The following is a 72,089-nucleotide window of genomic DNA, read 5'->3' as shown; positions in this document are numbered from 1 at the left end:
CACTGTGTCTATTCTGCCCCTGAATCTCTCCGGCTACTCACACTCACGTCCCAGTGGGATTTTGTACCGCTCGGTAAAATCAGAAAACATTCTTCTAAACGACTAACGAATCTGGAGCAGATTGTTTTACTTTTTTTTGTTTGTAAAGAATGAATCTCTGTTGGAGCGTGTTTAATGCACTGTTTACTTTCTGACACAGGGGGTCCTGAAACAAAATCAATATTAAGATTCCGCCTCACCAACACCCGATCCAATTGTATTTCTAAACCCGAACCCCTTGCATACATTGAGCGGAATAAACAAACACACAGGCCGGTATCCCAGCAACAGTAAGGACTTGCAGCCGAGGCAGACAGACAGGTTTGGTAAAACAATGCCGAGGACTGTTGAGGGTTGGGCAGAACAGTCCGGGAGGGGGAGGCACAGAAGCTCATGTTTACACGGAGCCCACCTGAGGGGGGTTGGGCAGAACACTCCGGGAGGGGGTGGGGAGACACAGAAGCTCATGTTTACACGGAGCCCACCTGAGGGGGGGTTGGACAGAACACTCCGGGAGGTGGGGGGAGGCACAGAAGCTCATGTTTACACGGAGTCCACCTGAGGGGGGTTGGGCAGAACACTCCGGGGGGGGGGGGGGGAGGAGGCACAGAAGCTCATGTTTACACGGAGCCCGTCTGAGGGGCGAAAAGCAGATTTCCTTGACAGTGTGTAACTGTGGGGGCTCTCCCAGTCCGCGAGTAATAACCCCATACTGAGCATACACGTAACTTTAAACATTAAAATGGGTTTAATGAGGTGGAAGATCCCAATAAAAACACGTGGGATGCCTGGATAATGAAGACGTGAGCCAATTCAAAGTGGCAGGGTGAAGGGATACTGTTTATCCACTAGCAGGTCACAAACAAGGGGGATATTTCCCCGCTGCTGCATCATCACATCGTTACCATGAAGCTGGTGGTGTGTTTCAGAATGCGTATGTTGTGTTGGCCATCAGTCGTGGCATTTATCTCAAGAACCATGTTGCAGCTCTCCAAAAGTCTGGTTAGACAACACTGAGAATTTTGTGTCGGGTCTCGTCTCCTCCTGATAGGAAAGACCTGGATGTCTTTCAAGAGGCATAGGAATTTTACCAGGGCATGTTTAGTTTTCGCTGTGTTTTGGTAAACAGCTGAATCACGACAAGCTGGAACTTGAACCTTAAGCAGTCGGGGAAAGGCTGCTGGAATGTAAACATCACTCACTGTAGACAGTTTTAATGTAGCTCTACATTAACCCTCCTTCTCCCGCGGCAGATTCCTACACTTCTGAATGTGAAGACATTTGAGGATTCTGTACAAAACCGGGCCCCAATGGTTATGCTGTGGATAAAATCTTCTGGAATGATGAGCTGGATTGTTGTTACCTGTGAGACTGGCCACACTCAGGGTGGAAGGCTGATCATCAGCAGACATCCTACCATCGTGATGTAGGAGCCACACAACATGTTTAAATAACAAAAACACACAGTAAAAAACAAATAAAAATTAAATCTGAATCGCTGCTGCATGTCGGTTACTGGTTCATATCCGCTTTACCTTGGGAAAATCACTGTGAGAGGGCAGAAATGCGGGATCCACTGTCAGAGAGCCGCTGCTGACCCTGGTGAACATAGAATCATAGAACCGAAACAGACCATTCGGCCCATCTAACTGGTGCCAAACTACCATGCTACCTAGACCCATCGACCCGGTACCCCTCTTATACATGTACATATCCAAATTAATCTTAAACGTTGAAATCAAATCCGTTTCCACCACTTGCGCTGGCAGCTCGTTCCACACTCTTACTACCTGAGTGAAGTTTCCCCATCTCACCTTCCCGTTGAGCATTTCGACAAAAATTGGCTGAAATCGCTTCTCACTTTTATGCAAGAGCTCTTGCATAAACAGAATTATCTGTCTTTATCCAGTATACAAACGACATGTACACATTTACCCATCCCCATTACCAGAGACATTAAATATTCCACCGTGTGTGTTGGGAAACGCACCACAAAGCCAACCCGAGCGTGTCCCCTCTGTTTAAAACCCTTTTATGAACACATTGAATTGAGTCCATTTAGCCAAACGACAGCAGGACGGCGAGTGTGTAAGGAGTGTGTTTACTGAACGCTCTCTGTCACAAACCGAGAGGCCAAGTCCTGCTCCTATATATTATGGTCTATGGTCAGAGATCCCTCAAAGTAGCTGGTCAAGTTGGTAGACAAAAGACCGTGTTACAAAGGGTTAGGCCATTCGGCCCATCGAATCTGTCCTGTCGTTCCGTCATGATTGATTTCTCTCTTCAATTTCTCATCCTACTGTTCGATAGGGAGTCAAACATAACGTGTGACCTTATGTTCAAGATTTTAGCTTATCTCAGAGGACAAGCTCAGAAATAGTAAGGAAACCATTTACAGAGCTGAGAAACGATGCTAATGCTAAGAACTGTAAGGCAAAGAAATAAAAGCTGGTGTTTCTTAAGTCTATTATTTTGATAATAAAATAATATTCACAAGATACCAATTAATTAACTAATAGGCTACTAAACTCTTCCAGGGCTTCCAGTCGGGTGCGGGTATCGATTCTAACGATATTCCGATGACAACCTCTGCCATCTTCATCAGGGATGATGCAGAGACATATCTAGTCCAATGATGCCCAGGCATCATCATCCGGAGTCATTTCAACTCGCCTGCAGTGGCTGGCGTCTATCCACATACTTTTAACTTCTACCTGAACTGCTGAATTGGTAATCAACCGTACTTGGTCAGGAGCTTCCCGCCGAGCTTCCAGGGGTTCCTTATGCGGTTTCCTGACCAGGTCCCAGTCGCCATGGATCAAGCGATGTCCTCCTGCTAATGGACCACTTCAAGCAACAGAAACCTGTTGAGAATCAGACTGAACAGATTTGTCAGTTTTGCAAAATTATCTACTAAACTATCTGACATAACATGTCTATCAGCCTCTCTGAGATCGAGAGCTTCCTAGAGGTCGTCCCGTCACCACTTCTAATTGCCTACATTTCATTCTCATTGTTGGGGCTGTCCTGATACTCCATTTCATCAAACAGGGACCATGGTACGTCTTCCTTGTGAGAGATGGTCAGCCGTTGTTTGATGATGCCCATTTATTCCATCAAATTGTCTTAATCTCTCTGGTGGTTGTGAGCAATGAAAAGCCAGTCAATATTCATCATTCAACATAATTATTGACAAACATTTCCAGTGAGATGTGGTTCTGGCTTCTACCCATCCTGCAAATGTGTCCACTGCTAATAGATATAAATATCCTTGGCTCGTTGGTGAAGTGATGTCATCCACTTGCAGATGTAAAAATGCATCAGGTGGGCAGCAGAGCTTGGTTGAGGTAGCTTCCCCGGTGATCCAGGTCTGTTTACTGTTTCATACATCTCGGCTGTCAGTTGGGCTTGCATCATGAACTATGGATTTCACCTCCACTGGAAAAATCCGTCAATTACCTTCTGCACTCGAGTGTGTCCTCGGGAGTGGATTAGCCGAGCGAGATAAGGAAGCAGTTCAGCTGGCGCTACCAGACTATGAGTATTAACCCAGTCAGCGTCAGAAAAGTTTCTGTTATTCCCACTCTCTGTCTGCTGCCAATCAGCCAATGCTTTATCCATGCTACTATCATTCCTGAAATACCCTTCACTCTTATTTTCTTTAGCAGCCTCACCTTGTCAAAGGTTCTGAGAATCCAAGTGCACAATACCTACCACTTTTCCTGTCATGCTTTTTAAAGTCCTCAACGAAGTCAAACTGATTCGTCAGGCAAGGGTTTCTCTTCAGGGAACTCTGCAGACTCTGGCCTATTTTCTTATTTGGCTCCAAGTACCCCGAACCCTCATCCTTCCTAATCGACTCCGACATCTTCCCAACCTCTGAGCTCAGCTACTCACTCCTTCCCTTCTTGAAGCATGGAGTGACATTTGCAATTTTAGACTTTCAGACATTTAATCCTAACTCCCTTTGCACATCACCATCAAATCTCAACTGATTCCTCAAATGACAGCCTCTACAACTCAATGTTATCATCATTTTTGTTTTATTTGCACCCTTTATTTTCACTGCACATCAGTTGTTTCTCTATCTTTGTCTTTTCTTGTGTAGTTTTAATAAAATTGGTTGTGTTTTTTTTCATACAGTATAAGCAGCAACAATAAATTGATTCTCCATGAAGTATGTGATTTGATAATAAATTTACCTAGAACTGCTAAGAAAGGATTGTTGGCTTGATTTATTGCTAAAAGCGTTTGAACGATGATCACGGTTTCAAAAGAACAGATGCAATCAGCCAAATTTGCTATCTGCCAATATAATGTCCCTAATTGTCCATTCCCTGCACATTCATCTACCTATTTAAGAGCCTCTTGATCCCGCCTGCCATATTTGCCTCCAGTATCACTCCTGAAAGGGCTTTTCATGCACCCACCACAGTGTGTCAACAAAAAATTGCCCCGCACACCTCTGTGCTGCCTTTATGGCAGTTATTTAGTTTATAATATTTTCGCGTAGTAATTTGCATTTTCGCGTAGTTATTAGCATTTTTTAGTTAAAGTTAGGATTGTTTAAATCAATTGATTTGTCTGTAATACATCGCGGCTGCGATGACGTCACATCCGGGTTCGCCGCGTCTTGTGGGGAATTACCGGTTTGAGATTCACGCAAGGGTGGGGGTCACTCACATGTGCGACCATAACGCTGACTAGGGTCTCTCTATGCACCAAAGACACAGTGAAAGCAACGCTGTAAGTCATTAGATAATCGGTATTTTGAGTTAAAATGTTAACGCCGATTCCGTTAAAAGTAACGACGGTCGGTAAGGTTTACCTTTTCGTCAGTTAAAGAGTCGGGATAGTTTGTATTGAAGTGTATCTAAAGCAGCCAATGGAGCAGCTAGATTCTGACTGTATGCTGCACTTTAATGTAATGTAGTTATTGTAGTTTTACCTTTGCAAGTATTCACAATGTAAATGTGATATTTAGAAGGGAACAAACACTGTACCAATCTTGTATTGTTTTTCAACAGTTTTCACCATGCGTTAATGTGAAGAGTGAACAGTAAATGGTTAATCTTACTGCGGTCTCGTTTGCATTGATTCTGGTTTATCTCGACGTTTACCTCGGCGTTACTTCACACCCGAGCGAGAACGTTACAGTGAAAAAGCGGCATTATCAGGTGTTTAAGGTGCAGCCATGTCAACCCGATCCAGCATCAAGTCGTTGTTGAAGTCATCGTCATCCTGCGATAGGGGCAGTAGGGCATCAAGTAAGGCCACCCAAGCAAGAGCGAAAGCAGAAGCCGCCAAGGTGCGAGCGCGCTTTGCCAAAGAAGAATTAGAAGTAAAGATGAAAGCGGCTGCCAGAGAAGCCGAAAACCAGAAGGAAGCGGCTGCCAGAGAAGCCGAAAACCAGAAGGAAGCAGCTGCCAGAGAAGCCGAAAACCAGAAGGAAAAGGCTGCCAGAGAAGCCGAAAACGAATTGGAAAGGAAAAGGGTAGAGGCACGGTTAGAAGCGCTGAAGCTAGAACGAGAAGCAGCAGCTGCCGAGGTGGAAGCAGAGTTAATAGAAGACGCCGAAGAAATGCATGATCCGAAGGACGGAAAATCTACCTCAGAAAAGATCGGATTGGAACGTACAAGGGACTATGTCCAATCTCAAATGGAATGGAAGACTCTTTCTTCCTCTCCTTACTTATTCGATAACGTCCCACTTCACGAGGAGTCTTGGAGAGGCCCGACGGCATCACGTCCATCCGAGGAAGATAATTTACCCTCGCAACTCCGCGATGAACCCAGGAATGCAAGGGCTCACGACAAGTACTTCTCGACACCGAACTTACCGGATTTGGGGAGAAGAGAGGCAAAGACTGAGTCCAGACCAGCAAATCCCATAACAGATGTACGCCCTCAGTCATGTACCTGTGGACATGTTCCCTCAGCCCGCACGCCACCTGCAGACGAATCCGCAGCACGGTATTTCGCACGACGGGATCTCGTCACTTCAGGACTATACCGGTTTGACGATAAACCCGAAAATTACCGTGCATGGTACTCCACTTTCACCAATGCTATCGACGGATTCCAGCTCAGAGCAACCCAGGAGTTGGATCTTATGGCAAAATGGCTGGGAAAAGAATCATGCGAACAGGTGAGACGCATGCGTTCAGTGTACATCAACAAACCCGAGCTAGCATTGAAGAAAGCATGGGAGAGACTTCAGGAGGGCTACGGAGCCCCCGAAATTATTGAGGCGGCGCTATGCCAACGTTTGGGAAATTTTCCTAAGGTGTCAGCCAAGGACCACACCAAGCTAAGAGAAATTGGAGATTTACTCATGGAGATTCAAGGCGCCAAAGAAGATGGCCACTCAGCTGGTCTAGTATACCTAGACACTCCAACCGGGATTAGACAACTCGTGGACAAACTTCCATTTGGGCTGCAGGACAGGTGGTTGTCCGTTGCCTCAGATTACAAGGAAGAACACGAAGGTCAATTCCCTCCCTTCGAGTATTTCACCAGGTTCGTGTGCAAGGAGGCGAAGAAGCGAAACGATCCTAGCCTCATAGGTCCAGGAAGCAGTACAATTTACACCAAGCCAGATAAATCCACTTCGAATAATTCCAACATTACTAAACCAGTCTCAGCGCTTAAGACTGAAGTCCTTACAACTAACAACGACTCTAGCAAGAATTGTCCATTGCATAACAAACCCCACCCCCTCAAAAGATGCAGAACGTTTAGGGAAAAACCCCTTGAAGAGAAGAAGGCCCTCCTCGAGGAGAAAGGAATATGCTTTAGATGCTGTTCCTCGACCTCTCACTGTGCGAGAGAGTGTACGATCGCCGTGAAGTGCCTGGAATGTGATAGCACTAATCACGACTGGGCCATGCATCCTGGCCCGTCACCGCAAACCGACAACGCTCCTTCACCCCCACAACAGGACGGCGGGGAGGGAGAAGCTCACTCCAGGACAACTGTTGTCAGCTCGAGCTGTACGGAAGTTTGCGGTCAAGCTCAGGCAAGCCGTTCTTGTTCAAAGATCTGTCTCACTAAGGTGTACCCTAAGGGAGCCAAAGACAAGGCCATCAAAGCCTACGTAATTCTGGACGATCAGAGCAACCGCTCGCTAGTCAGTCCAAAGTTCTTTAACTTGTTCAACATTGAGAGTGAGCAGTTCCCATACTACCTTAGAACTTGCTCAGGCAACATGAAAACTTACGGAAGGAGGGCCGAAGGCTTCCAGATCGAGTCCCTGGATGGTAAAGTCCTCATCTGTCTCCCCCCACTCGTAGAGTGCGAGAAAATCTTGAATAACCGCACCGAGATCCCGACGCCAAGTGCGGTGCTACACCAACCACATCTCCACCACATCGCCAAACACATCCCAGAGCTGGATCCAGAAGCAGAAATACTCCTGCTATTAGGGAGGGATGTTCTCCGGGTACACAAGGTTAGGCAGCAGGTCAATGGACCACACGACGCCCCCTTTGCCCAACGCCTGGATCTGGGCTGGGTGGTGATAGGAGAGGTGTGCCCTGGCAACGAACACAAATCAACGGTTAACACACTCAAGACCAATGTGCTAGAGAGTAGCCGCCATATGATTCTTCAACACCGCACAAGTTCCATGTGCGTCCAGGAAGCACCACAAGGCTTTAACAAGCCCAAAGTAACTGACGAGACGCTCGGTCAGTCTGTCTTTGCTCAAAAGGAGCATGATAATAAACTCGCTCCATCGGCTCAAGACGCCACCATCTTAAAAACGGAGGACACCAAGGTCTTCAGAGACAAAGCAAATAGTGGGGTCGCCCCACTACCTTTCAGAGAACCACGCCAGTGCTTGCCAAACAACAAAGAGCAGGCAGTCAAGCGGTTCACGCCCTTGCAAAAAACCACGAAACCTGACCCGGAAAACCCCTTCATACTGTCGCCATCAATGCTCCTTACGCAGAAGGCAGGAGCTGCCCCTCCACCAGGGGACTTCTCCGATAAGGACCTGTACACAAAGCAATGGAGAAGGGACCTTCAAGTTGGAGATTTAGTCCTGCTCAAGGACAAGCAAATCGCCGGCAACTGCTGGCCAATGGCCAGAATCACTGCCACATTCCCTAGTAGGGATGGACATGTCAGGGAAGTCGAGTTGAAAACTACCGACCAAGGCGATGGGAAAATTTACCAAAGGCCTGTTACAGAAGTCATTCTACTTCTACCTAACGACTGATTTAGAGGCTGAAGTTCGTATTATGTTCATTGTGACCTTACGAAGGCCAAGCGGGGAGTGTGCTGCCTTTATGGCAGTTATTTAGTTTATAATATTTTCGCGTAGTAATTTGTTAGCATTTTTTAGTTAAAGTTAGGATTGTTTAAATCAATTGATTTGTCTGTAATACATCGCGGCTGCGATGACGTCACATCCGGGTTCGCCGCGTCTTGTGGGGAATTACCGGTTTGAGATTCACGCAAGGGTGGGGGTCATTCACATGTGCGACCATAACGCTGACTAGGGTCTCTCTATGCACCAAAGACACAGTGAAAGCAACGCTGTAAGTCATTAGATAATCGGTATTTTGAGTTAAAATGTTAACGCCGATTCCGTTAAAAGTAACGACGGTCGGTAAGGTTTACCTTTTCGTCAGTTAAAGAGTCGGGATAGTTTGTATTGAAGTGTATCTAAAGCAGCCAATGGAGCAGCTAGATTCTGACTGTATGCTGCACTTTAATGTAATGTAGTTATTGTAGTTTTACCTTTGCAAGTATTCACAATGTAAATGTGATATTTAGAAGGGAACAAACACTGTACCAATCTTGTATTGTTTTTCAACAGTTTTCACCATGCGTTAATGTGAAGAGTGAACAGTAAATGGTTAATCTTACTGCAGTCTCGTTTGCATTGATTCTGGTTTATCTCGACGTTTACCTCGGCGTTACTTCACACCCGAGCGAGAACGTTACACCTCCTTTCAACTTAAACCATCTCAGCTAAATGCTTGCCGCCCAGTCTGTGATATTTCAATCTTGGGACAACAAAACCAATTGTCTATTCTGTCTGTGACACTGTAATCTTACAAACATTAGTTAAATCTTCCTTCAACCTCCACAGCTCCAGAGAATACAAGTTTGTCCAGTGTCTGCTTATAACCTACGTTGCGTCTCAACAATTACTACACCTGCCCATTAACCTCCTCACATACCAATATTCTAGGTCCTAAACAGTGCCCCCAGATGAAGTAACACTTCGCTTGTCCCCTCTGCAGTGACCAGATCTGACCACTAGAGGGAACTACTTTTCTTTTTTCCGGGTGATTCCGTGTTCACGAGGATAATTCCGGGAACGAAGAAGTTAACGTATGAGGAGCGTTTGGCATTTGGGCCTGTACTCCCTGGAATTTAGGTGAATGCGGGGGGAGGGAGGGGCGGTCATTGAAAACTACCGAGTGTTTGAAAAACTAAATAAGGTCCATGTTGAAAGAATTTTTCCTGTGTTGGGGGAACTACATGACAGAGCCTCAAAACTGAGGGTATTTTTTAGCCAGAGAATAATGGATCTGTGGAATGTGCTGGAGGTCAAGTCCGTGGGTAGATTTAAAGTGGAAGTTGACAGTTTCCTGTCTGCTCTGGACGTCAAAGCATATGGCGAAAAGATATGGAGTTGTTTGGGATCCGGAGTCAGCCATGCAGTGATAGTGGAACAGTCTCGATGGGTTGAATGGCCTAATTCTTCTCCTACGTCATGTGAAGTCTTATGAAAAGCACCTCCTGCTGGCTGCTCATTGTAATTCCACTTCCATTCCCATTCCAACATGCCTGTCCATAGCCTTTCCTACCGCCACAATGAGATTACTCTCAGGTTGGAGGAGTAACATCATACCCCGGCTGCCTACCGACCTTACAGCATGGACACAGATTTCCCAACTTCCAAGAATTTCTCACCCCCCCCCCCCCCCCCCATTCTCCATGTTGGTTCCCCTCTCATCTCACCACATCTCCGGCAACTTTATCTGGTACCTCTCCTCCTTATCATTTTCCCATGGTCCACACTCCTCTTCCATCAGGTTCCTTCTTCAGCTGTTTATCTCTTCTCCCTATCACCTCCCAGTTTCCAACTTCACATCCTTTCCCCCAACCACTCACCTTTCCCCTCATCTATCACCTGCCCCCTTGAACTCCTTCCACTCCCACACCGCCCTTATTCTCCCTTCTGCCCCTTTCCTTTCTACTCTGCAAGAAGGGTCCCGACCTGAACCAGTAACTCATTATTCATCTCCAGAGATGCTGCCTGATCTGATGAGTTCCTCTAGCATTTTGTGTGTATTACACTGTTATATAAATAGGAAAGAGAAAATCCCTGCAGAGCACCACCTCCAGGCAGAATACTCTCTATCTGCACCCACCCTCTACCTTCAATGGAGAAGACAATTCTGTATCTGCACAGTCCAGTGCAGATCCCTGCAGAACACCACATGTCACTGACCTCCAGGCAGAATACCCCCTATCTGCACCTACCCTCTACCTTCTATAGAGAAGACAATTCCGTATCCACACATCCCAGAGTGGATCCCTGCAGAACACCACATGTCACTGACCTCCAGGCAGAATACCCTCTATCTGAACCACCCTCTACCTTCTATGGAGAAGACAATTCCGTATCCACACATCCCGTGCCTCCTGACTCTGAATGAGCTTACCATGAGGAACTGATGCCTTGTTAATATCCATATACACCACATCCACTGCTCTAACTTCATCAATACACTTTATCACACCCTCAAGGAATTCAATACGATGTTTACGAAGATGTTACTGACACCAGAAGCTCTTGGTTATAGGGAAAAATTACAAGGGTTAATTTCAGTTCGAAGGAGAGGTGATTTGATAGGTGTGTATATTTTACGAGGGTATAGATAGGGTGGCTAAAATTTTCCAGTTAGCTTGGGTGAACTACATGTGGAGATGATCGGTTAAGGGTGAAAGGTGAAAATTTTAAGGGAACATTCTCACTGAGAGTGTGGTGGGTGTGTGGAACGAGCTGCCAGCAGAAGTTCAACATTGACTAGAGTTTTGGATGACTACATGTGTGGGAGAGTTCAGTACAGATCGGTGGGAGCAGGCAGAGTAATAGCTCGGCAAGGTCCAGACCGGCTAAATGGCCTGTTCTGTGTTGCAGTGTTTAAAAAAAAGATGCTAATGTGAAGGGAAACTGCTGGCAAGGTCTAGAAGTAGAGACATGGATTGGAGCAGTGGCGACACCCAAGTTTCAGGAACTTCACTGATGATATTATAGTGTGTATCACTTGTTGTCATAGAGAACTGGCTTTGCTGTTAGACCTGTGCATCAGCATTTTATTCAGCCAACAGGACCTAGTCTGTTACTTCGTTAAGTCTTTCTGTAACCACCAACATTCTCGGTTGCCGGTGTCAAATTGCTGTTAGTGACATGATCATCATTGTGAGGTAAGTCTAGTGTCTGTAGTGTGTCCGTCTTGTTGGATGCAATTGACCCAGATTTGTTTTTCAGCTGAGCATCCAATATCTGGTCCACGTGCCGTCTCCATACAGGGTCTCCAGCATCCACTGGTCCTCTCGGTAATCACCTGCTAGGACCTTTTCTCCAATCTCGAAGTTCCGTGCCGATCTGCTGGAAACTGGCTCAACTGCACTTCCTCCATAGATCCGGTTTCAGGATGTCTCGGCAAGATCTCAGACTCCTGTTCATGAACATCATTGCAGGTGTTTGATTTGTCGTCGCATGGACTGAGTTCCAATGCACTAAAAAGAAAAAAGCTGTTCACCTTGTGTTTCAGAGAAATGTCCTCCTTGTCCATAGTTTTGTTCGAATGCTTGGAGGTTTGGATAAAACTTTCAACAAACCCATTCATTTCTGTGTGGTGGTGAGCTGATTTGAAATATCTGATGCCATTTTCCTGCATGAATAGTCTAAACTCTTCTGACATCTCTTCTGGTCCATTGTCACACATAATTTGTTCACCATCAGCAACTTGTGGAGAAGGCAGTTGTCAGAGTGGAGGAAGAGCGGAGTGATCGAGTTCACTGGTATGACCTTCTGCCACTTCGAATGAGCATCCACAGCAGCCAGAAACACGGAATCCATGAAAAGCCCAGCAAAGTCAATATGCACATCTATCCACAATGAAGACGGCCATTCCCACAGGCGTAACGGTGCCTGTAGGGGTGCATTTTGAACTTCGTGGCATCCCAAACAGCTTTTGTCCAAGTCTTCAATCTATCTCCTATTCCTGGCCAACACACGTAGCTCCGGACGAGACTCTTCATCTTCACTGTATCCAGCTGTCTTTCGTGCAGAGTTTCTAACGCCCTGGTGCACAGTTTAGAGGGAAACACGGCACGAGGCACATCAGCGTTCTTTGACTTACCAACAGTTGGTCTCATCTCACTGAGAGCGCTGGAAACATAGGGCTGCCTGTGAGCTGGCCGTTCTTGCATGGTGATTTCATAGACTTCCGACAATGTTGTGTCATTCCTTGTTTCTCTTTCTGTTACTGAATGTGTTACTGGAGTTGATACACCAATGAAGCCCCCAAAACATCGACTGCACTCTTTTCCATAGATGCTGCCTGGCCTGATGAGTACCTCCAGCATTTTGTGTGTGTCGCTTGGACTTCCAGCATCTGCAGATTCTCTCGTTCTCCTTTAAAAAGGGAGCATGCCTTATGAAAAGGGAGCTTTGCATATGAGAATAGGGTTGAGTGAACACGGCCTTTCCTCCTTGGAGCGACGGAGGATGAGAGGTGACCTGATGGAGGTGTACAAGATTGTTATGGGTGATGAACAGACCTGATGGACAATGGGGTGAAGAGTTAACCATCCCCCCCCCCCCGAGAAACACGAACTATTACTGTTGCTATGCTGACCATGAGAAAGAGAGATGGAAAAACAAGCAAGAACATCGGCGACAGGTAAGAGAGAGGGGGAAATTGCTGATTAACCGTATTGTGACTCCTTTTTGAATTATTTACTGTTTCGCTGCAAGGACAATAATTTGCTCATAAACATTCCTTAGCGGACTGAAGGAGTGGCCTTATTTGATGGACACAGTCATTCAGGAGTGATGGATAGCTGAGTCCCCGTGAGTAGGGATAAAAGACAGGTCTGGAGAGACACCCTCTAGACACGCCAGTGGACACTGATTGAGTGTTGTAACCCACAAGAAAGGTGGGGGCTTCGGAGGTGGGTCAGTAAAGCTCACAATGTTAAAACAGGGCCGGTGGGGACTTGTGTGTGTGTGTCCACTCATGCCAGAGCGACGAGTCCACCACAGAAGAACGGTCTAACAGAAGGACGGAGAGGTCATAACTGAATGACCCCACCGATACAACGGATTAAGAAAGCAAAGGAAGGTTTGCCTGACTGTAGCTGTTACATCTCGCTCTCTCTCTCTCTCTCCAACGATGACAATACAACAACCATAATTACATCAGCACTCGTGAACTGAACTGAACTTTATACTTTTCTATGACAATTTATTTACCCCTAGACATCGACAGAGCTTGTTTATTATTGATTATTATTATTCCTACACTTTTAGGTTTGTTACTGCTAACTTGTTTTATATGTATATTTGCATTATTGATATGGTCTTTGCTTATTTTTATTGATAAACACCTTTAGTTTGTTACCACCAGACTCCAACGAATTCTTCTTTCTCTGCTGGTTAGACACCCAGTTACGGGGTAGGTAACAAGATTATGAGAATCATTGATCATGTGGATAGTCAGAGGCTTTTTCCCCAGGGCTGAAATGGCTAGCACGAGAGGGCATAGTTTTAAGCTGCTTGGAAGTAGGTACAGAGGAGATGTCAGGGGTAAGTTTGTTTACGCAGATTGTGGTGAGTGTTTGGAATGGGCTGCCGGCGGCAGTGGTGGAGGCGGAAACAATAGGGTATTTTAAGAGACTCCTGGATGGGTATATGTAGCTTAGAAAAATAGAGTGCTATGGGTAAGCCTAGGTTGTTCTAAGGTAGGGACATGTTCAGAACAGCTTTGTGGGCCGAAGCGCTTGCATTGAGCTGTAGGTTTTCTGTGTTTCTATGTTACATACCTCGAGCAGACTAAGCAAACACACAGGCCGGTATCCTAGCAACAGTCAGGACTTGCAGCCGAAGCAGACAAACAGGTTTGGTAAAACAATGCCGAGACCTGTTGGGGGTTGGGCAGAACACTCCGGGAGGGGGAGGCACAGAATCCCAACATTGAACAGAGCCCGTCTGAGGGGCGAACAGCAGATTCCCTTGAGAAAGCCTTAGAAAGCGACACTATGTTGTCTCTCCCACTACATCCTGGAGAATGAGAGCCGGGCTCAGGCCTCAATCGCCTTTATACAGGGATCTGTGAGAGGAGCCACAGGAGCAGTTCACCACAGGGGTGAACAGCAGATTCCGTTGAGAAAGCCTCAGGACAGGGCCACACTGTGTTCTCTCTCCCAGTCCATCAGTAATAACCCCACCAGCTGAACATACAGGTAACTTCAAACATTAAAATGGGGTTAATGAGGAGAAAGATCCCAATGAAGATACTTGGGGGACCTGGATAATGAAGACGTGGGCCATCTCAAAGTTGGGATAGTGAAGGGATACGGTGTATCCACGAGGAGGTTGACAAACCTAGAGGGATATTCTCCCCGCTGCCCATATCATCACATCCTTACAATGAAGCTGGTCGGGTGTTTAAGAATGTGTAGGGAGTTTTGGACTTCATTAGTCGAAACATTAATCTCAAGGGCCATGTTGAGCTCTCGAAAAGTCTAGTTAGACGACACTGAGAGTTTTGTGTCATTTCTGGTCTCCTCCTGATAGGAAAGTCCTGGAGGTTTTAGAGAGGGAGAGTAGGAAATTTACCCAGGGCATTGTTTTGTTTCAGCCAGTATGTGGGTGTATGGCTGAATCACGGCAAACTGGAACTTGAACTTGAAACGGTTGGGGAAAGGCTGTAAACATCCCTCACCGTAGAGGAGCCAGTTCTACATTAACCCTCCATCTCCCTCGGCAGATTCCAACACTTCTGAATGTGAGGACGTTGGAGGATTCCCTCAAAGCAGCTGCACAAGTTGATAGACCGAAAGGCCATGATAGAAAGGATCACAATGGGAACATTAGGCCCATCGAGTCTGCCTGCCGTCCCACCATGACTGATTTCTTCTTCTGTGCACATTCTGTTTGATTTCTGATCCTCAGGGTTCTTCCAGGGCCGTGTCCGTATAGTGATGCAGTGGGCAGAAGCTTCTGGAATGATGAGCTCGATTGTTGTTACCTGTGAGACAGGCCACACTCAGGGGGGAGGACTGATCATCAGCAGACACCCTCCCATTGTGATGTAGGAACCACGAGCCATATTTAAATGACAGAAACACAAATTTTAAACAAATAAAAATAGCCGAATCACACCGAATCGTTGGTCACTGATTCCTACCCACTTTACCCTGGCCAAAGCAGCGTGAGGGAGAGAAATGCGGGTCACACCGTTAAAGAGTCACTTCTGACCGTGAACATAGAATTATAGAACCAAAAACAGGCCATTCATCCCACCTATCAGACGCCAAACTACTGTGCTGCCTCGAGCCATCGACCGGATGCGTCGCTCCCCTAATCCCAGAATCCCAGCCCTCATTACCTGTGCAGATCACTCTGAAATGTGGAAACCGAAGCCGCATCCACCACTTGCGCTGGCAGCCCGTTCCACACTCTCACCCCCTGAGTGAATGTTCCCACCTCACCTTCCCCTTCGGCACTTCAATGAGAAAACGTCTGAAATAGCCTCTCACATTTTTGCAAGAGCGACCAGCCCCATTTATTGGGCACCAGGACACACCATCTTTAATTACCCACAAAGTTTATTGAAGACTGCACCCAAACTATACCATCACAATGTAGTTACAATCATGTTACAAAATAAACATAATTATCTATCTGTATACAAACAACATATACACATTTACACATCCCCATCACGAGAGACATTGAATATTCCACCGTGTATGTTCGGAAAAGCACCACAAAGCCAACCCGGGCATATCAAACCAGTTTAAAACACTTTATTAAATATGACGGGGAAGACATTGAAGTGCGTACAGACAGCTGAATGACACCAGAACGACAAGACAATATTTGCGTGTGTAAGGAGTGTGTTTATCGAGCGCTGCCCGTCACAAGCCGAATGGCTGAATCCTGCTCCTGTATCTTATGGTCTCCCCTCGTCGTGGAGCCTCAAATGCGGCTGCACAAGTTCAGAGACTGAAGGGCGATGAGATAAAGGAGCAAAATTAGAACATTCGGCCCTTCCAGTCTGCCTGCCATCCCATCATGACTGATTTCTTCTCCTGTGGAAACTGTTTAATTTCTGATGCTTGGAGTTCTCCCAGGAGTTAAAAATAACAAGTGACCTTAATTTCAAAATTTTGGTTTATCTTAGAGTACAAACAAACATACAAATCCTCAGCAAACTAAACAAAGAGCTGAGAACGATGGCAAGAAGTGTAAGGCAAAAACGTCAGCGCTTCTGAAAAATCTATCACTTCTATAATAAGATAAAGGAACTCACTTCGATGATGATGAAATAATTAACAGGATAATAAATTCTTCTCCTGCTTCCAGCCGGGTACAGGTGTCAACTTTAACCGATGTTTCCATTACAAACTCTGCCATCTTCATCGGTGATGATGCCTGGGCATGTCTATTCCAGTGGTATATATATTCCCGTCAGCCGCCCCGATTAGACATGCCCAGGCGTCATCCCTGACGAAGATGCAGAGTTTGGTATTGACATGTTGATTGAAATAGACACCTGTACCCGGTTGGAAGCCTGAGAAGAGTTTAAACGTCATCTACGCCGGGAAAGCACTGGGTCCTTTATTTTAAATTAATACGCTGCATAATTTCAGTAAATGCAGCACATGTGTAATGTGCTCATCCTTAAACAATGAAAAGTGAGAAAGGTGATATATCGGTATGGAGAGGCCACTGCACAGGATCGGAAAATGCTGCAGAAAGTTGTGAACTCAGCCAGCTCCTTCATGGGCACTGGACTCCACAGCATCCAGGACACATTCAAAAGATGATGCCACAAAAAGGTGGCATCCATCATTAAGGACCCCCATCACCCAGGACATGCCTTCCTCTAATTATACCATCAAGGAGGACGTACAGGGTCCTAAAGAGCCACTCACTGTTTCAGGTACAGCTCTTTTCCCCTCTGCTATAAGATTTCTGAATGGACAATGAGCCCATGAACACTTGCTCAGTATTTTCCCTCTCTTTTGCACTACTTTTTAAATATAATGTTGTACATACTTCTTGTGATTTATACTTTTTATTACTATGCATTGCAATGTACTGCTGTCACAAAACAACAAATTTCACACATATGCCAGTGATATTAAACCTGATTCTGATACACAAACACACACAGCTGGGCTCAGACATACAACACTCCCACATTCCTCCCTTTGTGACACCCTGCTTGCTCCGTGGCCCCCGGTATGAAGCTCAAACTGTTGCAACACCTGCCCTTTAAATTCATGGCTGAGGCTGTGTTCTGTCTGTTCGCTGTTTGAGTTTGATATTAAATGAAGAGCATTGAATGGGAAGAAAGGGTTGAATACACGAATAAAGATCTCCTCTGAAGGTATATGGGGTCCTGGTGAGAGCGTACATGGAACACTGTGTACAGGTCTGGTCTCTCTCCCAGAGAGTCAGTCTGTGGAATGAAGGGAATGAAGAGAAGGTTTCCCAGATTGTTTTGGGTGGAGGGAAGGATGAGGAGGTGTCCTTAGAGAGATTATACGGACAGGGTAGCGGTAGGTATGATGTTTCCCGGCTGTGGTTTGGAACCAGGGATCCAGACTCAAAATCAGAGGTCAGCTCAGCAAGACAGAGATGAGGGGAAAGTTTCTCACCCAGAGTGCAGTAAATATTTTGAAATTTCTCCACAAGGATTCTGAATTGAAAAGGCAAATTTGGTGTCTCAGCGATGTTGGGAACTTTGCATGAAAGTGGCGCTGAGGTGAAAGGTCAGGCATGTTCCGAATGGCGATACATCCTCCTGTTTCTTATTTTCTAAAGCACATGTTTGCCTTTGCGGTGAGAGCACCTCAGATCCATCAGCAGCCGCTGCAGTTATTTCATGTTCTCGTTATTTATTTCCCGAGAAAAATAAAAACAAACAAAACGCTAGAGGAACTCAGCGGGTCAGGCAGCAACTGCAGCGATCTGTGGAGGGAAGTGGACAATCGACATTTTGGGTTGAGACATTCCAGATGAAGGATCTCGACCAGGAAAGGCGACTGTACATTTCTCACCACAATTCTTCCAGGATCATGTTTCTTACTGCAGGTTCCAGCATGTGCAGTCTCTTGGGCCTCTCTGTTCAGAACTTGTCCCTTTCAGTCCGGCCTCAGACTGAACCAGACTCTTCTCTCCGGCTTCATTTCTGTTCAGCTTCTTCTTTAGCCCATCACGCCTACGGGTCACCAACAGCAGCTCACCAGAGACCCCAATCCAGGGCCTGGGCTGATGGGCCCTGTGGCTTCTTTTTTCACCACACGACTTCAATCGTCATTCCGGGGATCGTCCTTCTGATCCCAGGGATGGTCCTTCTGATCCCGGGGATGGTCCTTCTGATCCCGGGGATGGTCCTTCTGATCCCAGGGGTGGTCCTTCTGATCCCGGGGATGGTCCTTCTGGTCCCGGGGATGGTCCTTCTGGTCCCGGGGATGGTCCTTCTGATCCCGGGGATGGTCCTTCTGGTCCCGGGGATGGTCCTTCTGATCCCGGGGATGGTCCTTCTGATCCCGGGGATGAGGCCTTTGGAGATTCAGTTGACGTTTCTGTCGCACTGTTTTTTTGTCACAAGCCCAACCCTCCTCCTTTCACAGCCGGGCTTAGGCAGTCCAGGGCTACGTTTTATTCACTGTTCCCACCTGTTTAACATTTTTCTGTTCCCACCCTGATATGGAAATAGCCACATTTTTCCCCAATGAACACATCCAGCAAAACCACTGTCAGTGCCCGACACTGCAGCGTGCAGGGGATCAGCAGCTCCCCGAAAGTGAAAGCATTCTGAATCAGGAAGTGCTGGAGTTAACATGGCTTCGAAAGGACAGGTCGAGAGTTGGACCGAGGAGGTAATTTGAATCGTCTGTCTAGATTTCTTCACCGATCCGGTGTCACTGGAGTGTGGACACAACTTCTGTCGCTCTTGTATCACACGGTGTTGGGAAAGGGAGGAGAGAAACTCCTGCCCGGAATGTAGAGAGGAGTTTGCTGACCGCACCCTCAGGGTGAATCGGACCTTAGCAAATCTGGCTGAAAAATTTCGAAATCTAAACCTGAATCCGAAAGGGAAGGAAAGTAAACGTCACTGCGAGGAACATGAGGAAGAACTGAAGCTGTTTTGTGAAACGGACAAGAAACTGGTCTGTGTGATCTGTAGAGATGTGCAGGAACACAGAGAGCACCGCTTCAAGCCGATTAAAGAAGCTGTTAAAATCTACAAGGTAAAATCAACCTGAATTCAATACTGACCCCATCGTCAAGTGAATCTCCAAAGTCCGACCTACCGCAACACGAGCCTCTATATCCAACTTATCCTGACATCTTTCACCATCTCCAGCCGGATTCTACCACCAAACACATCTCTCCCTACACCCAGCCCACTCAGAATCACTGTCTACGTCACTCCTTTATCCACTCGCTCCTCTCCCTCCTGGCACTGACACCTGCAAGCGGGACAAGTGCTACACCTGTCTCCAACCTGTCTCCTGCTGCTGTTATGTACTGAACCAGAGGTGATTAGGTAAAATAACCCTTAGGAGACAGTGCTCACAACATGACTGAGCTCAACTTGAAATTTGATAAGGAGAAAGTAAAGTCTGATGTTGTAGTATTTCACTGGAGTAAAGGAAATTACAGTGGTCTGAAAGAGGAATTGGCCAAAGCAAACTGGAAGAAGATGCTGGCAATGATGACAACAGAGCAGAAATGGTGTCAGTTTCTGGGAAAATGAGGAAGGTGCAGGATCGATGTATTCCATAAACAAATAAATACTCAAATGGCAAAATAGTACAACTGTGGCAGACAAGGGAAGACAAGCTATTGTAAAGGCAAACGAGAGAGGCTACAACAAATCAAAAATTTGTAGGAAGACAGAGGATTCAGAAGCTTTAAATACCTACAGAGTGGAACTAAAATAATCATTGGGAGGGGAAGAATGAAATTTGAAACCAAGCTAGCAAACGATATCAAAGTGGATAGTAGAAGTATTTTTCCCAAGTAGGTAAATAAAATAAAAGAGATGAGAGTGGTAATAGAATCGCTAGAAAATGAGGCTGGATATACATTAACGGGGGACAAAGAGATGGCAGATGAGCTAAATGAGTACTTTGTACCAGTCTTCACCGTGCAAAACACTAGCACTGTGCCCGGTGTTGAAGGGTTCGAGGGAAGAGAAGTGAGTGCAGTTACTGTTACAAGGGAGAAGGTGCTCAAAAATCTGAAAGACCTAAATGTACATAAGTCACCCGGACCAGATGAACTGCACCCTAGTGTTCTGAAAGAGGTAGCAATAGGCATTCTGGAGGCATGTGAAATGATCTTTCAAACATCATTTGTCTCTGGCATCGTGTCAGAGGACCTGAAAATTTCAACTGTCGCTGCACTCTTTTAGTAAGGAGGAAGGCAGCAGAAAGGAAATTATAGACCACTTAGCTTCACCTCTGTGGTTTCGAAGATGTTGGAGACAATTGTTAAGTATGCCCATATGGAATACTTCGTGACACAGAACAAAATAGGACAAAGTCAGTATGGTTTCCTCAAGGGAAAATCTTGCCTGACAAACCCGTTGGAATTCCTTGAGGAGTTACAAGTAGGATAAATGGGATGTAGTAGATCAGGGGTGTCATTTTAGGTCACGGGCCGGATTGGGCAAAATGCAGCTTCATGCGGGCCGGATCAATCGGGCGCGTGCGAACGCAGCTTTCGTTGCCTCCGTTCTGTCTCTGCTATAACTACAAAGTGTTTCACTTCACAAATTCCGTTTCTTATGAAGAAGATCGCCGAGCAAGCACTATTTTTATGATTGGTATTAACTTACAGTCGTAGGCTACAAGAAAGTTGTGCTGAGGGAGAGAAGAAACGATGCTACGTTGGCTGAGATTGTGACACTCAATATTTCATAATGCATTTTGCTTACATGTCGCAGAGCATCAAACAGTATCACTCATTTTTCACTTGCTGCTTCCAGACACCTGACATCTGTTGGTCTTAACCAGCCTGTCAACATCAGGGACCAGTTTCTGGGCAGTTCCGATTTTCATAATGTCATTTAGATGTTTGTGTGTCAGCTGCGAGCGCAGTTTGGATTTGTTAATGTTCATTATGGAGAATGCCTGCTCACAGAGATATCTTGTCCCGACGATGCAAAGGATCTTTGAGGCAAAGTCTGTCATCTTGGGGTACATTGGTCCGAGGTATTGATAGAATGAGTCCAGACTCACAGTCTCAAATTTATATTTCAAAGCCGAGTTACACTGAATTTCAATTAGTTCCATTTGGAGTTCCTCCGGCACATCCGATGCTGCGGTGACGGCAAACGCCGAGCAAAATAGTGAGAATTCCTTCTCGAGCTGACTGAAGACTTGAAAATGATTCTGAAACTTACTTTCCAGCCGTGATATTTTGTCCTTATAGCTGTCCATGTTGTCATTATTACCATGAGCGACACACACAGACTGCAAAGAGGGGAAATGAGCTGGGTTGCTCCGGGATAGTTGCATCTCCCACAGGCTTAATTTAATTTGAAAGGTACAAATGCTGTTGTAATATTCCGTAACAAGTTTGTTTGGGCCTTGCATGTTAACATTAAGCACATTTAAGTGCTCTGTTATATCCACCAAAAATGCAAGATCGTGAAGCCAGTCTGGGTCATCGAACTCTGCCACTGGCTTCCCTTTCTCATTGATGAATAGTCAAATTTCCGCATGTAATTGAAAGAAAATGTTTGAGCACAACACCTCTGCTCAAACAGTAGACTTCAGTGTGGTAGGGTAGGCCATTTCCAATATTACTTCTGGTGCCAAGAGTCGCGAAGGTCGTGTTTAACACCCCCCACCCCCGTCGGCCGGTCTGCAAGAATATTCTCAATATTAAACCGGTCCACGGTACAAAACAGAGTGGGTACCCCTGGTGCTTATGCATTATTTCTACTTCCGGGTTGCAGTATTTTACTTCCAGTCTTTTCTGCCCCGGTGCGCATGCGTGTGACTAATCAATTTGGAGTCGATCTCGCCTTTTACTGAGGCCGAGGTAGTAGATGTTGGGCTTATAAAGGTTGGTGACCACTACCCTAGAAAATGACACCGGAGAGGAGAAATGTGACAAAGGACATGGCAGAGGTACTTATTTAATATTGTGTTTCAATCCTCACTGTGAATGATAACAGCTGTACGTCAGAAATGTGAGAGTGTCCGGGGAGAGAAATGAGTGCTGTTGCTAATACTAAGGAGAGAGTGCGTGGGACGATCGAAGGTCTGAAGGTACCTGGACCAGATGGACCACACCCCAGTGTTCGGAAAGAGTTAGCTGAAGAGAATATGGGGACATTAGTGATGATCTTTCAAGAATCACTAGATCATTCAAGATGACTGGAAATTGCAAAGGTCACTTCACTCTTTAAGAAGGCAGAGCAGCTGGGGAAAGAAAATTACAGGTGAGTTAGTCTGGATGTGGTGTGCTTGGGAAGATGTTAGAGTCCAGTGTTAAGGACGAGCTTTCGGGTACATGGAGACACATGATAAAATAGAGCAAAGACAACATGCCTTCCCTTAAGGGGAAATCTTGCCTGACAAATCTGTTGGAATTCTTTGAGGAACACAGAGCCAAGATAGACAAAGAATGATTTGGATGACAGCATTGTTGCCTTTTGTGGCCAAGCTTGCAGACGATATGAAGATAGGTGAAGGGGCAAGTAGTGCTGCAGAAGCTCGGAATCTGGGGAAGGACAGAGACAGATCAGGAAATGGGCAAATAAGTGATAGATGGATTATCGAGTAGGGAAATCGTGCATGCACTTTGGTAGAAGCAATAAAGGCATAGACAATTTTGTAAACAGGGAGAAAATTCAAAAATCAGAAGTGCAAAGGGACTTGGGTGTCGTTGTGCAGGATTCCCTGAAGGTTAACTTGCAATTTGTGTCAGTGGTAAGATCGGCAAACTCAATGTTTGCTTTCATTTTGGGAGGTTTAGAATACGAGAGCAAGGATGTAATGCTGAGGTTTTATAAGGCATTGTTCAGACCACACCTAGAGTATTGTCAGCAGTTTTGGGTCCCTTATATCGGAAAAAATGTGCTGGCATTGGAAAGGGTCCAGGAGGTTCACAAGAATGATTCTGGGAATGAAAGAGTTAACATATGAGACATATTTGTTGGTTCTGGGCCTGTACTCACTGGAGTTTAGAAGAATGGCTGATTTATTATCCCCCTCAACCCTATTCTCCCGCCTCCTCCCCATAACTTTTGAGACTCTGACTAATCAAGAAGTTTACGTATCAACTTGTGCTTTAAAGATCACACTTGAGAAAATCTGCGGATGCTGGTAATCCAAGCTACACAGGTCCTGATGAAGGTCTTGCCTGGTCTCCTGTCTGGAGAGAGTTGATGTCTGGAGGATGTGGGTGGTTCGAGGACCAGATGACACAGCCTCCGACTGGAGGATGAAAATCTGCAGATGCTGGTAATCCAAGCTACACAGATCCTGATGAAGGGTCTTGCCTGGTCTCCTGTCTGGAGAGAGTTGATGTCTGGAGGATGTGGGTGGGTCGAGGAACAGATGGCACAGCCTCCGACTGGAGGATGAAAATCTGCGGATGCTGGTAATCCAAGCTACACAGGTCCTGATGAAGGTCTTGCCTGGTCTCCTGTCTGGAGAGAGTTGATGTCTGGAGGATGTGGGTGGGTCGAGGACCAGATGGCACAGCCTCCGACTGGAGGACGCTCATTTAGAACAGAGATGAGGAGGAATTCCTTTCGCCAGAGAATAGTGAATCTGCAGCAGGCAGCTGCGGAGGACAAATAATTGTGTATACTTAAACTAGATTAACACACACAAAATGCTGCAGGAACTCAGCAGGCCAGGAAGCATCTATGGAAAAGAGCAGACAGTCAACGGCTTGGGCTGAAACCCTTCATCTGGACCTGTGTTGCTTAAGGATCTGTGCATTTCCATCCCGTGTCCTAATGAGGGGTTGTGGGAAAGGGGACAAAGGAATACCCATCCCCCATCTTTGTTCCCCTCCAACTTCTTGTTATGTCTACTGTTACGTACTCGTGACACGTGACAGTGGTACCCTTGTCACGTGACTGGGGTTGAAGCTATACTGGACTTGAGGTAATGGTCTTGTGATGGAGTGACGTCATTTTCCCGCCAGTAGAGATCATGTGACAGGTTTTTTTTACAGGGTATAAGAGGAGGACCCCACCCTGTGGGGAGGGGCAGTTCGTGACTGGATTTGCCATGTTGACTTCATGCCACTGCGTGATTTAATGTGATGACGCAGTTTAGTTGAAAAATGAAGTTTTATCTAATGCCTAAAGTTTAGAAGGTCATTGCCAGCAGTTTCTTTACTGTGGAGAGTGAAGATAAAAGTTCGGGAGTTAAAGATCGAGGAGAATCAAATTTCGACAGTGGAATGGGTTCGACCTTGTGTGATCCTCATTCGGAAGGATTTCGTTGACTGTTCTCGTGTTAATCTCTGCGGGATAGCAGAAGATTGAGGACAGTGTGGAAGAAAAGGTCAGTGCCTTTAAACCGTTACGTTTCATAAAATTCTACGTGGGAAGAGATTGACTTTGGAGATTGAAGAAAAACGACGTGGAAGAGAATTTAAATCGCCTTAAAAAGTCTCTCCTTTTAAATGGACTGAGCATTTTGAACTTTTGGCAATACCACTTTTAAACAACTGTTATTGCAACATCGCTTTAAGAACTGTTTAAGCTGCCGCACAGCAGCTGTTTTCCAGTTACGTTAGTGTTTGTTTACTTTTGGGGGGTTTGTTTTCAGTGTTTAATAAACGTGTTATTTGTTATAAAAACCCTTGCCTAACTCACATATATTTATTGTTGCCTGAATACGTAACACTACACACACAGTTCACCCACAGGCTTTCCACCCCTCCCCCACCTGGTTCTGGTTCAATCACCCAGTCATCTCTCCCATACTGGTTCCCATTATCACCTCCTTTACTTCCCACTTCAACTTCCTTCAACTTCCCACTTCACACTCACAAATGAATGTGAACATTGAATGAAGGGCCTGTTCCTGTGCTGTACTGTTCTATGTTCTCTGTTCCCAGTTTCGAAGAATGGGAGTAGATCTCAGGGAAACACAAAATTCTTTCAGGGGTCAACAGGCAGGATACAGGGAGGATGTTTCCCCTGACTGAGGAGTCAAAGGTCAGGGGTCACTGTCCGTTTGGAATTATCAGCACGGGGGTGCGTACAGCATAGAAATGTTCCCTTTGACCCATCGCCTCTGTGCTGATCTATTTACCCATCTACATTCATCCCATTGGCCGGCATTAGGTCAGTCTCCCTCTGTGTCTTGCCTATTGAAGTGTCTGTCCAAGTGTCTCTTAAACACAGAGGACTGGAGGCCTGTGACCTGCAGAGGTCGGTGCTGGGGCCGGGTTGTTTGTCATTCATATTAATGAATTGTATGAGAATGTAGATGACACAGTTAGTAGGTTTGTGGGTGACACTAAAATTCATGGTATAGTACACCGGGCTCTTGGTCAACTGTAGAGTTGGGTACAGTGACAATGTTTTAAAATACATCATGCCAGGGACGTGGATAACAAAGGGGGAAAGGAATAATGGGCAAATGGGACCAGCTCAAAGTTGGGCCAAAGAGCCTCTGTGACCTCCTGCTTAAATCCATTCACTCGCCCCCTTTCCATCTTAATCCACCCCTTTCCTGCACTCGTTTCTGCTGTCTCTCTCCCCTATTTATTTCTGCTCTTGAGGGAAGATGTCGATCTGAAACGTAGACTGTACATCTCTCTCCACACATGCTGCCTGACCTGCTCGGTTCCTCCAGCATTTTGTGTCTGTTTGATCGGGAAATCTCTGCTTTCCGTCCAGCGGAAAGATATTGGAGAGATATTAGTTGCCCACCCGCTTCCCTGGGAAAGGTTGCCTGTCTGCAACCCGACTGCGCTGAAGGCCCACGGGCTTTCCACTGGTCCTGGGGAAGCTTTGCCGGAGTGTTCCCCCAATCTCTGGGGCAGCGCTGCCTGAGTCTCCCCCCAATCCCCGGGGACTCACTAATTCTCTGCTTCTCCCCGCAGTCTCTGTCACCCTGGATGTGGAAATGGCGAATCCGTGGATCGAGGTGTCTGAGGATCGGAAGAGTGTGACATGTACCCGGACCCGGAGAGAGCTTCCTGACACCGGGAAGAGATTCACAAATCGGGCTTGTGTGCTGGGATCGGAGGGATTCACATCGGGGAGACATTACTGGGAGGTGGAGGTGACGGGGATTCGGGACTGGGGTCTGGGAGTCGCTGCAGGGTCTGTGGAGAGGAAGAGAGGGGTCGGACTGAGTCCGGAGACCAGATTCTGGGTCATTGGGCGGTATTATGACGTGTTACTTCGGAATTATGACATGATGAAAGTTCGTACCTCCCCTGAGTCCCGTCTCGCTGCCTGTCCCATCCCCAGCAGGGTGGGAGTTTATCTCAGTTATGAGTCCGGGACAGTTTCATTTTACAACGCGGAGACCAAGTCCCATCTCCACACCTTCACTGGGAAACTTTATCCTTACTTTGTGAATGGGGATGAAAACCAGTGGCTGAGAATCTGCTCCGGTTCCGCTCCGGGTCTGTAAACGGGTCGGGTCCTGGGACTGGCGTCAGGAGTAAGATCACTGTAAATGTAAATATGCGGAGAGTGAAATAATCATGAGATGAGAATTATCGATCCATTAATTTTAACTCATTCATTGCGTCCAACAACAGAATAGAATAGGGTCCTGAGCTCCCCCGGGTCCTACAGTCCACCCGAACTGAGACAGGTTAAATGGGACAAATGGGGGTGGTGCTGACTGGAAAAGACAGTGAAGATTGTTCATTAAGTTCATCTGCCATTTCTTTGTCCCCCATTACTACTTCACCAGCATCATTTTCCAGTGGTCCAGTATCAACTCTCATCTCCCTTTCACTCTTCATGTAACTGAAAACTAAGCTTTTAGTATCCTGATTTATATTATTGGCCAGTTTGCCCTCATATTTCGTCTTGACCATTCTTATGGCTTTTTTCATTGCCTTTTGTTGGATTTTAAGAGCATCCCAATAATCCAACATCCCACTCACCTTTGCTACCTTATATGTCATTTCCTTAGGTTTAACACAGTCCTTAACTTCCCTTGTCAGAGACGGATTCCTACCCCTGCCATTGGAGAACTTCTTCGGTGGGACATGTCTCTCCTGCTATTCCCACATCTGTCAGCCACCTCTGTTAAGCCATCATCCCTAGAGTAACGTCCCTATACAATTGGGATGTTACCATTATTATATGCCTTTGCCTGTTCAATACTGTGAATTAATTTAAAGTCAGTCCTATAACTTAAGTTTTTATCTGAAAACTACCAACCCCTCAAAGATTGTACTGAAGGCTGCATTTGATTTTTTTTCACCCATATCTGCTTCACACTGAAATAGTATGTGTTTAAAAGTTTCATAATGACAAAATGTACACGACAGTGATATGAAGCAAGGTGAGCAGAGCTGGGACTTTTCTCTTTGGAGCGTATAAGAATGAGAGGGGACTTGATAGAGGTCTACAAGAGTATGAGAGGCATAGATAGGGTGGATAGTCAGTACCCATTTCCCAGGGCACCAATAGTAAACACCAGAGGGCATAGGTACAAAATTAAGGGATGGAAGTTTAGGGGAGACTTCAGGGGTAAGTTTTTTACACAGAGGGTTCTGAGTGCCTGGAATGACTTGCCAGGTTTGGTGGTGGAGGCTAAAACATTAGGGGTATTTAAGAACCTCTTGGACTGTTTAGCAACAAAACCTGTTAGAAGTTCAACTGTGGATATAGACATTCCACTTCGCATATCAGAAGCTAAGGGGATGGTAGGGTTAAGAATTCAGGACTTATGGCAAGATCTGTAGGAAAATTGACATCAGGACTGATGCCTTTACAGAATACATAAACAAGTTGGGTTTATGGAAGAAGGGCTTAAAACAGGAAGGGAAGGAATGATATTGACACGACTTAGAATTGCCAACACTATGCTGAATTATGCCTTGTATCTAATTAGAAAACTTCATTCTGTGTCATAGGACCATAGAACCATAGAACATTACAGCACAGTACAGGCCCTTCAGCCCTCCATGTTGTGCCGACCCATATAATCCTTAAAAAAAATACTAAACCCTCACTACCCCCATAATCCTCTAATTTTCTTTCATCCATGTCATAATCCTCTAATCCTCTAACCCCATAATCCTCTAATTTTCATTCACACATGGATGAAAGAAAATTAGAGGATTATGGGGTAGTGACGGTTTAGTACTTTTTTTAAGGATTATATGGGTCGGCACAACATGGAGGGCTGAAGGGTCTGTTCTGTGCTGTAATGTTCTATGGTTCTATGGTCCTATGACACAGAATGAAGTTTTCTAATTAGATACAAGGCATAATTCAGCATAGTGTTGGCAATTCTAAGTCGTGTCAATATCATTCCTTCCCTTCCTGTTTTAAGCCCTTCTTCCATAAACCCAACTTGTTTATGTATTCTGTAAAGGTGTCAGTCCTGATGTCAATTTTCCTACAGATCTTGCCATAAGTCCTGAATTCTTAACCCTACCATCCCCTTAGCTTCTGATATGCGAAGTGGAATGTCTATATCCACAGTTGAACTTCTAACAGGTTTTGTTGCTAAACAGTCAACCCCATCATTTCCCTCAACAGTGCGATGTGCAGGGCCCATAAGGTGCAGACATATGAACCGAACTCTGTATATGAAATAATGTTTGATGAGTTTCCAACAGTCAATCTGACCTACTGCTAGACTGTCCTGTTTTAAGGCTCATCGAAACCGAAAGAGAATCTGAACAAATTACAAGTTTGCAAAGACCAATTTCCTCCACACACTGTAACCCTAAAATCAAAGCAAAGAATTCTGCTCCATAGACCCACCAATGGCTGGTAAGTGATTTCTTTATCATTACCTGCAACTCAGGCACATACAAAAAATGAAAACAGACACACCAACATTCGCAGTTAAATTATGTTTTAATCCATCTGTAAAAATGCTGACCGTATGATAATAACTTTCATTAATATACTCGTGAACCAACAGACTCTCAGGCAGAACAGAATCCAGTTGTGTAACCTAAAATTAACTACAGTCATTGGAAAAAACATCAAAGTGGAGTTACCGAGAAAGCTACAGTGGAACATACTGTATCATCCAATACACCCATATTCCCAGCGTGATAAGAACCCAGCCACCCAGAACTGAAAGCATTCTTCTTGTGATGTTCCCAACCACCCTTTAGCACAGAATATTCAATCCAATTTGTTAACATCAACTTCCACCTCTGTCCCTGTAAGGGTAATTGTCCCATTTCAACCAGTAAAGCCGAAACAGGGGACGACCTGACTTAACCACAACACAATCTTAAAGCACAAAATGTATCACACCCAAACATCATAAAGTTGAAGAAGAAGGTGATCTATAAACCACAAACATAATCCAGAACAGATCCAATTAAACAAACGAGATTGGTCAACACATATTTTCATGTAACACCCCAGAATACTCACAGAGATAATGAAGAGTATGTAAAGTTTCTTTACATTTATCAATTATTTTCTGATCCGGTGCTTCCATGTCAGCTTTTATTATCCGTCCACATGCCTGGAAATCTTACCACTGACACCTTTTAAAGAGTTTGACCATATTATTTCCAATCAAGTGCAGGTCTGCTAATCCTGTATGTAAAGCACATAATTTGTGTTTTTGCTACTGAAAGCTTAAATCCCATCTATTCGCCGACTGTTCGACCTTACTAATTGTTAAAACATCCTATATACAGTAAAAGTGAAATTTCTACCTCTAATCCATAAACCTCCATCATTTGCATATAGGGATTTACAGAATGAAAAACCTATCTCAGAGAAAAATATTATTAATAACAATATAACATAATAAATACTGCCTGTGGGATCCCAGTCTCTATCTCATAACAACCTGAATATAACTTTCCCACCCATACCTGATACAAAATGTTCAATTAAAACAACTCAATGTTAGATAATAGCCCCTCCATCCTCATTTCCACAATTTCATAAAAATCCTTTCCTTCCATAAATACCATCTGCCTTTTGAATAGTGAAAATACTGCTGTTACAACATCTATATTTAACTGTGCTTTCCTAATATCATCTTCCAAATATAAAAATGAATTCAATGTCATACTTGCCCATCCATACCTTTACAAGACGTACAAATAGAAACAATCAGAAAAAGTTGTACAATAGCCCTCTCAATTGCATTTCCAAATATTAATCAAGTCCATCCTTCAATAAATATTATTTGCCTTTTCAATAATAAAAATATTGCTATTACAACATCTTTATTTAACTGTACTTTCCTAATATGATCTTCCAAACCCAGACTGATTCCAATGTTATTTAATAGACAATAGACAATAGGTGCAGAAGTAGACCATTCGGCCCTTTGAGCCTGCACCGCCATTTTGAGATCATGGCTGATCAATTACTATCAATACCCGGTTCCTGCCTTGTCCCCATATCCCTTGATTCCCCTATCCATAAGATACATATCTAGCTCCTTCTTGAAAGCATCCAGAGAATTGGCCTCCACTACCTTCCGAGGCAGTGCATTCCAGACCCCCACAACTCTCTGGGAGAAGAAGTTTTTCCTTAACTCTGTCCTAAATGACCTACCCCTTATTCTCAAACCATGCCCTCTGGTACTGGACTCTCCCAGCATCTGGAACATATTTCCTGCCTCTATCTTGTCCAATCCCTTAATAATCTTATATGTTTCAATTAGATCCCCTCTCAATCTCCTTAATTCCAGCGTGTACAGGCATGTACAGCGTGTAAGGCAGAGATTGCTAGGTATCTGAGTAGCCAGGGTATCAAAGGTTATGGTGAGAAGGCGGGTGAGTGGGACTAAATGGGAGAATGGATCAGCTCATGATAAAATGGCAGAGCAGACTCGATGGGCCGAATGACCGACTTCTGCTCCTTTGTCTTATGGTCTTATTCTACCGTTCCAAACTCCCCTCTGATAAAACGTGAAATTACCTCTTTTATCAAAAATATAATTCAAACACCTGATTACCATACATTCCACAAGTTTACATAAATGAGACTTTAATGATATTGGTCTAGAAGAAGGAGGATCAGACGGGGAGATCCAGGTTTTAGAATGGGAACTACTACAACCATTTTCCATGAGAAAAGTAGATGGCCAAACCTCCAAATACGATTCAGAAAGTTAATATTCTCACAAAAGAAAATTACACACATACCTGTTGAATCAAGATTTTCCACAAGTTCATGATACATTTTATTCCCATTCACAACGCTATTCTCTGCCCCTTTCCTTATAAAACTGACAACACCACCCCTCTATCAACAAACCCGTCAAGCCAAATGACAATATAATCCTGCACAGCAATAAAACTTAAAATGTGCAGGTTTCCTGAACAGATATAACATCGGAAGAATCTGACAAATCAGAAATAAACTACTTAAAGTGTTGCCCATGTAAAATCAGGCTTCTTGCATTTCACTTCAATATTTCAATCCCATTACATATCTTCACAAGTAGACTGGGATGCAGAAACCCCCACAAATCAGAGCTTCATTCACAGCTTCCCACATAACACCAGTTACACCAAGATACCTTTCTGCAGCTTTCACAATAATTTTAATTTCCTCAGTAGGATGAGATGTCTGAGCAGTACAATTCACCACATCGGTTATAAACATCACAAACTTCATTTTATCCAGCAGTGAAGTATCTTTGGTGAGAGAACTGTGATGCCGGCATATATCCACTGACGTCACAGTCTGTTCTCTGAGTGGGATCACTTTATCCAGTTTACCTGCTCTGCTTGCTGTACTTGTCCTTGAACAGGCCCTTCTGCTCACTGTGTTGTTCTGAACCAGTTGAACTGGTCACTTCATGCCTTACTAAACCAATCCCTTCTGCCTACACAAGGAACACATCCCTCCATTCTCCTCACATTCACGTGGTATCTAATAGCCTCTATCACATCTGCCTCCACCACCACCCGATATTCACTCCAGACTCGCACCACGATGGGAATGAAAAACAAAACTTGAAACGCAAATCTCCTTTAAACATCCTGAGTCAGGTTTTTAACATCATTGTCTTTTCTAATTGTTTTTTTTCAACAGCAGCTATGCAGAGAAAAGATACAAAATGAACTAAATTACAAAATACTTCAATAGTGCAAAAAGGTCCAATGAGGATGTGTTCCCCCTTTCTCCTGAAGTACATGCCCACTGGCATTGGACATTTCCTCCTTAGAGAAACAATCCTGGCTGTCCACTCTGTCTGTGCCTCTCACATTCCTGTAAACGTCTGTCAGATCTCCCTCAGCCTCTGCCACTCTGGAGAAAATTACCTGAGATTGTCCAGTCTCACTTTATCCAGGCAGCATCCTGTTAAGCCTCTTCCACTCACCATCCAAAACCTCCGCATTATTCCTGTATTCGAATGCAATTCTCCAGATGTGGTTAAACTAGAGATTTATACAACTGCAACATAACTGCCTGACAATGAAACCACTATCTGGAAGTTATGAACTCAGATTCCAAGATCTCCCTGTAGATCAACACAGTCCAATCTCGCCCCATGAATATAACAGCAAAGAGATAATGCTGAGGCTTTATAAGACACGAGTCAGGCCGCACTTGGAGTATTGTCAACAGTGTTGGGCCCCACATCTCAGACAGGATGTGTTGTCATTGGAGAGACTCCAGAGGAGGTTCAGAAAGATGATTTCAGAAATGAAGGGGTTAAAATGAGGAGCACTTGGCAGCTTTGACCCTGTGCTCACTGGAACTCAGAAAAATGCGGGGGAATCTCATTGATAGATAGATAGATAGATACTTTATTCATCCCCATGGGGAAATTCAACATTTTTCCAATGTCCCATACACTTGTTGTAGCAAAAACTCATTACATACAATACTTAACTCAGTAATAATATGATATTCATCTAAATCACTAACTCAAAAGCATTAATAATAGCTTTAAAAAAGTTCTTAAGTCCTGGCGGTATCCACCTCCACCATCGCTGCCAGCAGTGCATTCCACGCACTCACCACTCTCTGTGTAAGAAACTTCCCCCTGACATTCCCTCGGTACCGACTTCCAAGTAGCTTAAAACTACGTCCCCTCGTGTTAGTCACTTCAAGCCTGGGAAAATGCCTCTGGTTATCCACATAGTCAAAGCCACTCATCATCTTATTACAATTACTTATGTACAGGTTAGGAGAAATATAGCTTCAACATCACCTCACAGCTCTTGAACTCAATCCCACGGTTGATGAAGGCCATCACACCAGACGTTTTCCTAACAACACTGCCAACCCCCACAGCAGCTTTGAGTGTCGTATGGACATGGACCCCAAGATCTCTCTGACCCTCCACCCTGCCAAGAGTCTTACCATTAATATTATATTCTGTGTTCAAATTTGACCTGCAGAAATGAATCTCTTCATCTGTGTTGAACTCCATCTGCCACTTCCCAGTTCTGCATCCGAGGCGAGGAAATAGATTGCTGAGCCTCTGGCTAGGATCATTATGTCCTCATTGTCCACGGGAATGGTCCCGGAGGATTGGAGGGAGGCGAATGTTGTCCCCTTGTTCAAAAAGGGTAGTAGGGATAGTCCGGATATAGACCATTGAGCCTTACATCTGTAGTGGGAAAGCTGTTGGAAAAGATTCACAAAGATAAGATTTATTGGCATTCAGAGATCATGGTCTGATCAGTGACAGTCAGCATGACTTTCTGAAGGGTAGATCGTGTCTAACAAGCCTGATGGAGTTCTTTTAGGAGGTGACCAGGTATATAGATAAGGGTAGTGCAGTGGATGTGATCTACATGGATTTTAGTAATGCATTTGATAAGGTTCCACACGGTAGGCTTATTCAGAATGTCAGTAGGCATGGGATCCAGGGATGATTGACCAGGTGGATTCAGAATTGGTTTGCCTGCAGAAAGCAGAGAGTTGTGGTGGAGGGAGTACATTCGGATTGGAGGGTTGTGACTAGTGGTGTCCCACAAGGATCAGTTCTGTGACCTCTACTTTTCGTGATTTTTATTAACGACCTGGATGTCGGGGTAGAACGATGAGTTGGCAAGTTTGCAGAAGACACAAAGGTTGGTGGTGTTGTGGATAGTGCAGAGAATTGTCAAAGATTGCAGAGAGACATTGATAGGATGCAGGAGTGGACTGAGAAGTGGCAGATAGAGTTCAACCTGGAGAAGCGTGGGGTGGTAGACTTTGGAGGGACAAACTCCAAGGCAGAGTACAAAGTAAATGGCAGGATACTTGGAAGTGTGGAGGAGCAGAGGGATCTGGGTCTCCATGTTCACAGTTCCCTGAAAGTTACCTCACACGTAGACAGAGTCGTTAAGAAAGCTTATGGGGTGTTAGCTTTTATAAGTCGAGGGACAGAGTTTAAGAGTCGCGGTGTAATGATGCAGCTCTATAAAACTCTGGTTGGGCCACACTTGGAGTACTCTGTCCAGTTCTGGTCACCTCACTATAAGAAGGATGTAGAAGCATTGGAAAGGTTACAGAGGAGATTTACCAGAATGCTGCCTGGTTTAGAGGGTGTGCAATATGATCAGAGATTAAGGAAGCTAGGGCTTTACTCTCTGGAGAGAAGGAGGATGAGAGGGGAAATAATAGAGGTATAGTTGATATTAAGGGGAATAGATAGAGTGGACAGCCAGCGTTTCTTCCCCAGGGCACCACTGCTCAATACAAGAGGACATGGCTTTAAGCTAAGGGGAGGCAAGTTCAAGGGGGATATTTGAGGAAGATTTTATACTCAAGAGAGTGGTTGGTGCGTGGAATGCACTGCCCGAGTCAGTGGTGGAGGCAGATACACTAGTGAAGTTTAAGAGTCTACTAGACAGATATATGGAGGAATTTAAGTTTAGGGAGGCAGAGTTTAAGTGGCGGCACAACATTGTGGGCCGAAGGGCCTGTGCTGTGTTGTATTGTTCTATGTTCTATCTATTTCCCGCTGGAATCTCTCTTTTTTTAAAATTTTTTATTGAAGGCACGACACAGTACAGAAAACGTAATGCATTACATTTTCCTCCATTTTGTTTTTATACCTTACCCCGAAACAACACCACAACGTCATCAGTGGGGCCTTCTGGGAGTTGTAGTCATTTGTCCTCGATCGCTCCCTGTCGAAGCATGTTTCGTCAGCCGCCACAGACGTCACCGAAACAGACCCACCGAGGCGCGAAGGGGAATCACACCCGTCCTTGTGGGCGCCGAGGCCGGCGACTCCAACAGAAGCGACTTCGCTGACCTCCGCCATGGCGATGGAGCGGAAGAGGAGGGGCTGCTCATGGGCCGATTTCCTCCAGCCTATAGTAGCTCAGACTTAAAACTGAACCCTGCTGTCATTGGCTATAGTGCCTGTCGCTCAAATGGGAACTCGGAGGGTGATTAGTTTATGTGAACGCCAGTCAGCCTTCCTGTCTTTATGAGTTTGGATTTGGATTTATAACGGGACAGGAAGCAAATTGGGAGAAATGTGAGTTTTTATGTGATGGTTCATCAGTCCCCGAGTTACATTATTAACATTAAAAGGGCAAAGGCCGTGGTGAGGAAGTAGGTGATTTACTGGAGGTTATATAGAGATAATATTGGAAGGGATATCAAACTTGGAATTGTTTGGGATATGTTTTCGAAAATGGGATTTGTGGAGATCATAATATTCCAGTGTTGATTAATGAGGGCAAAATGATTGTTACTAAAACAGGGAAGGTTGTGTTACTGGCTGGGTCATTTGCTAACATTAATAATCAGGATAATTTAAGTGAAGAAGTTAAACAATGTTGGGATATGTTTTTCAGTGAATACCCCGATGTGCTGGAAGTCAGCTGTAGCAATGACAGTATCACTGAGGGAGAGATTTCTTTGTATGAATTTAAGAAGTCTATTAATAATGCAGGTCAGGTGTCCTCAGGAAAGAGTGATATTTGAAATTGTAATTGTATATAACTCTCTTTTGTGAAAATATTAAATCCCCATTTTATCCTAGTTAAGGGCCTATATCGTGAATGTCTCATTTATGTAAACTTATGCAATGTATGGTAATCAAGTACTTGAATTATATTTTGGAAAGAGTGGTGATGAAGTGTTTCATTAGAGTGGATTTTGGAAGGGTGAAATGACATTAGATTCAGTTTTAGGTTTGGAAGATGATATTCGGAAAGCACAATTAAATAAAGATGTTGTAATAGCAGTATTTCTTGATACTGAAAAGGGAAATGATATGGAAGAAAGGACTTTTGATTAAATTAGGAGTGAGAGGGACATTGTATAATTTTTCTGAGTTTTTTATTTGGACGGACTGTGCAAGTACGGGTCGGCATGTTATGTTTGTGTTTCTATGAGATAGAGAATGGGATCCCACAAGGCAGTATTTGTAGCCCTTCATTATTTAATATTATGATTAATGATATTTTCTCTGAGATGGGAAAATGGGATACCCTGGGTAAATCACAATATACAGATGATGTAGCTTTATAGAAGAGAGGTATTAATTGCAATTTACAATTAATAGGTCAAACAGTGGGCAGATTGATGAGGATTTTAAGCTTTCAGTCGTTAAAACACATTACGTGGTTTACAAGCAGGATTAATAGACTTGCACTTGATTATAAATTAAATGATTACTACCTTGAGGAAGTGTCAGTGGTAAGATTTCTCAGTATGTGGATGGATAATCAGCTGACATGGAAGCACCTATCAGTAAAATAATTGATAAATGTAAAGGAGCTTCAAATCTCCTCAGGCATCTAAGTGGGTATTCTTGGGTGCAACATGAAAATCTTTGTTGACCAATTATATTTGTTTAATTTGATCTGTTCTTGATTCTGTCTGTGTGGCTTATGGATCAGCTTCATCTTCAAATTAAAAATGTTTGTATTTGATACAATTGCAGACTTAAAGACTGTGTTCCGGTGCGGTAATGTTGTCTCCTGTTTTGGCTTTACTGATTGCAATGGGAGAATTACCCTCAAAGTAACAGAGGTTCAAGTTGATGTCAACATACTGGATTAATTTGCGGGGGCAAGGAAATGATCATCCTGTTAAAGGTGTGCTGGAGGACGGTTGGGGACATCACAAGAAGAGTGTTTTTTGTTTTGGGTGGCTGGGTTCTTACCACGCTGGGAATATGGGTGTATTTGATGATACAATATGTCCCACTGTAGCTTTCTCTGTAACCCCACCTTGTTTTTTCCAATGACTTCAGTTGATTTTAGGTTACACGATCCGATTCGGTTCTGCCTGAGAGTCTGTTGGTTCATCAGTATATTAATGAAAGTTATTATCATACAGTAACCATTTTTACAGATGAATCAAAAGATAAGTTAACTGGGTATGTTGGTGTGGCTGTTTTTGTGTGCCTGAATTGCAGGTAATGATAAAGAAATGACTTATAGCCATTTATCAGCAAAGGAAGCCGAATTCTTTCCCAACAGTTTAGGCTTACAGTGGGTGGAGGAAATTGGTCCTTATAATTTGCTCAGAAGACATTTCGGTTTTGATGAGTCTTAAACACGTCATTCTGGCAGTAGGTCAGATTGACTGTTGGAAACTTGTCAAACGGTATATCATATATAAAGATTGATTTATATGTCTGCACATTATGGACCCTGCACATCACACTGTTGAGGGAAATGATGGGGTTGACTGTTTATCACCAAAAGCTGTTAAATGTTAAGCTGTGGATTTTGACCTTCCACTTAGCAAATTAGAAGCTAAAGGGTTGGTAGTGTTAAGAATTAGGGGCTTATGGCAAGACGTAGGATAATGGACATAAGGACAGGCACCTTTACAGAATACATAAACCTGTTGGGTTTATAGAAGAAGGGCTTAAAACAAGGGAAGGAATGATATTGACATGACATAGAAATGTCCACAGTATGCTTAAATCTCTGCACTCTTTCAATCTCTCCAACCTCTCCATGGATACCTCATGCCTGAACTAACCTCCCATGTGGGACCTTGTCAAAAGCCATACTGACTATCCTTAATCAGCGCTCTGCTGTCCAAATACTTGTAAATCCGATCTCTCTGAACATCTTACAATAATTTACCGACTACTGATGTCAGGCTCACGGGCCTGTAATTACCTGGTTTACTATTGGAGCCTTTTTTAAACAATGGAATAACAAGAGCTACCCTCCAATCCTCCGGCACTGCACCCGTGGCTGAGGACATTTTAAATATTTCTGTCAGGGCCCCTGCAATTTCTACTCTAGTCTCTCTCAAGGTCCGAGGAAATATCAAGTCAGGCCCGGGGGATTTATCTACCTTTATGCGCTGTAAGGTAGCAAACACCTCCTCCTCTTTAATCTACAAATGTTCCATGACACTACTGCTTGTTTCCCTTCCTTCCATATACACTATGCCAGTTTCCTGAGTAAATACTGATGCAAAAAAACTGTTTAAGATCTCCCCCATCTCGTAAGGCTCCACATATAGACGACCACTCTGATCTTCTAGGGGACCAATTTTGTCCCTTACTATCCTTTTACTCTTAATATACTTGTAGAAACCCTTCAGGTTTTCCTTCGCATTATCTGCCAAAGCCACCTCATGTCTTCTTTTTTTTCCTTCCTGATTTCCTTCTTTAGTATTTTCTTACGTTTTCTATACTCTTCAAGTAACTCATTTGCTCTTTGTTGCCTCTACCTGCTATAAACCTCTCTCTTTTTCTTAACGAGATCACCAATATCCCTTGAAAACCAATGTTCCCTATGCCTGTTAACTTTGCCTTTAATCCTGGCAGGAACATGCAAACTCTGCACTCTCAAAATTTCACATTTGGAGGCATTCCACTTACTGAACACATCCTTGTCAGGGGGGAAAAAAACTTATCCCCATCCACTCTTCCTAGATCCTTTTTCATTTCCACAAAATTGGCCCTTCTCCAATTTAGAACCTCAACTCAAGGACCAGACCCATCCTTATCCATAATTAACTTGAAACTGATGACATTATGGTCACTGGACCCAAAATGTTCGCCTACACATACTTCTGTCACCTGACTGTCTGGTTTCCTAATAGGAGATCAAGTATTGCATCCTCTCTCGTAGGTACCTCTATATATTGATTTAGAAAACTTTCCTGAAAACATTTCACAAACTCCAAGCCATCTAGCCCTTTTACAGTTTCGGAGTCCCGGTCAATATGAGGGAAGTTAAAATCCCCTACTATTACAACTTCCTGTTTCTTACATCGGTCTACTATATTTATACAGGTTTGCTCCTCCAATTCTCTCTGACTATTGAGCGGTCTATAATACACCCCTATTAGTGTGGTCACACCTTTCCCGTTCCTCAGCTCCACCCATATGGCCTCTGTAGACAAGCCCTCCGGGCTGTCCTGTCTACGCACAGCTGTGATATTTTCCCTGACTAGTAATGCCACTCCTCCCCCTTTCATCCCTCCCCCTCTATCACGTCTGAAACAACGAATATTTCTATCATGTATAAACCTTAGGTGGGAGGTTACATTTGTATTAATGTAATAAAAATAAATTATAAATTCTACCAATGGAACCTCTTACTAAAAGATTCATATTCAAAATAGTATCCAACAAATCAGATTCTTGCATATATGGAAACTTAGATAATTATTTTTGTAAAAAATGTCTGACCTGAAGATATTGCAGTATGTGTGTATGAGAGAGAGAATATTTGCTAATTAACTCTTCAAAAGTCATCAATCGACCATCACAAAATAAATGAAAATAAAAATAAATAAATCTGCAAAGAGCAAAACACATCCCCTTAATCACTAAAAATTAAACAAGATTGTGAGAGAGAACTTAATATGACCTTTGTTAATGAAGATGGTCAATTCTTCTTTGATATGTGCCAATCAGTGTTTAATTGAATTTAAAATTGTTCACTTTTACTATTTAACAAAGGAGAGCCTATCCAAAGTATTTCCTAACATAGACAATTATTGCGATAGGTGTAAAACTGAAGTAGCCACTTTTTCACATATGTTCTGGTCATGTTCTTCATCAAAATCATTTTGGAAATCTTTATTTTCTACAATTTCTAAAGCTCAGAAAATTAATTTACAACCTAATGTACAAACCTTTGATTTCTGTCTATACATGCAGTCCTCGCATGACCTTTATCCTCCTCCACCTCACTATCTGCTCTAACACCCTGGTTCCCCTCCCACTGCAAATCTAGTTTAACCCCCTTTCCCCCCCCTCCCCCGAGCAGCACTAGTAAATCTACCTGCAAGGGTGTTATTCCCCCTCCAGTTCAGGGGCAAACCGTCCCGTCGGAACAGGCCCCACCTTCCCGGGAACAAAGCCAAATTGTCCAGAAACATGAAGCCCTCCCTCCTGCACCATCGCCTTAGCCACGTATTTAGCTGCACTCTCCGCACATTTATATTTACAGGGACTTTACCCCTGACGCCGGTCCCGGGACCCGACCCGTTTACAGACCCGGAGCGGAACCGGAGCAGTTTCTCAGCCACTGGTTTTCATCCCAGGTGGCGAAGAAAGAATAAAGTTTCTCCGTGAATTTATTCCCAGTGAAGGTGTGGAGATGGGACTTGGTCTCCGCGTTGTAAAATGAAACTGTCCCGGACTCGTAACTGAGATAAACTCCCACCCTCCCGGGGATGGGACCGGCAGCGAGACGGGACTCGGGGAAGGTGAGACCACGGGACACGTCATAATCCCGATGTAACACGTCACCAACTCGCCTGATGACCCAGAATCCGGTCTCCGGTCTCAGTCTGACCCGTCTCTTCCTCTCCACAGACTCTGCGGCGACTCCCAGACACCAGAACCGATTCCCCGTCACCTCCACTTCCCAGTAATGTCTCCCCGATGTGAATCCCTCCGATCCCAGCACACAAGCCAAGTTTGTGAATCTCTTCCCGGTGTCAGGGAGATTCCTCCGGGTCCTGGTACATCTCACACTCTTCCGATCCCAAGACACCTCGAGATACGGATCCGCCGTTTCCACATCTAGGGTGACAGAGACTGGGGGGAGAAGCAGAGAATTAGAGAGTCCCCGGGGAAAGGGGGGAGTCTCGGGCAGCGCGGCCCCGGGGATCGGGGGGAGACTCGGGCAGCGCGGCCCCGGGGATCGGGGGGAGACTCGGGCAGCGCGTCCCCGGGGATCGGGGGGAGACTCGGGCAGCGCGGCCCCGGGGATCGGGGGGGGGGGAGACTCGGATAGCGCGGCCCCGGGGATCTGGGGGAGACTCGGACAGCGCGACCCCGGGGATCTGGGGGAGACTCGGACAGCGCGGCCCCGGGGATCTGGGGGAGACTCGGCCAGCGCGACCCCGGGGATCTGGGGGAGACTCGGACAGCGCGGCCCCGGGGATCGGGGGGGAGACTCGGACAGCGCGGCCCCGGGGATCGGGGGGAGACTCGTGCAGCGCGTCCCCGGGGATCGGGGGGAGACTCGGGCAGCGCGGCCCCGGGGATCGGGGGGAGACTCGGGCAGCGCGGCCCCGGGGATCGGGGGGAGACTCGGACAGCGCGACCCCGGGGATCGGGGGGAGACTCAGACAGCGCGGCCCCGGGGATCTGGGGGAGACTCGGACGGCGCGACCCCGGGGATCGGGGGGAGACTCGTGCAGCGCGGCCCCGGGGATCTGGGGGAGACTCGGACGGCGCGACCCCGGGGATCGGGGGAGACTCGGGCAGCGCGGCACCCGGGGATCGGGGGAGACTCGGGCAGCGCGGCCCCGGTGATCGGGGGGAGACACGGGCCGCGCGGCGCCGGGGATCGGGGGAGACACGGGCAGCGCGGCCCCGGTGATCGGGGGGAGACTCGGGCAGCGCGGCCCCGGTGATCGGGGGGAGACTCGGGCAACGCGGCCCCGGGGATCGGGGGGATACTCGGACAGCGCGGCCCCGGGGATCGGGGGGAGACTCGGGCAGCGCGGCCCCGGGGATCGGGGGGAGACTCGGACAGCGCGGCCCCGGGGATCGGGAGGAGACTCGGACAGCGCGGACCCGAGGATCGGGGGGAGACTCGGGCAGCGGGGCCCCGGGGATCGGGGGAGACTCGGGCAGCGGGGCCCCGGGGATCGGGGGAGACTCGGGCGGCCGGAGCCCCGGGGATCGGGGGGAGACTCGGACATCGCGGCCCCGGGGATCGGGGGGAGACTCGGACAGCGCGGCCCCTGGGATCGGGAGGAGACTCGGACAGCGCGGACCCGAGGATCGGGGGGAGACTCGGGCAGCGGGGCCCCGGGGATCGGGGGAGACTCGGGCAGCGGGGGCCCCGGGGATCGGGGGAGACTCGGGCGGCCGGAGCCCCGGGGATCGGGGGGAGACTCGGACAGCTCGGCCCCGGGGATCGGGGGGAGACTCGGACAGCCCGGCCCCGGGGATCGGGGTAGACTCGGACAGCGCGGCCCCGGGGATCGGGGGGGAGACTCCGGCGGCGCGGCCCCGGGGATCGGGGGGAGACTCGGGCGGCTGGAGCCCCGGGGATCGGGGGGAGACTCGGACAGCGCGGCCCCGGGGATCGGGAGGAGACTCGGGCAGCGCGGCCCCGGGGATCGGGGGGAGACTCGGACAGCGCGGCCCCGGGGATCGGGTCGAGACTCGGACAGCGCGGCACCGGGGATCGGGGGGAGACTCGGGCAGCGCGGCCCCGGGGATCGGGGGGAGACTCGGGCAGCGCGGCCCCGGGGATCGGGGTAGACTCGGGCACCGTGGCCCCGGGGATCGGGGGAGACTCAGGCGGCTGGAGCCCCGGGGATCGGGGGGAGACTCGGACAGCGCGGCACCGGGGATCGGGGGGAGACTCGGGCAGCGCGGCCCCGGGGATCGGGGGGGAGACTCGGGCAGCGCGGCCCCGGGGATCGGGGTAGACTCGGGCACCGTGGCCCCGGGGATCGGGGGAGACTCAGGCGGCTGGAGCCCCGGGGATCGGGGGGGAGACTCGGACAGCGCGGCCCCGGGGATCGGGAGGAGACTCGGGCAGCGCGGCCCCGGGGATCGGGGGGAGACTCGGGCAGCGCGGCCCCGGGGATCGGGGGGGGGGGGGGTTTCCGCTGGACGGAGAGCAGAGAGACCCCTGACCCTTGACTCCTCAGACATGGGAAACATCCTCCCTCACTCCTGCCTGTTGACTCCTGAAAGAATTTTGTGTTTCCATGAGATCTCTCATTCTTCGAAACTGGGAACAGAGAACATAGAGCAGTACAGCACAGGAACAGGCCCGTCATACAATGTTCACATTCATTTGTGAGTGTGAAGTGGGGCAGTGTGATGGTTTGAGACAGTAAAGGAGGTGATCATTGGAACCAGTAGGGGACAGATGAATGGCACATCGAACCAGGAGAGGGAGTGGTGGAAAGCCCGTGGGTGAACTGTGTGTGTAGACGTTATGAGAAGCTGGAGGGGGCAAAGATGGGAGATGAGGATGACTTTGTCCCCTTTCCCAGAGCCCCATCCCTCGCAGCCCCTCATTAGGACAGGGGATGAATTTGCAGGAACCCTTAAGCAGAACAGGTCCTGATGAAGTGTTTCAGTCTAAACCGTGGACGTTTATTCTTTTCCATAGAAACTTTCCGGACTGCTGTTCCCCGAACAATTTGTGTGTGTTACTCTGCTTTAAATATACTCAATTATTTGGCCTCCACAGCTGCCTGTGGCAGATTCACTATCCTGTGGACAAAAGAATTCCTCCTCATCTCTGTCCTAAATGGACATCCCTATAGCCGGAGGCTGTGCTTACCGTTCTCGACCCACCCACATCCTCCCAACATCAACTCTCTCCAGACAGGTGTCAGAGAGATCTGGCGAGACCATTCATCAGGACCTGTGTAGCTTGGATTACCAGCATCTGCAGATTTTCTCCTGTTTGATTTTTAAAGCAGAAGTTAATAAGTAAACTTCTTGATCAGTCAGAGTCTCAAAAGTTATGGGAAGGAGGCAGGAGAATAGGGTTGAGAGGGGTAATAAATCAGCTATTCTTCTAAAATCCCGTGTGTACAGGCCCAGAACCATCAAACACTACTGATATGTTAACTCTTTCATTCCCAGAATTATTCTTGTGAATCTTCTGCACCCCCTCCAATGCCAGCACATGTTTTCCGATAGAAGGGACCCAAAACTGCTCACAATACTCCAAGTGTGGTCTGACCAATGCCTTATAAAACCTCAGAATTACATCCTTGCTCTTGTACTCTAATCCTCCCGAAATGAAAGCAAACATTGAGTTTGCCAATCTTACCACTGACACAAACTGCAAGTTAACCTTCAGGGAATCCTGCACAAGGACACCCATGTCCCTTTGCAACTCTGATTTTTGAATTTCGCCCTGTTTACAGAATTGTCTATGCCTTTATTCCTTCGACCAAAGTCATACCTGCCTAAGTTTTTACCTGTCAAACTCTACCTGTGTTGCAAGATCCTTATTCCGTATACTGGTGCATTCAAATAAGACCATAAGACAAAGCAGCAGAAGCCGGCCATTCGGCCCTTCGAATCTGCTCCACCATTTTATCATCAGCTGATCAATTCTCCCATTAGTCCCACTCCCCCACCTTCTCACCATGACCTTTGATGCCCTGGCTACTCACATACCTATCAATCTCTGTCTTAAATACACCCAATGACTTGGCTTCCACTGCCGCAAGAAATTCACTGATTCACCACCTTCTGGCTAAAAAAATTTCTTTGCATCTCTTTTCTGAATGGGCACCCTTCAATCCTTAAGTCATGCTCTCTCGTACTAGACTCCCCCACCATGGGAAACAACTTTGCCACATCCACTCTGTCCATGCCTTTTAACATTCGACATGTTTCTGTGAGGCTCCCCCTCATTCTTCTAAACTCCACGGAGTTCAGTCCAAGAGCGGTCAAATGTTCCTCATATGTTAACCCTCTCATTCCCGGAATCATTCTGGTGAATCTTCTCTGAACCCTCTCCAATGTCAAAACATCCATTCTTAAATAAGGAGCCCAAAACTGCACACAGTATTCCAAGTGAGGTCTTACCAGTTCCTTACAGAGCCTCAACATCACATCCCTGCTCCTATACTCTATTCCTCTAGAAATGAATGCCAACATTGCATTCGCCTTCTTCACCACTAACTCAAACTGGAGGTTAACCTTAAGGGTATCCTGCACGAGCACTCCCAAGTCCCATTGCATCTCAGGACTTTGAATTTTCTCTCCATTTAAATAATAGTCTGTCCGTTTATTTCTTCTACCAACGTGCATGACCATACACTTTTCAACATTGTATTTAATCTGCCACTTCTTTGACCATTCTCCTAATCTATCCAAGTCTCTCTGCAGACTCTCTGTTTGCTCAGCACTACCGTCCCCTCCACCTATCTTTGTATCATCAGCAAACTTAGCCACAAAGCCATCTATTCCATAATCCAAATTGTTGATGTACAACGTAAAAAGAAATGGCTCCAACACGGACCCCTGTGGAACACCACTGGTAACTGGCAGACAACCAGAATTGGATCCTTTATTCCCACTCTTTGTTTCCTGCCAATCAGCCAACGCTCTATCAACGTATGTAACTTTCCCGTAATTCCATGGGCTCTTATCTTGTTTAGCAGCCTCATGTGTGGCACCTTGTCAAAGGCCTTCTGAAAATTCAAATACACAACATCCACTGCATCTCCCTTGTCCAGCCTACTTGTAATCTCCTCAAAAAATTTCAATGGGTTTGTCAGGCAGGATTTTCCTTTAAGGAAACCATGCTGAGTTTGGCCTATCTTGTCATATGCCTCCAGGTACTCCGGAACCTCATCCTTGACAATTGACTCCAGAAACTTCCCAACCATTTCTCAAGCTAACAGGTCTATAATTTACTTTTTGCTTCCTTGCCCCTTTCTTAAATACCAGAGTGGCATTTACAATCTTCCACTCCTGCGGAACCATGCCAGAATCTTGACTTTTGAAAGATCATTGCTAATGCCTCCGCGATCTCCACAGCTACTTCCTTCAAAACACAAGGGTGCATTCCATCTGGTCCTGGAGATTTATCTACCCTTAGACTATTCAGCTTCCTGAGTACTTTCTCTGTCATAATTGTGACTGCGCACACTTCTCTTCCCTGACACACTTGAGTGTCCGGTATACTGCTGATATCTTCCTCAGTGAGGACTGATGCAAATACTCGTTCAGTTCCTCAGCCATCTCCTTATCTCCCATTACAATTTCTCCAGCATCATTTTCTATCGGTCCTATATCCACTCTCACCTGTTTTTTACTCTTTATATACTTGAAAAAGCTTTTAGTATCTTCTTTGATATTATTTGCTAGCTTCCTTTTATAGTTCATCTTTTCCCTCTTAATGGCCTTCTTAGTTTCCTTTTGTAAGCTTTTAAAAACTTCCCAATCCTCTGTCTTCCCACTAATTTTTGCTTCCTTGAATGCCCTCTCCTTTGCTTTTACTTTGGCTTTGACTTCTCTTGTCAGGCACGGTCGCATCCTTTTTCCATTCGAAAATGTCTTCTTTTTTTGGAATATATCTGTCTTGCACATTCCTCACTTCTCGCATAAACTCCAGCCACTGCTGCTCTGCCATCCTTCCCGCTAGTGTCCCTTTCCAGTCAAATTTGGCCAGTTCCTCTCTCGTGAAACTGTAATTTCCTTTACTCCACTGCAATACTGACACATCGGATTTCGGCTTCTCTTTCTCAAATTTCACAGTGAATTCAATCATGTTACGATCACTGCCTCCTAACGGTTCCTTCACCTCAATCTCTCTAATCACCTCTGGGTCATTACACAATATCCAATCCAGTACCTCTGATCCCCTAGTGGGCTCAACAACAAGCTGTTCTGAAAAGCCATCTCGTAGACATTCTACAAATTCTCTGTCTTGAGATCCAGTGTTGACCTGATTTTCCCAATCCACTCGCATGTTAAAATCCCCACAATTATCATAACACTGCCCTTCTGGCAAGCCTTTTCTATTTCCTGTTGTAATTTGTAGTCCACCTCATTGCAGCTGTTAGGAGGCCTGTAGATAACTGCCATCAGGGTCCTTTTACCCCTGCGATTTCTTAGCTCAACCCAGAAAGATTCTGCACCTTCTGATCCTATGTTACCTCTTTCTAATGATTTAATATCATTTCTTACCAGTAAAGCCACGCCACCCCCTCTGCCTACCTGCCTGTCCTTCCGATACACCGTGTATCCTTGGACATTCAGCTCTCTGAGACATGCATCCTTTAGCCACGTCTCAGTGATGGCCACAAAATTATACCTGCCAATCTGTAGCTGTGCAACAAGATCATCCACCTTATTCCTTATGCTGTGTGTATTTAGGTATAACACCTTAAGTCCAGTATTTGATACTTTTTGTTTTGATTGCACTGCAACTCATCCCAGTGGCTGCAAATTTGCCCCATCACCTGCCTGTCCTTCCTGACATCTTTACTGCTCACTATCTTAGATTTATTTCTGTTTTCCCCCTCCTCTACTCTATCATTCCTGTTTCCCATCCCCCTGCCAAATTAGTTTAAACCCTCCCTAACAGCTCTGTTAAACATTCCCGCTATGGTTCAGGTGTAACCCATCCTTTTCGAACCGACAATACTTCCCCCAGAAGAGATACCAATGATCCAAGAATCTGAAGCCCTGCCCCCTGCACCAGTCTCTCAGCCACGCATTCATCTGCCTGATCCTACTATTCTTGCCCTCGCTAGCACGTGGCACAGGTAGCAATCCTGAGATTACTACCCTGGAGGTCCTGCTTCTCTGCTTCCTTCCTAACTCCTGGAAATCTCTCTTCAGGACCTCCTCCCTTTTCCTCTCTATGTCATTGGTACCAACATGTACCAAGACAGCTGGCTGCTCGCCCTCTCCCTTCAGAATATTCTGGACCCAATCCGAGACATCCCGTACCCTGGCACCTGGGAGGCAGCACACCATGCGGGTATCTCTACCAGGCTCACAGAATCTCCTGTCTGTTCCCCTGACTATGGAATCCCCTATGACTACCGCATTCCTCTTCTCCCTCCTTCCCTCCTGCACAACAGCGCCAGGCTCAGTGCCAGAGACCCGGTCACCGTGGCCGTCCCCTGTCCGGTCATCCCCCTCAACAGCATCCGAAACGATATACTTGTTGCTGAGGGGGGCAGCCACAGGGGTGCTCTCCACTATCCAGGCATTTCCCCTCCCTCTCCTGATGTCACCCAGTTTTCTGACCCCTGTAGCCTAGGGATGACTACCTCCCTGTAGCTCCTGTCTATCACCTCTTCATTTTCTCTAATAAGCAGTCGGTCATCAAGCTGCAGCTCCAGATCCCTAACACGGTCTCCGAGGAGCTGAATCTCGGTTCACCTGGTGCAGATGTGGCTATCAGGGAGGCTGGAGGTCTCCCAGGATTCCCACATCTGACACCCTGAACAAAGCACTAACCCTGCAGACATGCTACCTAATTCTACAGGAATGAAACAAAGAAAGATAGGTCTACTCACCCACTTACTTCGCCAAACACACAAACTTTTTAAACCATTGGCTAATGTGCCCTGCTTTTCCCCCGTCCGTCCAGGCCGATTTGCCAAGGGGAGAAAAAGAGTCGGTGCCTCGCTCTCTCTTCCCGTTACCGCCTAAGCCCGTTGAGCCAAAGCCCTACACTCTGCTGCCACCCACTCCGCTGCCCGCTGTATAGGGGGGTCTTCTTTTTAAACTCTCCGCGCTGTCCTGCGCAGTCTCGCCGTTCTTGTACACGAAGTTTTTTTTTAAAAACTGCCTTCCTTCAGGATTTAGCTCCCACGCCGCCCTTCTTGTCCCAATCTAAAAAAACACCTTCAGTCCTGTATTCATCAGCCTATTCCACACTGTCCACATGAAATTCAGCAAGGCCTTTGATGTCGATGATAGACCACACTTGGAGTTTTGTCTGCATTTCCGGTTCCCGAATATGGGGAGGATGTCATTACACTGGACAGGAGGCTTCAGGAGGATGTTACCAGGCCTGGGGGCTTGGGTTAAAAGCAGAGAGTGGATAAGATAGATAGATAGATAGATAGATAGATAGATAGATAGATAGATAGATACTTTATTCATCCCCATGGGGAAATTCAACATTTTTTCCAATGTCTCATACACTTATTGTAGCAAAACTAATTACATACAATACTTAACTTAGTAAAAATATGATATGCATCTAAAATCACCCTCTCAAAAAGCATTAATAATAGCTTTTAAAAAGTTCTTAAGTAGTTTACTTAAATACATTGAGTCCTAACCCCGGCACTTTAGCATATCTTACTCCTGGCAGTTGAATTGTAAAGCCGAATGGCATTGGGGAGTATTGATCTCTTCATCCTGTCTGAGGAGCACTGCATCGATAGCAACCTGTCGCTGAAACTGCTTCTCTGTCTCTGGATGGTGGTATGTAGAGGATGTTCAGGGTTTTCCATAATTGACCGTAGCCTACTCAGCGCCCTTCGCTCTGCTACCGATGTTATACTCTCCAGTACTTTGCCCACGACAGAGCCCGCCGTCCTTACCAGCTTATTAAGACGTGAGGCGTCCCTCTTCTTAATGCTTCCTCCCCAACACGCCACCACAAAGAAGAGGGCGCTCTCCACAACTGACCTATAGAACATCTTCAGCATCTCACTACAAACATTGAATGATGCCAACCTTCTAAGGAAGTACAGTCGACTCTGTGCCTTCCTGCACAAGGCATCTGTGTTGGCAGACCAGTCTAGCTTCTCATCTAACTGTACTCCCAGATACTTGTAGGTCTTAACCTGCTCCATACATTCTCCATTAATGATCACTGGCTCCATATGAGGCCTAGATCTCCTAAAGTCCACCACCATCTCCTTGGTCTTGGTGATATTGAGACGCAGGTAGTTTGAGTTGCACCATATCACAAAGTCCTGTATCAGTTTCCTATACTCTTCCTCCTGTCCATTCCTGACACACCCCACTATGGCCGTGTCATCAGCGAACTTCTGCACATGGCAGGCTATTCAGCTGTACTGTAGGATGTTCAGGTATGACCCGTTATCGAGGTAAATAATTCATAAGGAGCTTAAATAACGTTTGTTTTTCCAAGAAATGGGAGTACAGAACCAGAGGCCTCAGATTGAAAGTGAGATGGGAAATTTTTCTGAGTGGTCTATCGGGTAATATTCTCATGGAGAGGGAGGTTGGTAAATGGAATTTGACCTCAGACGCTGTAGAAACAGGTAAAAATAAAATATTTTAAAATAAATTTGGGCAGGTGCACAGAAGGGAAATGGTTAAAGGTTAAACACACACAAGAACTTTTTAAAAGCTATTATTAATGCTTTTTGAGAGAGTGATTTAGATGCATATCATATTTTGACTGAGTTAAGTATTGGTTGTAATTAGTTTTGCTACAATAAGTGTATGGGACATTGGAAAAAAATGTTGAATTTCCCCATGGGGATGAATAAAGTATCTATCTATCTAAAAATGGGCCATGCTCAAGAAGACACCTTAGTCTTGCAGATTGATGAAGTGGGCCGTGAGTTCAACATCCATCAAACCCTCCCAGATCATCCTCCTGAGGAATCTCACCCCGGAGTCTGTCTGTGAAGTGTTGATGTGACGTCACGTCAGAGGGCAGCTCAGTGCCACAGAACAGACAGACTGGGTAAGGACGGCAGATTTCAATCCTAAATGGGAATTTGTGCCTACTTCTGTGGCCGTGTGTCACACTCTGATAGTATATCCGTGTGTGTGTGTGTGTGTGTGTGTGTGTGTGTGTGTGTGTGTGTGTGTGTGTGTGTGTGTGTGTGTGTGTGTGTGTGTGTGTGTGTGTGTGTGTGTGTGTGTGTGTGTGTGTGTGTGTCTGTTGATTGTGGTAAATATTCGTCTGGTGTGTATACACATTGAAGGAGAGTGTGCATATTGAAGAATTTGTATGTTACAGTGTGTCATCACATGTCTGGTGTGTGTTGACAATGTGTCACACGTGATTGAGTTGTTTAAATGAATAAATGACTGTCTCTGAAGAGATTGGTTTCCAGGTTACTGAGGGAAATAACAACGTACATTGCTGAGGCTCTGACTACAATCTGCCAGTCCTTCCTGTGTATGTGTGTGAGGGAGCTTTGCCAGGCCGGTTATGCTGTGTGTGCTTCTCCCGAGATGAAATCTTGACCCATGTCAATGCTTGTTGGTGTGTCCGAGCTCATTCTCACAATGCTTTGATGTAGTGGTCTGATCACCATAAGACATAGGAGCAGAATTAGGCCATTTGCCCATCGAGTCTGCTCCGCCATTCAATCATGGCTGATCCTTTTGTTCCCTCCTCAGCCCCACTCCCTTCTCCCCGTAACCTTTGATACTGTGTCCAATCTAGAACCTATCAAGCTCTGCCTTAAATGCACACAATAAGTTCCACAAATTCACCAGCTGCTGGCTCAAATTTGTTCACATGTGCTTTAAATAGATGCCCCTCTAATTTGAGGCTGTGCCCTGTTGTCCTAAACTCCACCACCATGGGAAACATCCTTTCCACATCTACTTTGTCTAGGACTTTCAACATTCAAAATGTTTCAATGAGATCCCCCCTTATCTTTCTAAATTCTATCGAGTACAGACACAGAACTATCAAACGTTCCTCGTATGATAACCCTTTCATTCCCGGATACATCCTTATGAAATGAACCTTCTGCAATGCCAGCACACCTTTTCTTAGAAAGCTGTTCACAATACTCAAGGTGAGGCCTCACCAGTGCCTTATAAAGCCTCAGCATCACATCCCTGCTCTTGGATTGAATGCTATGTAAACCCCTTGAATTGAATACTAACATTGGATTTGCCTTGCTCACCATTGACTCTACCTGCAAGTTAACCTTTAGTGTGTTCTGCAGAATGACTGCTAAGTCCATTTTCATCTCAGCTTTTTGGGTTTTCTCCCCATTTGAAAAAAAAATCCGCACATTATTTCTACGACCAAAGTGCATGACCATGCATTTTCCAACATCGTATATCATTTGCCACTTTCTTTCCCATTCTCCTCATTCAAGTCCTTGTGCAGCCTAACTGTTTCCTCGACACTACCGGCCCCTCCACCAATCTTTGTATCATATGCAAACTTGGAAACAAAGCCATCTACTCCAGGACAAGAAGGTATGAATTCAGGATTGAAGGACGTCCTTTTAGAACTGAGATGTGGAGACATTACTTTAGTCAGTGTGTGGAAAATCTCTGGAATTTGTTGCCACAAGTGGCTGTTAAGGCCAAGGCATATTTAAGTCAGAGAGGATAGGGTCTTGATTAGCCAGGGCATCAAAGGGTATATGGTGAAAGCAGGAGAGTGGGGATGACTGGAAGAATTGGATCTGCCCATGACTGAATGGTGGAACAGACTCGATGGGCTGAATGACCTACTTCTGCTCCTATATCTTATGGTCTATTTCATCTGCCAAATCTTGATATACAGCCTAAAATGAAGGTGTCCTAACACTGACCCCTGTGGAACACAAGTCACTGGCACTCAACCAGAAAAGGATCCCTTTACTCTCATTCGCTGTTTCCTACCAATCAGCCAATGTCCTAACCATGCCTGTAACTTTTCGGTAATACCATGGCCTCTTAACCTGGTTACCACCTTCATGTGTGGCACTTTGTCAAAGGCCTTCTGAGATTCCAAATATACAACATCCACTGCATCCCCTTTACCTATCCTGCTTGTAATCTCCTCAAAGAATTCCAACAGGTTTGTCAGGCAGGATATTCCCTTAACGAAGCCATGCTGACTTGCCCTGTCTTGTCTAGTGTCACCAAGTATTCCATAACCTCATACTTAACAGTTGAGTCCAATTTCTTCCCAACCACAGAGGTGAGGCGAACTGGTCTGTAATTTCCTTTGTGTTACCTTCCCTCTTACTTAAAGAGTAATTTTCCAGCCCTCTGGCACCATGCCAGGGTCCAATAATTTTTGGGAGATCATTTCAAATGCCTCCACAATGTCTACCACAACCTCTTTCAGAACACTAGGGTGCAGTTCATCTGGTCCGGGTGACTTATGTACCTTTAGGTCTTTCAGCTTTTTGAGCACCTTCTCCCTTGTAACAGTAACTGCACTCACTTCTCTTCCCTAGCACCCTTCAACACCAGGCACAGTGCTAGTGTCTTCCACGGTGAAGACTGGTGCAAAATATTTGGTTTATCTGCCATCTCTTTATCCCGCGTTATTATATATCCGGCCTCATTTTCTAGCGGTCCTATATCCACTCTCATCTCTGTTTTATTTTTTTACAATACTTGAAAAACAATTTGGTATTGTTTGCTAACTTGTTTTACAAAGACAGGTGTGTAAAAAGGGCCTGAAGGATCATTGGAGACCAGAGTCACCCCAACCACAAACTGTACCAGGTGCTACCATCCGGGATACGGTACGCAGCATAAAAGCCAGGAGCAACAGGCTCCGGGACAGCTTCTTCAACCAGGCCATCAGACTGATTAACTCGTGTTGACACAACTGTATTTCTATGTTATATTGACCAGCATGTTATACATATAATTCATCATAAATTACTATAAATTGCACATTGCATATTTAGATGGAGACGTAACGTAAAGATTTTAATCCTCATGTATATGAAGATGTAAGTAATAAAGTCAATTTAAATCAATTTCTTGTTTATTTTTCCCATCCAATCATCCTTTCAGTTCCTCTCTGTAGATATTTACAAGCTTCCCAATCCTCTGTCTTCCTACTAATTTTTGTTTAGTTGTATGCCCTCTCTTTTGCCTTTACAATAACTTGTCTTCCCTTATCAGCCACGGTTTTACTATTTTGCCATTTGAGTATTTATTTATTTTTGGAATACATCTATCCTTCACCTCTCACATTCTCCCAGAAACTGACACCATTTCTGCTCTTCTCTCATCCCTGCCAGCATCTCCTTCCAATTTACTTTGGCCAACTCCTCTCTCAGACCAATGTAATTTCTTTCACTCCTCTGAAATACTACAATGTCAGACTTTACTTTCTCCTTATCAAATTTCAAGTTGAACTCAGTCGTGTTGTGAGCACTGCTTCCTAAGGGTTCTTTTAACTACTCACCTCTGGTTCAATACATAACACCCAATCCAGTAGAGCTGTTCCCCGAGTAGGCTCAACGACAAACTGCTCAAGAAAGCCATCACATTGCATTCAACAAACTCACTCTCTTGAGATCCTTTACCAACCTGATTTTCCCAATTGCCCTGCATGTTGAAATCTCCAATGATTATCATAACATTGTCCTTTTCATCAACCTTTTCTATTTCCAGTTGTAATCGGTGGGCCCCAACCCACTGACTGTTGGGAGGCCTGTATATGACAGCTGTCAGTGTCATTTTTACTTATGCAGTTTCTTACCTCAATCCACAAAATTCAACATCTTCCAATCCTATGTCACATCTTGCTGCTGATTTACCAGCAGAACCACGTCACCCCCTCACCCGACCTTCCTATACCACCGATACATTGTGTAACCTTGGACATTCAGCTCCCAACTACAACCATCCTTCAGCCACGATTCCGTGATACCTGACAATCGGTAATATTGAAACAAGATCATCCACCTTATTTCTCATACTTCATGCATTGAGATATAACACTTTGTGTACTGTATCTGCTACCCTTTTTAATTCTGCATCCCTAATGCACTGATACTCACCTTGCTGGCTGCAATTTTCTCCTCTCATCTGTCCGCCATATCTGACAGTCTGACTGCACGCTATCTTTGCATTTTTACCATCAGTCCTATCCCTTCACTCCAGTTCCAACCCCGCACCCCACCAAATTAGTTGAAACCCTCCCCAACAGCTCTATCAAACCTCTCTGTGAGAATATTGTTCTCCCTCGGGTCGAGGTGCAACCCATCCCTTTTGAGCAGGTCATTCCTCCACCAGAACAGATCCCGATGATCCAAGAACCTGAATCCCTGTCCCCAGCACCACCTTCTCAGCCATGTTTATCTGTCAAATTATCCTGTTTCTACCCTCACCAGCACGTGGCACAGGCAGCAATCCAGAAATTACAACCCTGGGGGTACTGCTTCTGAGCTTTCTACCAAGCTAGCCAGATTCTTTTCAGGACCTCTTTGTTTTTACTTCCGATGTAATTGGTCCCAAAATGCAACAAGTTATCTGGCTGTTTTCCCTCCCTCTCTAAAATGCTGCAGACACGATCGGAGACATCCCTGACCTTGGCACATTCGGGTGTCCAATTCCCGTCCATATATTCTCCTGTCTGTCTCCTGACAATTGAGTCCCCTGTCCCTACTGCTCCCCTCTTCTGCCTCTAACAACAGTGAGAGTTGTGGTTCCAGAAGGGGGAAGACCTGTGTCAGTCAGAGTCTGCACTCACAGGGCACAGAGGACAATCCCTGTCACCACAGTGATACTCGCTTTTATTCCCTACAATATCATCAAGTCAGTATTAAATTCCCAGCTCCTGTGGTAGATTCAAACTCATGTCCTGGTGTGTTAGTGCAGTGTGTCTGGAATCAGGACACAGTGGTTCATCTTCCAGTCCCGTGTATTGGTTGTATTGTGACCCTGTGCTGGTGTGTTCAGGGGTCTGACATCTTCAGCTGACCATGTGACAGCGATGCCTCCCAGTCGGTGGGGTTGATGTGAAATAAACTTCAGTTCCCCTTCAGTCCATTATCACAGCCAATCCTTGCTTCAGCTTATAAATTAATTGTGTTTCATGAATAAGTAAAAATGAATCTTTGTAAGTTTTACCTCGGTTAATGGCATCAAGTGTTTCTCTCAGCACTGTGTTCAACAAATAGAAGCAATCGAATTTTTCAACCGGTAGGGCTTCATCTGTCACTGACAATTCCTGGACATCGTCACTGATTCTGTAAATATTAAACTGCTGGTGATAAACTGGAATTTTGAAGTATTTTACAAATCCATACAGGGTTTCAGTAAAGAGCATGTCCTACCTCCTCTTTCGATGAGCTTCCTCCTGAAATAAATAAAAGCACAAATCTGATTAGACTTGGACTTAATGTCGACATCCTGAATTTCATCCAAATCATTACAAGGTGTTGAAAATTCCCACTCCCACAGTCACAAACACACACCAGCAATACAGAACCACGGGGTAAATTACAGGGAAAGTTTCTGAAATTCAGACCATTACTGAGAGGATGGAACTGACAGGAAAGACAGGACAGGCTGTGCATTACCATCTGGATAAAGCGTCAGAATGATAAAATGGAACAATTTAAGATCAGTGATGGATTTGCTTGCGCGAAGGTGGAAAAAGTACCTCATTTATGGTGAACTCGAGAGGACACAGGTGCTTGGAAGTAGTACAGAGGAGATGTCGGGTAAGTGTTTTGGAATGGGTGGAATGAGCTGCCGGCAACAAAGGTGGAGGTGGATGCAATAGGGTCTTTCAAGAGACTCCCACACAGGTACATGGAGCTTGGAAAAATAGAGAGCTATGGGTAACTCGAGGTAATTTCTAAAGTCAGTAGATGTTCGACACAGCATTGTGGGCCAAAGAGACTGTATTGTGCTGCAGGTTTTCTTTGTTTCTATGTTTCTATTTATGGGGAGACCTTCAGTCAAAGATAAAATGCCAGGAGGTTTTTAATAAATCCCACAAGAATTTTAGTGAAGAGGATGTGGAACTCAACGCCACAGGAGTGGTTGAAATGGATCAGCAGAGATTGAATGTAATGGGGAGGCTGGATAAACACGTGAGGGACCAGGGAGTTCGGGGCATTGTTGCTGGGTGCGGTGAGTAGGTGGCAGGAGGTTTGTGCAGAGGGGAAATTGATAGAAGATGGACTGAATGGCCTGCTCATGACAGCGAACGGGACACAATCCCATGTAAAAATAATTCGAAAAAGTAGAGACAGTGAAAGTTTCTGTAATCTGATGGAAACTGGATATGGAGGCTAAGTCTGATGTGTGGGTCACATTCTTTGTTCTCACTGATTGACAGAGAGACCCTCACACCCACCGCACCAGACACACTCACAGCCTGTGACTAGAACTGGGTGTTAATGTGAGTTTTAGAGGATATTTAATGTTCTAATTAAGGACACAATCAGCAGCTCTGTGTTATGATCAGAGTAAATCATTTCAGAGAAGATTGCATTCTGTCCTGGGATGTACAGAAGTTGTGGAAATCCAGTTTTTGGAAAACATCAACCCTGAATAGTTGCATCAATTGTCTGGTGAGAAACAGTTTACTGCCATTTGTAAATGCTGTGTGTAGGAGCAACACGTCAGTTTTCTGTCTGCGTTGTATTCTGTGTTAGGTGTTTATTACGATAACCAGTCAGGTGAGTGGGGACGTGGTAAAAGTGAAGGGAATAAGTTACATATTCATACTTTGTTCTGTGTTGTTTTGATCCTGGGACTGGCAGATGCCATATCTTTTGTTGACCGATTAATTGCAGTTTAATTTATGATTAATAATGCTGAAATTTCATCGCTTAAATATTGTATGTTGCTGATAAAGGATCGAATATCTGTCTCCGACATTTTAGAATGTCATTAGCGGAGTGATTGGAGGTTTGTCATGCAAGGAGTACAATCTGTGTGAGGACACCAGCAGCGGCAATTGATTTGTTAGAATTGGCCGCTGTGCTGTGTTTATTTCAAACATACCACTGTTCATTTAGTGCCCTTTGACAGAAACAAATTGAAATGTAATCCCTCACCTTGAGAAACATCACACTGTCTTTTTGATCCATCTGTTCCTTTAACTTAGTGATTTCCTCCTGAATAATCCTTATATTCTCTTGAATCTTAAGAAGACTTTTCTCCATTGGGTTGAGAATCCTCTTCTCTTCTTCCCTGAGATCCCCGAGTAAGCTCTGCTCTTTCTCAGTGATAATCTGGCGCAGTTCAGCAAACTGGGATGTGATGTGGGTCTGAACGCTGTGTGACTGTTTCTGTCGAATGAAAGGTGAAGATTAATATACTGCATTGCTGTGTTGTATTTCCTTATGACATTAAGGTGACCATTTGGCCCATTGGGGTCCATACTACTTCTGAGACATTCCCGTCAACCCCATTCCCTCACGTTTTCCTGAAACCTATTCCCCCCATTGACCCATTAACTCCCACCTGATTCACATATACCCTCCCCCACCTTCACAGGGTTAATTGTAATTAACCATTTAACCAGCATGTTCTTGGGATGTGTCTAAAACCGTCATGGCCACAGGGAGAGCATGCAATCTCCACACAGATGGCAGCAGAGGTCAGGATCGAACCCAGGTCACTGGAGCTGCGATTCTCGGCTATTCTGCATTAAATGGAGCAAAACTCGACAGTAATATCAGAAATTCCGCTCAGGAAGCCTCACCCGAACTCCGGAAATCTTCTCTTTCTGTTGCTGCTCTTTTTCCTGGAAGTCTGATTTCTTTTTTGTGAGAGAGTCTAAGGAAGATTTTAGCTGATCCTGGAAGTCAGAGAGTGAAGGAAATAGAAAAAAAGATGCATCGAAATAAACAGGGGATCAAACCCGATTATCGCACAAAATGCCGGAGGAACTCAGTGAGTCAGGCAGCATCTATTCAGGGGAAATAAACAGTCGGTGTTCCGGGATGAGACCCTTCATTAGGACTGGGAAGGAATGGGACAGAAGCCAGAATAAAAAGGTTGGGGATGAGAACCAGCTGACAGTTGACGGGTAAGACAACGTGAGGGGGAGCGTGGGGGAGGGTGATGAAGTGAGAAGCTGAGAGGGGACAGGTGGAAGAGGTAAAGGGCTGGAGAAGAAGGAATCTAATACGAGAGGACAATCGACCATGGGAGAAAAGGGAGGAACTGGGCTGTTTGCGGCCCTGAATGGTGACGAGGGAGGAGGTTAGGAGTCAGGTGCAGCACTCGTCCCACTTGCAGGTGTCGGTGCCAGGAGGGAGATCAGTGGGGAAGAGCGAGTGGGTCAGGGCGATACAGTACGGGGAGCGCGATCCGTATGGAGAGCGGAGAGTTGCGGGGAGGGGTGGGTCTGGGCTGTTGGAGGGAGAGATGCGTTTGCTGGTAGAATCCCGTTGGAGATGTCGAAAGTTGCGGGGTGATGGTATGTAGGACAACGGAAATGTGTTGAGTATTAAATTAACATTAGTTTTACCTTGTAGATTTTAACAGCTTCTTTAATCGGCATGAAGCGGTGCTCTCTGTGTTCCTGCGCCACTGCACAGACCAGACAGATCAGTGTCTTGTCCGTTTCACAAAACAGCTTCAGTTCTTCCTCATGTTCCTCGCAGTGACGTTTACTTTCCTTCCCTTTCGGGTTCAGGTTTAGATTTCGAAATTTTTCAGCCAGATTTGCTAAGGCCCGATTCACCCTGAGGGTGCGGTCAGCAAACACCGCTCTACATTCCGGGCAGGAGTTTCTCTCCTCCCTTTCCCAACACCGTGTGATACAAGAGCGGCAGAAGTTGTGCCCACACTCCAGTGACACCGGATCAGTGAATAAATCCAGGCAGTCGGGACAAATTGCCTCCTCGCTCAAACTCTCGACCTGTCCTTTTGAAGCCATGTTAACTCCCAGCACTTCCTGATTCAGAATGCTTTCACTTTCGGGGAGCTGCTGATCCCCTGCAGTACCGCGATTGTCCACTACCCGCGCTGCAGTCTCGGGGAATGAACATTCTGCTGCTGGATGTGTTCAATGGGAAGTAGTAGTGGTAATTTCCATCGCAGGGTGGGATCAGCGACACATTAAACAGCTCAGAACAGAAATGAAAACTCGGCCTCGGACTGCCTAAGCCCGGCTGCGAAAGGAGCGGCGTTGGGCCCGGGGTTTGCAACCTCGTCCGGAAAAGTGGCAGTGCACAGAAAAGTCAAATGAACCTCCAAAGGCCTCATCCCTGAGATCGGAAGGTCCTTCCCCTGGAAGACGATTGAAGTCGTGCGGTGAAAGGAGAAGCCACAGGGCCGGTAACCTTCGCCCTGGACAGGGGACTCTGACGAGCTGCTGTTGACGGCCTGTGTCCCGGTAGGCGTGATGAGCTAAAGAAGAAGCAGAACAGAAATGAAGCCGGAGAGAAGAGCCTGGTTCAGTCTGAGGCAGGACTGAAAGGGACAAGTTCTGAAAAGAGAGGCACAAGTGACTGCAGATGCTGGAATCTCGATGGTGGTGGACTTTAGGAGATCTAGGCCTCATATGGAGCCAGTGATCATTAATGGAGAATGTGTGGAGCAGGTTAAGACCTACAAGTATCTGGGAGTACAGTTGGACGAGAAGCTAGACTGGACTGCCAACACAGATGCCTTGTGCAGGAAGGCACAGAGTCGACTGTACTTCCTTAGAAGGTTGGCGTCATTCAATGTCTGTAGTGAGATGCTGAAGATGTTCTATAGGTCAGTTGTGGAGAGCGCCCTCTTCTTTGTGGTGGCGTGTTGGGGAGGAAGCATTAAGAAGAGGGACGCCTCACGTCTTAATAAGCTGGGAAGGAAGGCGGGCTCTGTCGTGGGCAAAGTACTGGAGAGTATAACATCGGTAGCTGAGCGAAGGGCGCTGAGTAGGCTACAGTCAATTATGGAAAACCCTGAACATCCTCTACATAGCACCATACAGAGACAGAGAAGCAGTTTCAGCGACAGGTTACTGTCGATGCAATGCTCCTCAGACAGGATGAAGAGGTCAATACTCCCCAATGCCATTAGGCTTTACAATTCAACCGCCAGGAGTAAGATATGTTAAGTGCCAGGGTTGATTGTATTTAATGTATTTAAGTAAACTACTTAAGAACTTTTTAAAAGCTATTATTAATGCTTTTTGAGAGAGTGATTTAGATGCATATCATATTTTTACTGAGTTAAGTATTGTATGTAATTAGTTTTGCTACAACAAGTGTATGGGACATTGGAAAAATGTTGAATTTCCCATTGGGGATGAATAAAGTATCTATCTATCTAAGAAACTCGACGGACTGAGCGGGTCAGACAGCATCTGTGGAGAGAAATGTAATTTCGACTTTCATGTCGAGATCCTTCAGCTGGACTGTCTCAACCGCAAATCTCGATTGCCATTTCCCTCAGATGCTGCCTGACCCGTTGAGTTCCTCCAGCAGCTCGTTTTTAATTTTTTCTCTCTCGCGGTGTAAGGAGAGTCAGACTGGGGTGTAAAACCGGGGTTAAGTAACTATTTAAAACAACTATTAAATTACTTCATGCCATGAAAGTGGAGATGTCGAGAGAATATTGTGCTGTGACAAGACAGATGCCGTGGCTGCAGGAGAAAGTACAGGACTGGACATTCCACGTCACAGATTATTTTGTCACAGATTATTTTGAAAGATTATTTTGGTCGGTGAAGTCCTGAAGAAACTTTCTGACTTTAGCCATGTCTGCCCCAGCTCCAGTGATAGGCCAGTTTCCACAATTCTGGACAGAGCCCAGACGTGATTTGCCATGAAATATTCGCAGGGATAAACCGTGCAATGCCTTTACCCGAGGATCAGTGAGCCTTCTGTCACGCAACTGCTGTGGCACAGGCCCTTGCATCTTTCTCCACAGATCTTGGCCAGCCCACAGTCCGCAAAGAGGCGAGTGACCGTCTCGTCTCCACTGCAGTAATCTCGGGGCAGCACGCTGTGTGAGTGATCTCCGGGCATGCAGCAAGGATCAGACTGGGAGGGGCCCTCTCGTCTCCATTGCAGTAATCTCGGGGCAGCGCGCTGTGGGAGTGATCTCCGGGCATGCAGCAAGGATCAGACTGGGAGGGGCCCTCTCGTCTCCACTGCAGTAATCTCGGGGCAGCGCGCTGTGGGAGTGATCTCCGGGCGTGCAGCAAGGATCAGACTGGGAGGGCCCCTCTCGTCTCCACTGCAGTAATCTCGGGGCAGCGCGCTGTGGGAGTGATCTCCGGGCATGCAGCAAGGATCAGACTGGGAGGGGCCCTCTCGTCTCCACTGCAGTAATCTCGGGGCAGCGCGCTGTGGGAGTGATCTCCGGGCATGCAGCAAGGATCAGACTGGGAGGGCCCCTCTCACCGCCAGCCAGGTACGATTTGGCACGATGATCAAAGTAGTTCATCGCCCTCCTGATGAACCTACACAAGGTGTTGGATTCGGCCCGGTACATCCCGGGTGGATCCTCCCAGCCACTGTGCACATCGACATGAAACGCTGTCGGAGTAGAGCAGCATCCATCATCAGAGATGCTCACCACCCAGGCCAGGCTCTTTTCTCGCTGCTGAAATCAGAGAGAAGGTACAAGAGCTTCAGGACTCGCACCACTAGGTTCAGGAACAGTTTCTACACCTCAGCCACCAGGCTCTTGAACAGTGCAGTAGAAATACACTCGCTTGCCAATCCAGTGAGATGCTTCTGCAACAAGTTATCACATTGGGCCTTTCTCAGAATTAGCGAAATAAGAGGTGTTCTGACTGGGACAGACTCATAGGGCATGTACAGGGTAGGGGCAGGAATGATGGCTCCCCTGGCTGGGAGGGTCTCACAGACTCAAAATCCAAGGTCCCCACCCAGACTGAGACTGATCGCATTGGGCCTGTCTCAGAATTAGAGAAGTTAAAGGTACAGGCACAATCTCACAGGATATTGACAGTGTCGGGGCAGGAATGATGTTTCCCCGGGCTGGGCTGTGGAACCAGGGTTCACAGACTGAATATCACAGTTCACCTCAGCAGGACTGAGATGAGGAGAAATTTCCTCACCAGTGCAGCGAATCTTTGGAATCTCCTCCACAGGGTTTCTAAATTTAATAGACATATTCTGGGGCTCAGCGCTGATGGGGACATTGCAGGAAAGTGGTGTTGAGGTGAAAGGTCAGACACGGAGAGGTTTCAGATAAATTTCACAAGGATGATTCCAGGAATGAAAGGGTTATTATACGTTTGATGGCTGTGGGTCTGTACTCGATTGAATTCAAATGGGTGAGGGGAATCTGATTGATACCTTTTGAATATTAAAAGGTAGACAGAGTAGATGTGGAGAGGATGTTACCCATGGGGTGAGAGTCTCGGACCTGAGGGCACAGCCTCAGGATAGAGGGGCGCCCTTTCAAAACAGAGAGTTGGAGAAATGCCTTTAGACAAAGTCTGGTGAATTTGTAGCCGGGACGTTGGTTGTCATTAATGCGGAGATTGATAGGTTCTTGATTGGACATGACAGCAAAGGCTACGGGGAGAAGCCGGGAACTGGGATTGAGGAGGGAAAAAGAATCATCCATGATCGAATGGCGGAGCAGACTCGATGGGCCAGGCGGTTTAATTCTGCTCCTGTGTCTTATGGTTTTATGTTCTGAGTGAAGGGCAGTACAGGCGCAAGGGGCCGAATAGCCACGCCTCCTCCTGTTTCTTATTTTCTAAGACACCAGTTTTCTTTTGCACCTTGCTCTCTCTTGGCCTTCAGCCGTTGGATTGCACAGGGGAGCGGTGAGAGCTCCGGAGATCCGTCGGCAGCCGCTGCGGTTATTTCATGTCTCGTTATTTATTGCTATTTATTTATATTTTCATTTGCACACTTTGTTGTCTTCTACACTCTGACTGATCTTTCACTGATCCAGTTATAGTTACTATTCTGCAAATTTTCTCTGCGTCCGCAGGAAAATGCTTCTCGGGGTTGTATGTGGTGAGTTATCTGTACTCTGATAATAAAATTTACTTTGAACTTTGAGTTTCGGGGAAATTCCTTCCATTCTGAGAGCAAACTGTGACTGACATCTCCAGCTCCCGGTAGCAGCCCATCAAGCACACTTACAGCCAATCAGCGACATCGCTGGGAGAGTCTTGCTCCCATTGGCTGAGTGTCAGTGGGCGGGATGCTGAATGATCGCAGCGGTCCGAGTTTTGGACCTGAGAGCGAGTGGACCCGGGGAGAGGCCGGAGATCGGGAGCTACATTTCGGGTAAAGGCTGCAACACCGGCCGGGTTTATCCTTCCCGTGGCAGAGATTCCGTGAGATGTTTCAGCTGCACGGAGGGTGCCCGGTCTTTCCCCTTCGAGGATCGGGGCCTGTTGTCGGGAGTTTCCTCCCAGACCTGTTTCCTGATGCTGGGAGCCCGGATTTGACCCGCAGCGGCTGCCGATGAATCTCCGGAGCTCTCACCGCTCCCCTGTGCAACCGGACGGACTGAAACCCAAGGGAGAACAAGGCGCAAAGGTAAATTCCTGCTTTCGAAAATAAGAAACTGCAGCAGGCGTGGCCATTCGGCCCCTTGCCCCTGTTCTGCCTTTCACTCCGATCATGGCTGATCTTTGATCTCAGCGAAACTTTCTTGCAACGTTCCCATCTTCGCTGAGCCGTTCAATATTCCTTGTGAATTTCGAAACCTTGTGGGGAAAAAATCCAAAGATTTGCCGCACTCCTCATCTAAGTCCTGTCAGATGACATCGGATTCTGAGTCTGTGACCTTATTCAACACCCAGTGAAGAAAAACGCCATTCCTGCCCCACCCTGTGAGACTGTGTCTGTCTCAGTCAGACCACTTGTTATTTCTCTAATTTTGAGACAGGCCCAGTCAGTGTAATCTCTCTGAGGACACTACCGCACCCCCCAAATCAATCTCTGAAACCTTCTCTTCATTCCCTTCATCCCACAGGCTGACTCCGGGAGGGAGACCAGACCTGTGCACATTGTTCCATGTACGCTCTCACCAGGACCCCATATACCTTCAGAGGAGATCTTTATTCTTGTATTGAAACCTTCCTTCCCATTCAATGCTCTTCATTTAATATCGAACTCAAACAGTGAACAGACACAACACAGCCTCAGCCATGAATTTAAAGGGCAGGTGTTGCAACAGTTTGAGCTTCATACCGGGGGCCACGGAGCAAGCAGGGTGTCACAAAGGGAGGAATGTGGGAGTGTTGTATGTCTTTGAGCCCAGCTGTGTGTGTTTGTGTATCAGAATCAGGTTTAATATCACCCGCATATGTGGTGAAATTTGTTGTTTTGTGACAACAGTAAATTGCAATACATAGTAATAAAAAGTATAAATTACAATAAGTATTTATAAAAGTAAATTCAAAACGTAGTGCAAAACCGGAGGGAAAATCCTGAGAAAATGTTCTTGAGTTCATTGTTCATTCAGAAATCTGATGGTGAAGGGGAAGAAGCTGTTCTTGAACCAGTGAGTGTGTCTCCAGGGTCCTGTATATCCTCCTTGATGGTAGCAATGAGACGAAGGCATGTCCTGGGTGATGGGGGTCCTTAATGATGGATGCCACGTGTGTGTGTGTGTGTGTGTGTGTGTGTGTGTGTGTGTGTGTGTGTGTGTGTGTGTGTGTGTGTGTGTGTGTGTGTGTGTGTGTGTGTGTGTGTGTGTGTGATGCTGCAGCTTTGCAAACTTCAAAGGAAGGAGAGGCACTGCCGTGCTTTCTTCGTGATTGCACTTGCAGTGCTTATAAAAAGTATGCGGCCACCTTGGAAGTTTTCATCTTTTATTGTTTTACAACACTGACAGAGTGGATTCAGATTTGTTTTATTCACACTGATCAACAGAACAAAACCTTTCTTGTGTCAATGTGAAAATAGATCACCAAAAAGTGAAAAAAGTAATTACAAATATAAAATAGAAAATCTTTGAGTGCATCAGTATTCACCCCTACATGTCTGTATTCGAAACCTTGCAATCCCATTTCACCAGTTTGAAGATTTGATTTCATTTTTACATACAGAACCTCCCCACTCCTCTGCCTACCTGCCCGTCCATTCAGTACAATCTGTATCCTTGGACATGAAGCTCCCAGCTATAATCTTCCTTCAGCCACCATTCAGTGATGCCCACAATGCCAATCTGTAACTGTGACACAAGTTCATCTCCCTTACTCCATGTATTGCTCACATTCAAATATAAAACCTTCAGTTCTGTATTCATCACCTTTTTCATTTTCTCGCCCTTTTGTATTGCAACTCATCCCGCCCACTGAAATTTTGCCCTGTCGTCAGCCTCTCGATGGTGGCAGTCTCACTACACACTGCCGCTGTTTGAAAACTAACAACATTCTCCTCAGCCCTATCACTCCAGTTCAGATCTGCTGCCAAATTAGTTTAAAGCCTCTCGGACAGCTCTGGCAATCCTACCCGCATGGATATCAGCAGGCACTGACCCTCCCCACCCCCCCGAGTTCAGGTGTAAACAGTCCCTGTTGTACAGGTCCTATGTTCACTAATGATCCCGGACCCTGCCCCTCCGCACCAGTTTCACAGCCACACTGTCATCTGTCAATCATCCTGTTCTTACCTTCACTGGCACGTGGCTCAGGCAGAATCGAGGCATCACTACGCTTAAGGTCTCTTTTCAGTGTTCTACGTCACTCCCTAATACGTTTGTATATCTATTGAGGACGGCACCTTTCCTACCTATGCTATTGGTCCAATATGCACCAATATTTCTGGTGGCCACAGTTGCCGGCTCCTTCTGCTCCCCTCCACTGTGTGATCAATTGGAGACCCCTCAGAGGTCATTGAAGTAGCTGCAGACGTCCAACAGCGGCCTCGATAACCACCTGCCGAGGCTCCCTCTGCATCGGCTGTTGTCTCCACGCCCGGAGGGGCCGGGACGGAATGGATCCCCGAATTAACACCTGTTTGCCGGGGACAGACACAGCAGATAACAAAATCAAAGGGAATAAGATCTGAGACAGTAGATAGATCTTTCGGGGAAATTTCAGACAGTTTCCCCGTATAATGGTGGGAGATATTCCAATTTCAAAGCCCTGGACTCCAGTGAGTTACGGAGTATGATTAGTGATGCTTCTGACCCGCTAGAAAAACCAATGGCGTTCCATAATTGGCTCACACAGACTTGCCAAATTCTCCAGACCCTGCCCAGGGACTTGTGCCACTCCTCAGGGTTATATATGGAACCTCTCGGACAGGGACAGGGAGTGGGTTCCCCTTTCCAGACCCTGCCCGGGGACTTGTGCCACTCCTCAGGGTTATATATGGAACCGCTCGGGCAGGGACAGTGAGTGGGTTCCCCTTTCCAGACCCTGCCCAGGGACTTGTGTCACTCCTCAGGGTTATATATGGAACCTCTCGGGCAGGGACAGGGAGTGGGTTCCCCTTTCCCAGGCAGACGCCCGAAGGTGACCGGGAGCCATCAGAGGGGCTGATGTAATACAAGCCATGGTACGGTGGGTCACTGAGGTAAGGGAACCCATTTGAATGAGAGCCCGACTGCATGCGGATTTTGCTGAATTTACCCGATAACTACAGAAAAAAGGAGAATCCCTTGCGTACTTTATAGCTCGTTTTAAGGATACGTGGGAGTCCAATGCCGGCAAACCCCTGGACAGATCACTGTGTCCAGCTGGCAGTGCAGACTTTTCTAAACTGTCTCAGACCCAAGCCTGCCCACTCCTTTAAGTTAACTAATCTCAATTCACTGTGTCAGACCTGGCCCTGGTTGACATAAATTCTGATGAATAGGGAGCGCAATTGACTCTTTAAAGGGACTGGGGAAAAGCGAGAGTGTGCACAGACAACCGGTAGTGAGGAGATGGAGTTCGGGTCCCGACGAAGAACACAGAATGGGTGGCGGGATCGTGCGGACGGTGCAGATGAAGAGAACACTTGGCTAAGAAACGGTGTTTGTAGAAAGAGGGGACATTGGGCCAGAGATTGTCGCATTGCAATCACAGACAAGAATAATAAGGGGCAGGAAGACAGCCCCTCGACAGAGTAACACTGGGTAACAGTAATACTCGACAGAGTACCACATTTACTCTCCACAATCCCTTTGGTCCTAGATAGGGCAGGCCAGAGAGGACGGATCACAGTGATACTCGACAGAGTACCACATTTACTCTCCACAATCCCTTTGGTCCTGGATAGGGCAGGCCAGAGGGGATGGATCACAGTGATACGCGACAGAGTACCACATTTACTATCCACAATCCCTTTGGTCCCGGATAGGGCAGGCCAGAGGGAACGGATCACAGTGATACTCGACAGAGTACCACGTTTACTCTCCACAATCCCTTTGGTCCTGGATAGGGCAGGCCAGAGGGGACGGTGATACAGGCGGCTGTGATCAGTCTCACCACACAGGCAGTCTCTTTTCTCACTGCTGCAATTAGGTAGAAGGTACAAGAGCCTCAGGTCTCGCCCCACCAGGGTCAGGAACAGTTACTACCCCTCAGCCATCAGACTGTGGAACAACGCAGGATAATTGCACTCACTTGCTGTCCATAGAGATGCTCCCACAACAAATCATCGTACTGGGACTGTCTCAAAATGAGTGAAACAAGAGGTGGTTGGTCTGAGACAGATCACATTCCTGTCTCAGAATTAGAGAAATACAATCACACAGGATATTTACAGCAGAAGGGCTGGAATGATGTTTCCCATAAGGTGTGGAATCCGAGGTCACGGAGTCAAAATCCGAGGACAACTCAGCAGGACTGTGATGAGGAGAAACTTCCTCACCCAGAGTGCAGTGAATCATTGCAATTATCTCCACAAGGTTTCTAAATTGAATGGACATATCCTGGGGCTCAGTGGTGATGGGAAGTTGCAGGAAAGTGGTGCTGCGGTCAAAAGTCAAGCATGTTCTGAGTGAAGGACAGAAGAGGCGGAAGGGGCCGAATGGCCATGCCTTTTCATTTCTGATTTTCTGAAACACGAGTTTACCTTTGTGCCTCACTGTTACTTGTCCTGTCAGATTGAACAGGGAGCGCTGAGTGCACCGGGCATCTATCGGCAGCCACTGCGGTTATTTCATATTCGTTATTTATTTGCCTTGGCGAAGTTTGTTGTCTTCCACACTGTGGTTGATCTTTCAGTGATCCAGATATAGTTACCGTTCTGTAGCTTTGCTCTGTATGTTTGTAGGAGTTGTATGTGGCGACTTATATGTACTCTGTTAGTTTTTGGAATAGTCACTTGGGGAATCTGAGGTGGAGGAGTATTTGGGGCTTATTTAAAATCATACATAGATATTATCCAAACAATGTTTATTTGACAAGGGTTAATTCTGATATTGAAACTAACTGTTCATTTTGTGGTTTATATCCAGAGTATTTATTTCATCTGTTTTGGGATTGTGAATGTGTTAAAACATTTTGGGTTGATGTTTGTCAATTTATAGATCAATATATTAAAGTGGATTTAACTTTTTGTTTTGAAAATGTCTTATTTGGTTTTACTAATAATACCAAATCTCATAGGGATCATTTCTTTATCATAAATATTTTGTTAATTTACAGCAAATTCTATATCCATAAATGCAATCACAGCAATAAGAAACCTTCATTTATATTTTTTACATCAGACTTCAAACTATACGTTTATACTCTGAAAACTTCCCATAAACAGAAAGCTGTAAAGACTGTACAAATCTGTGAACGTTTTGGGTTATCTCTGTAAATGTTCCTGTTTTGTGACTCCTCTTAGATACAGTTCCTTCTGTCCAACAGTATTGAGAGCGGATTTCCTTGTTCATTTGTATATTTAAAGTTAATAGTTATATATCTGTTGCTGCTTTTATGTGATTCCCTGGCTTTGTTAGCATATGTTTGGTGTTTCTGTTTTTGATTGTGTTCAATAAAAATAAAAAAAAAATAAAATTTACTTTGAACTTTGAGCCTCGGGGAACTTGCTTTGATTCTGAGAACAGTGTGACTGACATCTCCGTCTCCCGGCAACTGCCCGCCCCTCAGATACCCTCACAGCCAATCAGAGAACACTACTGGGAGAATCTTGCCTCCATTGGCTGAGGGGTGTCAGTGGGCGGGATGCTCTGCGCTCGGATCGGACCGAAGTTTGGAATCGGGACCCGGTGAGAGACACGAGATTGGGAGCAGCTCCCCGGGTAAAGGCTGCAACAGCGGCCGGAGTTTTGAATCCTTCCGATGGCGGAGGTGAAGATTCGGGCGGAGATTTCCGTGAGATGTTTCAGCCACACAGAGGATGCCCGGTCTTTCCCCGCTGTGGATCGGGGCCTATTGTCCGGATTTTCCTCCCAGACATGTCTCCTGCTGCGGGGATACGGGAGCTGGCCCGCCGCGGCTGCCGATGGAACTCCGGTGCTGTGAGCGCTCCCCTGTGCAAAAGGACAGGCTGAAGGTCAAGGGAGAACCAGGCGCAAAGGTAAACTCGGACTTTAGAAAAAGGAAACAGGAGCAGGCGATTCGGCCCTTTGTGTCTGTTCTGCCTTTCACTCAGAACATGCTTGATCTCTGACCTCAGCGCCACTTTCTCGCAACGTTCCCAGCATCGCAGAGCCCCAAAATTTGTCCTTCGAATTCAGAAACCTTGTGGAGATAATTGCAATGATTCACTACCCTCTGGGTGAGGAAATAACTCCTCATCTCAGTCCTGCTGAGGTGAACTCGGATTCTGTGACCCCCATTCCTCACCACAGCCAAAGGAAACATCACTCCTGCCTCTACCCTGTCAATCCCCTGTGAGACTGTGTCTGTCTCAGTCAGACGGCCTTTTATTTCTCTTATTTTGAGACAGGCCCGGTCAGTATAATCTCTCCGAGGACACTACCTCACCTCCTAAATCAATCTGGGAAATCTCTTCATTGCCTTCATCCCACAGGCTGACTCCGGGAGGGAGACCAGACCTGTGCACAGTGTTCCATGTACGCTCTCACCAGGTCCCCATATACCTTCAGAGGAGATCTTTATTCTTCTATTCAAACCTTCCTTCCCATTCAATGCTCTTCATTTAATATCGAACTCAGACAGTGAACAGACACAACACAGCCTCAGCCATGAATTTAAAGGGCAGGTGTTGCAACAGTTTGAGCTTCATACCGGGGGCCACGGAGCAAGCAGGGTGTCACAAAGGGAGGAATGTGGGAGTGTTGTATGTCTGAGCCCAGCTGTGTGTGTTTGTGTATCAGAATCAGGTTTAATATCACCGGCATATGTGGTGAAATTTGTCAGCAGTACATTGCAATAGTTAGTAATAAAAACTACAGATTACAATTAGTATGGGTAAAATTATATTTAAAATGTCGTGCAAAAAGTGAGGGGGAATTCTGAGGAAGTGTTTATCGGCACATTGTCCATTCAGAAATCTGATGGTGGGGTAGAAGCTGTTCCTGAACTGGTGAGAGTGTCCTCTGGGTCCTGTACATCCTCCTTGATGGTAGCAATGAGACGAAGGCATGTCCTGGGTGATGGGGGTCCTTAATGTTGGATGCCACCTTTTTGTGGCATCATCTTTTGACTGTGTCCTGGATGCTGTGGAGTCCAGTGCCCATGAAGGAGCTGGCTGAGTTTACAACTTTCTGCAGCATTTTCCGATCCTGTGCAGTGGCCTCTCCACACCAGGCAGTGATGCAACCAGTTAGAATGCTCTCCACAGTACATCTGTAGAAATTTGCAAGTGTCTTTAGTGACAGATCGATTCCCCTCAATCTCCGAATGAAATATAGCGAATGTTGTGCCTTCATTTTAACTGCATCAATATGTTGGGCCCAGGATAGTTCCTTAGAGATGTTGACAGGCAGGAAATGGAAACTGCTCACCCTTTTCACTTCCGATCCCATGATGAGGACTGATGTGTGTTCCCTCGACTTCCCCTTCCTGAATCCACAATCCATTCCTTTGTCTTCATGATGTTGAGTGCAAGGTTGTTGCTGCGACACCACTCAACTTGCTGATCTATCTCACTCCTGTACTCCTCCTCGTCACCATCTGAAATTCCAGCAACAATAGTTGTGTCATCGGCAAGTTTATAGATGAGCCTAGCCACACAGACGTGGTGTAGAGAGACTAGAGCAGTGGGCTGAGCACGCATCGTTGAGGT

The 72,089-nt window shown here is 46.1% G+C and overlaps 1 protein-coding gene and 1 long non-coding RNA gene across 2 annotated transcripts; both read right to left on the bottom strand.

The window, feature by feature from the left end:
• Window positions 1–15,885: 15,885 nt before the first annotated feature.
• LOC140722027 (uncharacterized) lies at window positions 15,886–37,482 on the bottom strand. Its single transcript, XR_012097527.1, has 3 exons — window positions 35,500–37,482; window positions 33,810–34,073; window positions 15,886–26,985 (listed from the first exon to the last, which is right to left on the bottom strand). It is a non-coding gene; the product is annotated as an uncharacterized lncRNA (long non-coding RNA).
• Window positions 37,483–40,647: 3,165 nt separating this feature from the next.
• LOC140722006 (zinc-binding protein A33-like) lies at window positions 40,648–59,894 on the bottom strand. The gene is made up of 6 exons (XM_073036820.1): window positions 59,483–59,894; window positions 58,712–58,807; window positions 58,062–58,295; window positions 56,325–56,347; window positions 56,119–56,237; window positions 40,648–41,424 (listed from the first exon to the last, which is right to left on the bottom strand). Exons 1-6 carry the CDS (start codon window positions 59,891–59,893, stop codon window positions 40,871–40,873), a joined length of 1,437 nt encoding a protein of 478 aa, XP_072892921.1. The 5' UTR covers window position 59,894; the 3' UTR covers window positions 40,648–40,870.
• Between the last annotated feature and the right edge of the window lie 12,195 nt (window positions 59,895–72,089).

The sequence above is a fragment of the Hemitrygon akajei genome, unplaced genomic scaffold (genome assembly GCF_048418815.1).
Source record: "Hemitrygon akajei unplaced genomic scaffold, sHemAka1.3 Scf000067, whole genome shotgun sequence".
NCBI classification, from domain to species: Eukaryota; Metazoa; Chordata; class Chondrichthyes; order Myliobatiformes; family Dasyatidae; genus Hemitrygon; species Hemitrygon akajei.
Note: the sequence above shows the minus strand (reverse complement) of the source record. Positions and strands in the feature narration are given on the sequence as shown.

Coding starts and splice junctions, on each gene's coding strand:
- LOC140722006 (XM_073036820.1), bottom strand. CDS start 59,893: ATGGCTTCAAAAGGACAGGTCGAGAGTTTGAGCGAGGAGGCAATTTGT. Junction 58,296..58,711: donor AGAAGATTTCCGGAGTTCGG/GTGAGGCTTCCT, acceptor TTCATTCGACAG/AAACAGTCACACAGCGTTCA. Junction 56,238..56,324: donor GAAGCTCATCGAAAGAGGAG/GTAGGACATGCT, acceptor TAATATTTACAG/AATCAGTGACGATGTCCAGG.